General features: G+C 40.3%; 2 protein-coding genes and 1 pseudogene across 3 annotated transcripts; all 3 read right to left on the bottom strand.

Annotated features, from left to right (window-relative positions):
• Positions 1-39926: 39926 nt before the first annotated feature.
• LOC122009615 (transcription initiation factor TFIID subunit 1-like) lies at positions 39927-40672 on the bottom strand. The gene has a single exon (XM_042565835.1). It carries the CDS (start codon positions 40489-40491, stop codon positions 40090-40092), a length of 402 nt encoding a protein of 133 aa, XP_042421769.1. The 5' UTR covers positions 40492-40672; the 3' UTR covers positions 39927-40089.
• A 901-nt stretch (positions 40673-41573) lies between these two features.
• On the bottom strand, positions 41574-47967 carry LOC122029792 (pre-mRNA-processing factor 17-like). Of its 2 annotated transcripts, XM_042588924.1 has the most exons (2): positions 46046-47963; positions 41574-41989 (listed from the first exon to the last, which is right to left on the bottom strand). In XM_042588924.1, exons 1-2 carry the CDS (start codon positions 47863-47865, stop codon positions 41983-41985), a joined length of 1827 nt encoding a protein of 608 aa, XP_042444858.1. In that variant the 5' UTR covers positions 47866-47963; the 3' UTR covers positions 41574-41982. The 2 variants fall into 2 exon arrangements, with proteins under 2 accessions (XP_042444858.1, XP_042444865.1); XM_042588931.1 differs by lacking the exon at positions 41574-41989 and having other exon boundaries at positions 46042-47967.
• A 2027-nt stretch (positions 47968-49994) lies between these two features.
• On the bottom strand, positions 49995-53031 carry LOC122002347 (annotated as a pseudogene).
• Positions 53032-72089: the final 19058 nt, after the last annotated feature.

Here is a 72089-nt window from a genome sequence, read left to right as displayed (position 1 = left end):
TAGAGTTGATCTCTACGACTGTTTGGGGGATATTATGAGTAGGTGTTTGATCGATTTATGAAACTCTGGCCGTTCATGTGGTGATGCAGGATAGATGTTTGACGAAATGCTAAGCCTTCTTGTCTCCTCTGTTTGCACTGGCAGTATCATTAGCGGCCCCTGGTTGTAGTATATTGCTGCTAGAACAGTGAGCATTCACTGTTAGGAGCTATGAGGTAACAAGGACACTCATTTCATGCTGTTGTTTCGTTCACATATTTAGAATATGAATCAAGTGGCTAGGGTACTGATTTAGGATTTTTGGTTGAGATGGCAATAGCTCCGCCTAGCACTGCTCACCCTTTTCGACAACAAGCACATCTCCGGTTGTGGATCACCAACTGACCTTCTGAGTTTAGGTGGGTTTTGAAGTTAATTTCATGTCTATATTTGGATACGATTAGGGTGATGTAGGTTGAATTGATTATGGATTTAATTAATTGAAATGGATGAATTATGTGTGATTGATTCATGGTTAAGGAATTTGGAATTCGGTTATGATATGTTGATTTGGAGGAGTTTTGGAGATATATCATGTATAACCTAATCTAAGTAGGTTGTATTATGGTTAAGGTTAGTTGGGGGATTAATCCTTAATCATGTTTGATTAGGCTTATTCTAATTAGGTGGAGGGAAGTTGTTTAGTTAATTACTTTCTATGTAATTAGCTAAATATACTATATGATCGTAGGACTTGGATTCGGGACGAGCGTCTCGACGTGGGATTTCCGGATACGATCTACGTATCAAGGCGGGTATTTCTTCCTTGGCCTCTACTTAGTTTTTCTTGATCGTAGTGCATGGCTATTATGTGATGGTTTAGGCTGTTTTATCTTATATCATGATCGGTTGCTGTTTTTCCTGCATGATACTTATGCTTGACCCTTGTGATGATCTATTTAATTCATATACAGTCTCCACTCTTGATATCTACTCTGTTGTGATTACACGTGTAGAGTATGTCTTGTAGGGTTTGTCGGGTTGTTGGTATTACCATGCTGATTGGGTATATGATGTGGACTGTACATAGGTGGGTATGTGTTATAGGAGTCATCTTGTTGACCGTGCATTTACATGAGGTGTGTACATACGTATTTGTCATGTACTTTTGGAGGAGTTGTGTTGATTGTATGTTCGGAGTATATACACATGTCCGTTGTGTTTTTATTGGAGGATACATGTTGATTGTACTTATATTTTTGTGTACATGTGTCTGGTGGGATTATTGGAGAGTTTGGTTGATTATACATGTGTAGTGTGTGCATATGTTTGGTGGGATACGTGGAGGTATCATGATGATTATACTCTTGTTGGAGGTATGTATGAGGTTTGGGGTTGTTGCATGGATGATGATTATATATATATATATATCATGTTCATCATTCATTGCATCTGATGACCATTATCTCCCTTGTGGTGAGAGAGTCATCAGTTGGTTTGGTTTAGCGCCGCACACTCGGCCACTCATGGGTAGTGGTAGCTAGAGTAGTTGCCGCTCGTCCTGTCGTGCCACCCGGTCACGAGGTTTAGTGAGATCCGACGTTGTGAGCAGTCAGAGACCCTGATGCTATGTAGCTAGATAGCTACTAGTGGACTGTCCGCCTCGACCACTATATAGTGGGCTGGAGGGTAGTACAGTCGTCACGGACCCAAGCCTCTCGGCCATACTAGGGTCGTGGTGTCTGGAGAGGTGTCGGGGGTGACCATGGAGCATGCATACGCAGTTATTATTCCTGCATTTGATGCGCGGTGCATCTGCATTTGCATACATGCCTAGTAGATACTAGTTGCATGTGATTGTCGTTGTTGCATTTGTTTGAGATATGATTGTTGCATTTGGTTGTCATGCTGCATACATGTCATTTATTTTACATGTATATGCAGTCGTATCTATATTGCACAGGTGTCAAGGGTATATCTGTTGCAGATCCGGTGAGTTTACTGATCATTGTACCATGTGTCGATTCCATATTGGGTATGTATCTGTCATTATGTTAGTTGTGGTTTGTACAGTTTATGTCAGGTTATTATGTCAGGTATGTTCAGATGCATTGATTATGATAGTATGATCATGTTCTTATTCCCTACTGAGACTGTATACTTGTGATCTCCATGTTGTTTATGGACCATGCACTATCTTGTCTATTACCCGCTGAGTTACCTATACTCACCACCGCATTTGTACATTTATGTTTTCAGGTAGCAGGTAGATGGTTGGTGTGTCGCTTGGAGTATCCTGTCTGCCGGGTCCTACGTCACATCCGAAGACTGTGTTCGTTTTCTATTGTATATTCTTTTCTTATTCGTGGCATTGTATTTGTGTTTAGCCATGTGGCTATCTTATTCTTTTGGTGTTGTATTTGTGTTTAAGCCGTGCCGGCATGCATTGTATCTATTTGTCTTGTGTGGGCTTTCCGTTTTCGTTTTTCCGCTGTGTTGGTTTTTAGTACAGCCGTGTGGGCTGTTTTATATATAACTGCGTGGTTGTGATTGTTTCATTCCAGCCGTGTGGGCTGTTATTATAACTGCGTGGTTGTGTATATAAATATTCCAGCCGCATGTGGCTGATGTATTGTGCTTGTAGTGATGCTTCATATTGTCACTGGTACAGGGGAGACTCTACCGGATTTTTGTCTGGCAGGGACTCCTTTGGGGCGTGATATTTTTGTCTGTTAGGATCTTCACCAGAAAGTCCATGAAACTTCAGTAAAAGATGTACTATATTCCATAACTCGAAGTCTGCATCTAAATCAGAATATCTGATGCAAAATGAATCAGCTGACAAATCTGGTGCCCAAAGCTCTTTGAGAGTCTTTTCAGTGTTCTTCTCCATGTTGCTCATCAAATCTGAAGGTCTGATCACACTGAAACTCTGAAACTACTGATAACACGCAGATTTCCTGGTCTTACCTGTAACACTCATGCAAATACCATCAAAAGACACAGGAAAATATACAAGATAACACATGCATACAAGAGATGAAATAATTAAGCCCCTAACAATATTTTTGAATTTTTGCAAACACAAAAAATAGAAACAAGAAAAGAGGGAAATAGAGAAAGAAACAATCCTAAGATTACAAAACACCGCTACTATTTCCCCGGCAACGGCGCCAATTTGATTACGGCCCAATTTGTCGCGAATTGGGCATCAAATGATGAAATACCAAACCCCTCCTACGCTAATGTAGCATAGGAATGACTCGGGTCGTCCGCCAACGAAAGCAACGATAGGATGATAAACTTAGGATCGTATGTTATTTCTATTTTTGGGGTTTTTAATATGGAATTGGGGTTTTGGATTTTGATTCTAAATTTAAGAAATGAAAAGCAGAACAAGTAAGAAATTACACTAATGCGGAATGAAATCTAACTAGGTGTCAATAACTAATCCACAACGCATTGTCACTCTACGCTATGGGTTAATCATCAACACGATTAATCTAGGGAATGAAATAGCAAAGCATCAAATGAAATCTAATCTAAATAATGAAAGACAATGCAAATAAAGAAAACTATATCTATCCTAACTAACCATTGAAGATTTTCCTATATCGCATTGTCACACTACGATACAAGATTATCTATCAATGGGTAGAATTAAACTAAGGAATGGAATAACAGAGCATCGAAGTAAACCTAGAGCATTAAAGAAATCTAATCTAACCTAACGGTATTCAAATGAAAACTAGAACTTGATGAAATTGAAAAAGCAAAGTAAAGCAAGAATTAAACAACCCAAAATGCATTATAATAAACCTAACACTTGGTTGAAGCATTTCATCGAACACTTTGTAAGCGTGTAACTAATTAAGCATAGAAAGTGCAATTTAAACATGAAAGGTCCAATTAGCTACAAGCATTCAACAATAAAACTTCAACACAAGCAAATTAACAAAATTAATAGAATTAAACTAAGAAAATCTAAACTAATCCAACCACATTCACACTTCTTCTTCTTATTCCAACAACTATCTTCGTCGTCACACGAAGACCCGGCTCCGGAACCCCCAAGAACCAGTGAACAGTAGCACTCTGATGGACTTGCTGCTAGCTTCGACACCGACGAGGATGAACGGATCTTCCAACAGAGACCCCTAGGCTGGAAATGACTGGAAACGGTGGAATACCAGCTGCCGCCTCCTCCTTGCTCCACAGCTTGAACCCCAAGAAGCGGAGCTGCCAAAAGAAGGTCGGACAGTGGAGATCACACCGGAGAACCCCTCCGGTGAGGTGAAGATGATCGGAGTCGCTGTCGAAAACCTGCTGCCCGCCGAGAAGACTGCCGCTGTCGCTCGCCGATTGAAATCTAGAAGAGAAAGTGGGCTGTGGAGGTCCGGCCGGCGGCGGGGAAAAGAGGAAGAAAGAGCCGCCGGCCGGAGAGAAGGAAGAAGAACGGCCGCGTGCCATAGCCGACGCGCGGAGAAGACGCCAGGCAGAGGTCGCGAACAGAATAGGTGCATTCGGCACTGTGTCGTGCGTGAGGAAGGAAAAGGGTAGGTTTCTTAATGGGTTTGGGTTTCGGGTTTGGAATCTGAATCCAATAACCAATAGGATTAAAAGTGGACTTTTGGATTTTGGATATTGGGTTGAGAAGTTGAGGTTTTGGGTTAATGGGATCCGGATCCATTAAGAGGATGAAATTGGGCTTGAAGAGTGGACTTTTGGATTGGGTTTGAATTGGAGCTCCACTTCTTGGATGAATCCTTGGATGCCTTAAGTAGATCTTGATCAACGGTCCACATTAATTCAGCTTGATCTCCTCCGTTTGACCTCCAAATCAAGCTAAATTCGATCCGCCTCGACCCTAATAAATGGCTCTTTATATTTCCTACAAAACCACATAAAAACATGAGATTAAATTCCATAATTGTAGGAAATTTACATTTAAGTCCAAAATGAATTCCTACTCACAAAATATAATATAAACACCAAATTAAGCATGTGAGAAGGTAAAAATGCTAAATCTAAGAGCCAAAATAACCAATAAAAATGGTCCTTATCAATGCACCACGATTAGATTAGATCTAAATCGAGTATATGATACACATCAACGATTAGATTAGATCTAAATTACGTCAATTCGAAATGCCTACCAGGCCATGATACCCATCACTACCTCGATCACATGTTGTTGTTGAATTTGCCAAAGCAGAGCAACGCATATTATCTTGGTAGGGTGCGGAGGGACAATCTTGGTCCCGCCTATCAACGCATGGGTGAGTACAAACTCAATTAGATTGAGTAAAACTAGTTAAACTCAATTGGATCGGGTTTAACTATAGGTATTTTCCAATGGTTGGTAAATAGGTCAAAATCACATTTATATTAACTCTTGGGTGATTTAGCCAAAGCTAACTCAAGTTTTAATATACATGCGGATCTTGATCCTATAAACAAGAGTTGCATAGATATGTAATTGGTAATTAGTTACCTACCGATCATACTAAGTCTTGGGCGATTTAGCCAAAGCTAACTCAAGGTTTAGTATGATGTGGATCATGTCCCGTAAGAATTATAGCTAGTTGGTTAGAATCTAGTATGTGTGGTTTGACCACATCCATGACTTGATTCTACAAAAGTTCTATAATTCAGTGGGAGCATCATTTAGTTAAAAGCCTAATTAAATGATTAGTGGAATATGATTATTTATTTTCTGCATTTTCTATTGTAGATTGTCATGTCGTCAAACACGAACACCTTCTCCCTGCGTTCTGTCCTTGATAAGGTCAAGCTCAATGGAGCTAACTTCTTGGACTGGTACAGGAACTTAAGAATTGTTCTCACACAGGAACGAAAACTGTACGTCCCGGCTGCCACTGCCACGCGAGCTGACCGTGATGCTTATAAGAAGCATCAAGATGATGCATTAGATGTGTCTTGTCTTATGCTCACGACCATGAACTCTGAGCTTCAGAAGCAACATGAGTTGATGGGTGTTTATGATATGGTTGAACATCTTCGTCAACTATATCAAGGACAAGCTAGGCATGAGAGATTCGAGATCTCTAAGTCACTGTTTCAGTACAAGATGCAAGACAGGACTCCCGTAGGTCCATATGTACTCAAGATGATTGGGTATATAGAAAATGTACAGAGGTTGGGATTCCCCCTTGGCCAAGAGCTGGCCACTAATTTGGTCTTATAATCCTTGCTAAAGAGCTACAGTCAATTCATCATGAACTACAACATGAATGAAATTGACAAGCCACTACCTGAGCTTCTGAGTATGTTGAGAACTGCTGAGATCAACCTTAAGAAGGTTAAGCCCAACTCCATTTTGATGGTGCAAAGGCATAAAGGCAAGGGAAAGCCTAAAGGTAAGGGAAAGTCCCAAGCCAAGGGCAAAGGCAAGGCACTGAAACCCAAAGGAGGGGTCGTCAAGGATGCTACCTGCTTCCACTGCGGTCAGACCGGGCACTGGAAGAGGAACTGCAAAGTCTACCTGGAAGATCTTAAGAAGAAGAGAAGTGAGACTTCTACTTCAGGTATATATGTTATAGAAGTTAATCTCTCTATTTCTTCATCATGGGTATTAGATATCGGATGTGCTTCTCACATTTGTACTAATGTGCATGCGTTGAGAAATAACAGGGCATTGACGAAGGGCGAGGTGGACCTATGAGTAGGCAATGGAGCATGGGTTGTTGTTGTTGCTGTAGGGACTTACTATCTATCTCTGCCCTCTGGGCTTGTACTAGAACTAGATGAATGTTGTTATGTGTCTGCTCTTACTAAGAACATAATTTCAGTTTCTTGTTTGGACAAGAAAGGTTTTTCATTTATAATAAAGAACAAATGTTGTTCAGTTTATTTAAATGATATGTTCTATTGTAATGCACCTCTGATTAACGGACTCTATATTCTAGACTTAGAGAACCTCATCTATAACATAAATATCAAAAGGTTAAAATCAAATGAAATGAACCAAACCTATCTCTAGCACTGTCGTTTAGGTTATATAAATGACAAACGCTTATCCCAGCTCCATAAAGATGGTTTGTTGGACTCATTTGATTTTGAATCATATGAGACATGTGAGTCATGCCTACTGGGCAAGATGACCAAGACTCCCTTTAGTGTACACAGGGAGAGAGCGACTGACTTGTTAGGACTTATACATAGTGATGTATGTGGACCTTTCAATGTCGCTGCTAGAGGTGGTTATAGGTACTTCATTACATTTACTGATGACTTCAGTAGATATGGTTATGTGTATTTGATGACACATAAGTCAAAATCCTTTGAAAAGTTCAGAGAATTCAAGAATGAAGTACAAAACCAGCTTAGCAAGAGTATTAAATACTTCGATCAAATCGAGGTGGAGAATACCTTAGCCATGAGTTTCGTGACTATCTAGCTGAGTGTGGGATTCTATCCTAGCTCACTCCTCCTGGAACACCACAGTGGAATGGTGTATCCGAAAGGAGGAATCGTACCCTATTAGATATGGTATGATTTATGATGAGTCACACAGATCTTCCTATATCTCTTTGGGGCTATGCTCTGGACACAGCAGCCTTCATACTCAACCGTGTTCCATCCAAGGCTGTGATAAAGACACCATATAGGATATGGACTGGGAGAGATGCCCAGGTGTCTTTTATGAGGATTTAGGGTTGTGAGGCTTACGTTCGACGTCAAGTCTCAGACAAATTGGGACCCAAATCCGATAAGTGCTATTTTATAGGATATCCCAAGGAAACGAAGGGATATTACTTCTACATTCCCAATCAACACAAAGTAGTTATGGCTAAGACTGGGGTTTTTCTAGAAAGGGACTTTGTTTCTAGAAAAATTAGTGGGAGTACATTCAATCTTGAAGAAGTTCAAGATATGGACCATAGCCCTGAAGCCTTGATGGAAGTTGAACTGGAACCACAAAGTGTTGTAGATGATGAGATTGTTCCACAAGGAGTTGAGGAATAACAACCAGTTTAAGTAGACATACCTCTTCGCAAGTCTGATAGGGTACGTCGTCGGCCTAAGAGATACTCATTTCTCTTGTTTGACCAGGATGACGCTATGTTCATTGAGAATGAGCCTACCTCTTATCAGGAAGCTATGATGAGACCAGATTCTGAGAAATGGCTAGAGGCCATGAGATCCGAAATGGAATCCATGTACACTAACCAAGTATGGACTTTGGTTGATCCACCTAAAGGGGTTAAACCCATTAGGTGTAAGTGGGTCTTTAAGAGAAAGACTGACATGGATGGACTTATATATAAGGGTTGTCTGGTAGCTAAAGGTTTCAAGCAAATTCATGGTATTAACTATGATGAAACCTTTTCTCAAGTAACGATGTTTAAGTCCATTCGGATCATGCTTGCTATTGCAGCATACCATGATTATGAGATCTGGCATATGGATGTCAAAATCGCATTTCTGAATAGAAACCTACTAGAGGATGTGTACATGACACAACCTGAGGGTTTTGTAGATCCACAGCATACTGGCAGAGTATGCAAGCTGCATAAGTCCATTTATGGACTAAAGCAAGCTTCTCAAAGTTGGAATCTTTGATTTGATGATGCGATCAAACAGTTTGGTTTCATCAAGAATGAAGATGAACCTTGTGTCTACAAAAAGGTTGTAGGGAGCACAGTTGTCTTCCTTGTATTGTATGTGGATGACATACTACTCATTGGGAACGACAGCCCTTTACTGTAGTCTCTAAAGGCTTGGCTAGGGAATTGTTTCTCAATGAAGGACTTAGGTGAAGCAACCCGTATTCTAGGCATACAGATCTATAGAGATAGATCTAAAAGATTGCTTGGCCTAAGTCAGAGTACATATATTGACAAGGTATTACTACGGTTTGCCATGCAGAACTCCAAGAAGGGATTTCTGTCGATGTCACATGGTGTGAGTCTTTCGAAGACTCAAAGTCCCTCTTCTAGAGAGGAGAGAGACCGCATGGCTATGATCCCTTATGCCTCAGCCATAGGATCTATCATGTACACCATGCTATGTACTCGTCCTGATGTTTCGTATACTTTGAGCATGACGAGCAGATACCAGTCAGATCCAGGTGAAAGTCACTGGATAGCAGTCAAGAATATTCTTAAGTACTTAAGAAGGACTAAATAATATTTCTTGATATATGGAGGCGATGATGAGCTAGCTGTAAAGGGTTACAGTGATGTTAGCTTCCAAACTGACCAGGATGATTATAGATCGCAGTCTAGGTTTGTGTTTTGCTTGAATGGTGGTGCTGTGAGCTGGAAGAGTTCGAAACAGGACACAGTTGCTGATTCTACAACAGAGGCCGAGTATATTGCTGCATCAGAAGCAGCAAAGGAGGCAGTTTGGATCCGCAAGTTCATACTGAGCTTGGGGTAGTTCCTAATATAACCGATCCGATAGAGCTCTATTGTGACAACAATGGAGCAATTGTACAGGCTAAGGAACCTCGCTCACACCAGCGGACCAAACACATACTACGATGCTTCCATCTCATTCGAGAGATCATTGATAGAGGAGATGTGAAGATTTGCAGAGTACCCACAGAGGCTAACATCGATGATCCCTTGACCAAGGCTTTAGCACAGAGAAAGCATGATGGTCACACTAGGTCATTGGGCCTTAGAGCCTACACTGATTGGCACTAGTGCTAGTGGGAGATTGTTAGTTAGAACCCTAGAGCCAATCATATGATAATTATTATATGGACTCATTGTATCATATTCCTATGTATATAAAGGTATTTATTTTGGTTATTATATTTACTTGTATTGGTGCCAAATAACTAAATATAATAACATCCTTGAGTAGAAGGTTCTTATCTATATCAATCGATTGGTTGAATCGATAGTGAGATGATATAGAGAACACTACTCTTAATCATTCCTAGTCAAGTATTAACATTCAGGGACAATGTTAATGCGATGAGACTAGCATGTAGGTTAACTCGATGACTTGATCTCACAAGTCATGGATATAGAGATATCAAGTTGACACATGGGTATGCATTGGAGAATGTATACTGAATGACCCGCCATGAGAAAGTATCATGGATCGTTATATGAGTGTCATATACTTTCTCATATGGCTATTAGTATGACTATTAGTCCTTGGACCTGAAGTCACCATGGTTCCCTACATAAGGAGTTGCATACTTTGGCTTCGTTAAACGTCACCCGTGACTGGGTGGACTATAAAGGCGATTACTGGGTATGTAACAAATTATGCGAAGGAATGTGAGTGATGTAGATGGGATCTATCCCTCCTATATAACGGGAGTAACATCGTTATTCTTGATAGAGTGAGACCACTAAGTGCATGGTCATGCCCAAATGAGTCAATATGAGATATTGAGCTCATTTGATTATAGTGAGCCTACTTGGAGTTCAAGATTTAGATTGATTAGAGGATGACACGGTCTATGCCTCAAATTGATCAATATAGATGTCAAGGATAGAAGGTCACTTGTCATATATTGTGAAGGGTCACAATTAGTAATCACAAGGTAATCTTGGATCTCAACATTCTTGTAACTTGGGTAGTAATGATGTGTTGTTAGATACCGCTCATTACTTATTCTTCTAAATGGGTTTAGGAGCATTGCCAGCGTTACAAGAACCTATAGGGTCACACACAAAGGGCAATTAGATGGAGAATAGGTTCATATGATGAACCAAGAGGATTAGGTTCATGTGATGAACCAAATTAGATTAAAAGTAATCCAAACTAGACTAATTGAGTTGGACTCAATATGATTCATGTGTTCAATGAATCAATTTAGACTTGGATTCATTGAATCAATTTAATTCAATGAATATAGATTCATTAAATTAAATTGGTTTGAATCAAATGGTTAGATTTGATCAACCATGGGAGAGAAGAGGTCAAGTTTGACTTGACTTGAGAGGGAAGATGAAAGGTCAAGTTTGACTTGACCTTGACTTGACCATTTGTCACCTCATTTGTGAGTTGGCATAAGGTGGGCCAATGATGATGTTCCACATCATCAAGATTAGCTTATGTGTGTGCCACCTCATGAGGGAGATCAAGAGTTGTGACTCTTGGTATCCCATGGAGGTTTAAAAACCTCTAAAGTGGTCGGCCACATTACTCTATGAGTTACAATTGTGAGAGTTACATTTTGTTTTGTGTAACTCCATCTTCTTCCTCCTCTCTTCTCTTCTCTCCCTCTCCTCCTCCTTGGTCGAACACTTTTAGAGTGCTAGCACATTCTAAGTGTTTTCTCCATCTCTATTGTTCATGTGGATACGTATAGAGGTGTGTCCACTTGAACACACTTGAGATCTGGCAAATTTTGGATGAGCGGGATTCGCGAAGGGCTTCGCTACAAGGGTAATCTCTTAACCATGTAGATATAATGTAGATCTAGGATAGAAAACAAGTACACTAAAATTTTATCTTCGCATGGATCGGGTGGCATGGGATTTTGGGGTTTCCGCAATGCAAAAAGCGATTTTTGCGACTCGAAAGTCCCAACATTTAGTAATGCCATTTGGGCTTACCAATACTCCAGAAGTATTTATGGATTTAATAAACCGCATCTTTATGGAGTATTTAGATCAGTTCGTTATCATTTTCATCGACGACATTTTGATCTACTCATGTTCCGAGGAGGAACATGCACAGCATCTTCGCATAGTCTTGGAGACTCTCCGACAACATCTTCTATATGCGAAGTTCAGCAAGTATGCTTTTTGGCTATCCTCAGTTGGTTTTTTGGGACATGTGGTGACTAGCCGAGGTATTTCCCTAGACCCTCAGAAGATCGAGGTTGTCACCAGCTGGGAGCAACCAAAATAAGTTCAGGAGATCCACAGCTTCCTGGGATTGGTCAGATATTACGATGGTTCGTCGAGGGTTTCTCTCACTTGGCTATGCTGCTGACACGCCTGACCAGGAAAGGCGTAAAGTTCACGTGGTCAGAAGCTTGCGAGACCAGCTTTCAGGAGTTGAAGCAGATATTAGTGTCGGCACCAGTTCTGGTTTTGCCTTCTGGAGAGGACGGATTCACACTCTACACTGACGCTTCTCTATAGGGTTTGGGCACTGTATTGATGCAGCACAATAGGGTAGTCTCCTATGTTTCTCGTCAGTTGAAGGAGCATGAGAAGAACTATCCAGTACATGATTTGGAGCTAGCTGCCATTATCTTTGCTTTGAAGATTTGGCGACATCATCTGTATGGTATTAAATTTGAGATTCTCACTGATCATAAAAGTCTCAAATATATTTTCACTCAGAAGGAACTCAATCTCTGACAGAGGAGATGGATGGAGTTCCTGAAGGATTATGATTGTACCATTAGCTACCACCCAAGGAAAGCTAATGTGGTTGCTGATGCACTTAGCCAGATGTCTAGAGGGATTTTAGCTTGCCACCGAGCTTTAGTCATAGACTTGATTCAGGGTTTCTCTGAGTTAGGCCTTCAGGAGCAAGGACAGATAGAGTAAGATATTATGGTTACCATGGTTTCTCAATCGACAATCAAGATGAGAATCTGAGAGGCCCAGGCTGGTAGTCAGCGCTTACAGTACATTGGCAGCCAGATAACTTCCGGGCAGTAGACAGAGTTCACCCGAGATGACGAGGGTGTTATTATTTTCGAAGTAGATTATGCGTTCCTCAATCTCACCCGATTATGGAGGAGTTACTTCAGGAGGCTCATCGATTTATGATCCACCCAGGCGAAACCCACATGTATCGAGATTTGAGGCGTTCCTATTGGTGGAACGACATGAAGAAAGACATCACGGAGTGTGTAGCTAGATGTCTAGTCTGTCAACAGGTGAAGGCTGAGCACCAGAGACCTGCCAGATTACTTTAGATAATTTCTATTCCGGAATGGAAATGGGAGCACATCACCATGGATTTTGTGGTGGATTTGCCTAGGACACGACAAAGCCATGACGCGATTTGAGTAATCGTTGATCGATTAACCAAATCCACACATTTCTTATTGATGTTGAAGATCAATTCGCTGGATCAATTGGCAGAGCTGTGTTATCGAGAGATCATCAGGTTGCATGGTGTTCCCTTAAGCAATATATCAGATAGAGATCCACGGTCCATGTCCCAGTTCTGGAAGAGTCTGCAGCAAGCCTTGGGCACACAACTCTGTTTCAATAGAACATTCCATCCACATACAGATGGGCAGTCAGAGCGGACCATTCAAACATTAGAGGACTTGCTGAGGTCTTGCATTATAGATTTCAGAGGCAGCTAGGAGGACCACCTGCCATTAGTAGAGTTCGCCTACAACAACATCTATCATTCGGCTATCTAGATGACTTCGTTTGAAGCGTTGTATGGTAGGCCTTATCAGACACCCATCCTCTGGGAGGAGGTTGGGGAGGCCCAGCTGCTAGGACCTCAGAGAGCTCAGCAGGAGGCAGAATTGGTCCGTACTATTAGATGGAGGATGTCTGAAGTGCATGACCATCAGAAGAGTTATGCTGATCAGAGACGGAGACCCCTGGAGTTCTCTATTGGTGACCATATATTTCTGAGAGTCTCACCCATGAAAGGGGTGAAGAGATTTGGCCTCCGAGGTAAGCTTGATCTACGATACATTGGGCCTTTCCAGATCTTGGAGAGGATTGGAGCGGTAGCTTACCGTCTGGTGCTACCACCGGCTCTAGCAGGCATTTACGATGTATTCAATATGTCTATGCTGAGGAGATATGTTTGTTGGATGCTACTCGGAAAACCTAATGGTTCCACTGTACAAAAATTATGTACAAAGGTCTGAACCTTTTCCTAGCTACCATGTGTTCTTTTAAATTAAACTCGGATCGCCTGTGGAACTTAACACATTTGATCCTAAGTTTAATTTATTTGTTATTTTAGGTTTAGACTTGGATCTCCTGCGGAACTTAACACGTTCGATCCAAATCACCTAGGTTATTAATTCCATTAAATATTAATTTCCAAAATTGGCTTCCAGGACTGCATGGCCAGGCACATGACCTTCTTGGATATGGGAACAACCACCACCGCCTAGACAAAGCCTTTTAAGGAAAGCTAATATTTAATTTCCTTAAATAACTTTAGGTCAACCAAAAGGAACAATCAAATCACAAGGAAAAAAAAAATAAAAGAACACAACATCGAAAACTAATTCGAAATACTAGAATCGCATGCCTCTTGTATTTGGTATTTTTACATGGAGATAAAACTAACATGATGCGAAAAACAATATTAGTTATACCTTACTTAGTAGATAATGACCTCTTGATCTTCTACCGTATTTCTCTTCTAATCTCGGACGTTATGTGGGCAACGATCTTCCGAGACGAGGACCACCTAGCACCTTCCTCTTCTTCCTTCAAGTTTCAGCCAAGCAAGACTTCCAAAGGATGAAGATCTTTTTCCACCAACCAAGCTCCAAGGGATGCAAGCTTTCTCTCCTTCTTCTCTAAGCTAGGATCCGGCAACCACTTGATCTCCAAGAGAGAAGAGAGTTTCGGCCACAAGGATGGAGAGAAGAGAAAAGGAAGAGCCAGCCACACCAAGGAAGAAAAAAGGGAGAAAAATAATAGAGGTTGTTCACCTTGAAGACACCCAAAACCCCCCTCTTTTATAGTCCTTAGCTTTGGAAAATAAGGAAATTTAATTACAATAAAATTTCCTTAACTTTCCTTTATATGAATTAATTAAGAAAAATTAAATAAAATTTCCTAATTAACCATGTCATGGTCGGCCACCTTATGGAAGAACAAATAAGATAATTTTCAATCAACCAATTAAAAATTCCTTATTTGTCTTTGAAAATTTTAAAAAATAAAATTTCCTTTTAAAATCCCTTCATGGTTGATAAAAAGAAATTTATATAATTTTAATTTTTCAACATGTGAATAATTTACAAAGAAGAAAAATAAAATATCCTTCCAATCTACAAATAAGGAAAGAGATTTAATCTCTTTCTTTAATCTTTTGTAGAAACTTAAAAGAGATATTTTAATTTTTAATCTCTCTAATAAATTATATCTTCAACATAAGAAAAAATTAAAATTAAAATTCTTTTCTAATTTAATAGGGTCGGCCACCTAAGCTTGGGTTCAAGCTAGGGTCGGCCACCCATGGACCAAGGTTTGGCCGGCCCTAGCTTGGTTCTCAAGCTAGCTTGGTCGGCCCCTACACCATGGGTATGAAGGTGGGTATAGGTGGGTATAGTACTCTATAACTAAGAGGCTACGATAGGGACCGAGAGTAGAAATTGGTTTTGGTCTCCCGATAAAATTAAGCATCTCGTGTTCGCCCCGAACACACAACTTAATTTTATCAATAATAATTCATTCCACTAGAGAACTATTATTGAACTACCGCACCAATCTCAAATTACATTTTTTTTTTTGGCTCCTTCTTATTATGAATGTGTTAGTCCCCCTGTGTTTAAGATGTCAAATGTCCACTAATTAAGTGAGTTACTGACAACTCATTTAATTAATATCTTAGTCCAAGAGTAGTACCACTCAACCTTATCGTCATGTCGGACTAAGTCCACTTGTAGGGTTTAACATGACAATCCTTATGAGCTCCTCTTGGGGACATTATCAACCTAGATCACTAGGACACAGTTTCCTTCTATAATTAACAGCACACACTATAAGTGATATTATTTCCCAACTTATCGGGCTTATTGATTTATCGAACTAAATCTCACTCATTGATAAAATAAAGAAATAAATATCAAATATATATGCTTGTTATTATATTAGGATTAAGAGCACACACTTCCATAATAACTGAGGTCTTGTTCCTTTATAAAGTCAGTATAAAAGAAACGACCTCTGATAGTCCTACTCAATACACTCTAAGTGTACTAGTGTAATTATATAGTTAAGATAAACAAATACTTAATTACACTACGACCTTCCAATGGTTTGTTCCTTTCCATTTTGGTCGTGAGCTACTATTTATAATTTATAAGGTACTGATAACATTATCTTCTGTATGTGACACCACATACTATGTTATCTACAATAAAAATTAATTGAACAACTACAATCAAATATAGATAATTTGACCAAATGTGATTCTTTATTCAAAATAAATGTTTTCAAAAGCTTAGGCTTTTAGTATACACTCTAACAATGTTCTGTCAGATATATCAGTTCTCATTCAGCCTGACGTTACCTACGAGGAGGTTTCGATATGGATTCTAGACCGCAAAGAGCATCAGTTGTGGAACAAGACTATCCGGCTGGTTAAAGTCGGATGGCATTATCATTCTGACAAGGAGGCTACTTGGGAGCTCGATGATACGATCCGAGCTCAATACCCCCATCTTTTTACCTGAGGTATATGGGTTAATTTTCGTTCAGCATTTATACTATCTATCTATTGTTAGTACTTGCTGATGGTAAATAACAAAAATTTGGAGATCAAATTTTTATTAGTAGGGGAGAATGTAAAATACGGTACCTAAATAAAAATTTAATAATAAGGTTTAATAGGCAAATAACCTTAATGGAATTTTTAGTAATTTTTAGAAATTTTCTGAGAATTTTTTGGAACTCGTATGACGAGTTTAAGGGGATCAATTATTGGGCCAAGGGAAAGCTTGTTTAAGCTACCCCATTTAAACGAGGAAATGTTGAATTCTTTAAATAATTTTTATTCTTTTTCTTTTCTTTTTCTCACCCGTGCCCTACATCTTCGCCCCGCTAAACTCCTCTTCTCCCCTTCTCTTCATCTCATTGTCGAGAAGCGCCAAATCAAGCTCTTCGTCTCCCCAACCCGAAGCCGCCTTGCGACGCTTCTCCTCCCCTCGCGTACAAAACTGCCAGCCAAGGGAAGCTTTGAGACCTCCCCTTTCCTCTTCCTCACAAGTTATCCCTAATCTCCACCGAAGCATCTCCTTCCCTTTCCTCCTCCGATCGTCGGTCAATCTGCCACAATAATCTCTATGTCGCACTGCCCTACACGGCTTGATTTGTGGCCAAGTGCAGGAAATCACAGTCACCCTCTTCCATTGTTGTGGTCACAAACTCTGGTGCTTGTTGTGTCACCTTGTTACCATCGCTCAATCGCCACTACTTGATCTAGCCAGTGTCACCAGATCGCCGACGTGGGTGGGTATTCAAGGCTCCGAGGGTAAGCTAGCCTTGACCGATCTCTTTTTCTGTTTGCTACCGAGAGCACTTGGTTGCCCTAAGGCGACCTCAGAGGTAAGTGATTTAAAAATCTAGTATTATATTTGGGTAGTTGATGTATTCGTAGTGTTGATTTTTGGATCGATTGTTGGAAGGCAGTGACCTAGGTTGGTTCTGGCTACCACCGCGTCTGTAGCTTGTTGCTGACTCTGCCCGATCCATGGCACTTGCTAGCTGCTGAAGAGGAAGAGGTCATGAGAATAGGTTATTACTGGAATTTAGTTGTTAATATATTTTCTTGTTGATTTCTTGATCCTTCTTCTTGATCCAAACAGTGAAAGCAGGGTAAGTAGTTTCCAGCAAGTTACAAATTGTGTAGGGTAGATCTGTTGGTGATGCTAATTCATGTAGAAATTTGAACAGTGGAAGGAATGGTGGAGGTGAATGGGATAGTTTCTTACAAAGAGATTATCATATGCCAACTTGAAACCATTCCATTACAATTTTAGGGGGAAAAGTTCATATGTGGTAAATCCTAATCTAGTAAGTTTATGGTTAATTGAAGTGAAGGTCAATCTTAATGAGGGTTAAAGAATGATAGTGTCATTTGAGCTTCTTTCTCCCTAAATAGTTTGGGATTGAATTTAGCTATATATATATATATATATATATATATATATATATATATATATATATATATATATATATATATATATATATATATATATATAGATTGATGCAGGACTCTGATTCGAGACGGGCGTCTCGATGTAGGATTTCTGGATAAGATCTTCTTTTTTGAGGTGGGCACCTTACTTATCTCTTTTGATAATGTCATTTCGATATGCTTAGTAGGTTATAACCACTAGTAATAATTATGTTTATCTTTATTTTGGTATGTCACTACTTGATATCTATAGCATGCCTTTATTTGTTATTATCTGTATGCATTTAGACTTATATTTTTTGTTCTTGCCATGTGTACTTATGAGCATATAAGTAGTGGCATACATTGTCTTACTGTGTACAGGACTAGTTACTGGACATATCTGACATGTGTACCTAGTTTCATGATACTTAGGGGTGTTTGGTTGATGGGTTTGGGAATGAGGGAATGGAATGATAATAAAAGATAGTGTTTGGATTATGAGTTTGGGAATGATTACTAGATTTATGGGAATCAACCAAACTCATATAACTTGATGGGTTTCATTTCCATTCTTATTCTCATTCCACCTTACTATCAAACTCATACCCATAGTGATTTCCATCATTTAACCAAACACCCCCTTAGATCCTTGTTGGATTTCTTTACCTTTTGGTATATATTATGGAGGTGTCAAGATTTACATGCTTAGTGACATGCATTATTTTGCATGATTACATGTTGAGTAATTGTTGGCTCCATTATTGTTGAGCACATCGCTTCGGTTATATGGATCTGCGCACACAACCACTCATGGGTTAGTGGTATATCGGGCATGGTGTGTTGCAGTAGGTTGCTCTGTCAAGGGCTCCGTTGGCCCGCTCATGGGTAGTGGTGATGCAATGTGGTAGCAGGACAGGGATCCCTCCTCTGGATTGTCTCGGGGAGATGAGAGCATTGAACTCCCCCACTTATGATTTGGGATAGGAGGATAGGTGTACTCCGACAACATCCTGTCCACTCGGTCACTCAGGAGTAGTGATGGCAGAGTGCACAGTTGTCATAGCTCTACCCATTCGGTCTCACCATCGCGTGTGAGATGGCTGACTGGCGTCAGGGGTGACCAGGACATTTTGCATCATATGCATGGATTACACTGACGACCTTTATGTCAGGATAGGAGGCCCAAGTGAGTATAGTTTCTTCAGTCTTTTCAGTTTTGCATTTCCAGCTATTGTTCAGGAGACTGTATGGCATAATTATTATTATTGGATATATATTATACTATGCATGTCAGCTTGATACCCGCTGAGTGTTGGACTCACACCGTTGATATATTTTCTATTTCAGGTTCAAGCTATCAGGAGGTTCTAGTCGCTAGTCCCCCATTAGGTGTCGAGATGGCTTTCTGGTTTCGAACTTTCTTTGTTTCCTTGTTTTGTTATGTCTACATACTTATGATGTGTAGTTCTTGTACTTATGGATTTTTATATCGTGCTTCGGGTATGATGCTCATGTTTTTCGCTGCGAAAGTTTTCTGTTGTGTTGTGTTTTTCCTCGTTGTAGTGGAGTAAGTATTATTATAAACTGCGTAGTTGTGTAGTCAGTCAGAGGATGATTTATTATTAACTGCGTGAATTGTTTTATTATTGTATGGTATATGTTCCAACCATGTTGGTTGATGATTGTGAGCTCCGAGAGCTATGTAGTTAGTTCCCAGATTTTCATCCGTACAGGAAAAATGTTGCAGAAATTTCCTCTGGCAAGGACTCCCTCAGGGCGTGACATAATTTACCTGTAATGATAACTAATTCGCAGACATTAAAAATTTGGGAGCCATGACAAAGGCCTAGCCACTAACGTCAGTGTTAGAGAGTGTGTCACCGACGATGAGGAAGAGATAGTCAATCACAAACATGTCGCAAGGTCATGCTCGAGCATCTCGTGCGGGACCTCAATCCACAACTGCTCACCTCCGGCGTTGATGTAACTTGTAAGGGTACATCGGCATGGAGGACACATCAATTTGGTTGTGGCAGTCATAGCCGAGGGCGTCCGTGTAGATGACTACACCTCTGTGCGAGGACCTAGAGTGCAACAACAATATATATTTGAGAAAAATTCAAGTGGACAATAAGATTGTAATATTAATTTCAATTTAACTCCAACATCTCCATCTTTAAAACCAAGTATAGTAGAAAACTCACTAAAGAGATTTTATAAACTATGGATATTATAGATAAAATCAAGTCATAGGCCAACAAAATCAAGTGATTAACCATACTATATCATTGATGCGGCTGAGTGATGTTTTGTTCCTAAATACTTAAAGTGCTTTGGTTCTAAGATATTCTATCGACCCTTCTATCCTTTTATAAAAATGATCTTAAATACTTAAAGTTCTTAGTTACAAACCGTTAGAACTGAAGGAATTAAGATATCTCTATAATGGTATGATATTATCCACTTTAGGCTTAATCTCTCATTGTTTTATTTTTAGACTTTACCTAAAGGGCTTCATATCAATAAAGATATTTTTCTCTTATAAGTCTATGATCTTTCTCATGTGTTTTCACTGTAGAATTTTATTTACAACCTTGCAACCCCAGCAATATCCCCTCAAATAAAGGACTATAGGCCCCCCTCAAGGGAAAAGACTATCTGTTTGACGTCCGATCCTCGACCCATCAAGTTTTCTTGCCCTTCGGTACTACCGACCTACTAGGTCTTCCTGCCCCTTCGTCCACCCGACCTACTAGGACTTCTTATCTCTCAGTCCACCCGACCTACAAAGACTTCCTTGCCTCTCAGTCCAACTGACTTACTAGATCTTCATTGCCTAGCCACGCCCAGGGCTTCTCTGTCTGGTTGTCCACCAAGGCTTCCTACCTAGTATCTGGTTCTCTTAATCCGGACATGGAAGCCCCTACTTCCTTTATTTGAGGTCAATATTCTACTTATATGGCTCGATTAGACCATACCTCTTGTGTATAGTTGGCGGTTAAACTTTTGATAGTCCAGGCTCTGATACCAATTATTAGGATTCAAGGAAGTAAGATATCTTCATAATAGTATGATATTATCCACTTTGGGCTTAAGTTCTCATGGTTTTATTTTTGAGTTTTATCCAAAATGTCTCATATCAATAGAGATATTTTTCCCTTATAAATTTATGATTTTTCTTATGTGTTTTCAATGTGGGACTTTATTTGCAACTTTGCAACCCCAACACAGACAACTCGTCATCTCTTATCTTAACAATCATCTTATTATATCGTATATTGATAAAGTTAAATTTTATTTATTTTATCTTTATTCTAAGAATATATTTAAAATCTTTCACTTCTAGCATTTTTAGTCAAGATTCAAATTTAACATTTACTTTTTCATGTATCTCATCTATCAAAATAATATTCTCTGCAAACAACATACACTACAGTACCATATCTTGAATGTGTCTAGTAGTTCGTCTATAATTAGTATAAAAATATAGACACTTAAAATTGATTTTTGTAACTCTATCTTTATGAGAAATGCTTTAGTTAATCTATTTGAAGTCTTTACTATTGTCATTACATCCTTATATATATTTTTAATTAGCTCAATATATGTTATACTTATATCTCTTTTCTAAAATTCTCCAGTGTCAAGATATCAAAATATTCTTCTTTCCTTATTTGATTTTTTATATGCTTTAATTATCTCTCTAATTATTATTGTAATTAGAGAGATACTTCTTCCTATATTAGTGTAAGATATAACAATTTTTTTGAAAATTTTAAGGAGTTTTTTAGAATTTAAAATAAATTTGTATGACATATTTAAGGAGATAAATCTATTAGACTTGGAAGAAGCATGTTTGGAATATCACTTAAGTGAGAGTTAATTGATTTAATCAACCTAAGGATTATGATTAATTAACCTATGTATAAATACAAAACCCTAAGTTTTATTTCCTATTCATTCCCCATTCACCAGTTCCCTAACCCAAATCCACGCTACTCCTCTCGTGTTGCCCCCCTTTTCTCCCTCACTTGCACCACTCGCACGCCGTCGTAGCCACTGTCGACGTCGATCAGCTAGATGCCTCCGTCCACACCAGTAGACGACGTTGGTTCCACGTACTCTCTTGACCCAACATCATCACCGATCGTCATCTGGCTTGTGCAGCCCTGCGAGAAATAGAGGTCGAGTCATAATCTCCTTTACGGGAAGCTGTCATCACGCATCAATGCAGGCCTTGATCGTAGCCTCCAAGAAGCCACGTACTGTCATCCCGAGAGGCTAGCCACTGCCACAATTTCCTCTTCCTCATCGAGGGTTGCACAGCTCTGGATTATGGTCCTAGCTTCTCGCAAGGCCCGGTGATCGTTTCCCCGTGTCAACTTAAAAGTATTCCTCCCTCATGGCTACATCACCACCACGAGCAGATCACAGGCATCGTCACCTGTCGCAAATAGCCATTAGTCGCGTGCTAGCTTTCACTGCACTAATGGCATTGTGAACGCCGCCATAACAACCTCACTGCTGCCTTCGCCAACGTCGCTGCCCTGGCCAGCTGTGCCCTACTATGCTGTTGGAGGGGGGAGTCCCACTAATCGTTTGACTTAGCTAATTAATTGTTATTAGTATGATTTGAGTATATGAATCAGCTAATTGGATTGATTGGGTTTAATTAATTCATAAGAGGATTAGCTGTGAAGGAAGTGTTGGATCATTATGTGGAATTAAACATGGTTACCTAATTATATTAGGATTAGATTTTGCTACTTGATGTATGATAAAACTTAATTATGATATGTATTTTATGTTACGGGGTTTGGATTCTAATTTGAAGCTGCCTCTTAAATGTAAAGACATCCAGCCTGATCTACATTTAAAGCGGGTATTTTCTTCCCTTGCTTTTATTAGTTGTTGACCTTGGTGCATAATTGTTACATTGGATGGTAAACTACATTTACCTTAACTCTATTCCATTACTTTCATAGTTGATACTTGCTTTGCTTGACCTTTGAGTTGATCAGTTATATTTATGCAGCCTCATCTTTGCTATTCATTTCATGTACTGCATGGACGTGTATGGTGTGTACAATAGGATGATGCATATGTTTGGTTATGCATATGTGTAATGTATGCGCATATATGGTGTGTACAATAGGAAGATGCTTATGTCTTGTTAAGTATATATCATGTAGTGTGCGCATGTGTATAGTGTGTACAATAGGATGATGCTTATGTTTTATTATGTATATATCATGTAGTGTACACACGTGTATGGTATGTATAATAGGATGCTTGACATTATAGTTGTAGGGGCAGGGGCGGCTGGTAAAAGAGGGTGAATTACTTGAAATAAAAGTTAACCTATCTCGATCTTTGGGCTTTAGCAAATACACACTTAATTAAAGTAAAATGAAATGCATAAAAAGAAATATGAGACAACCAAATTTACTTAGTTTGCAATCATAGGATTGCTATTCAAAGATAATGAAAGCTCACTAAGATCTCCTTCTACGAGCAAATCCTTAGAGGCAGAGAAACCTCATACAAGCTTTAAAAGCGTAAATTAAAAGCACAAAATTTGAAATGAGATTACAGAAAGTATGTTGTCAAAAAAGGAGAATTAGCTCTCCTTTTATAGCCCTATTATCATATTTGACTGTTGGCTGACATGGCAACTCCTAGCGCCTAGAGCAGGTCAAGGTGCCCCCAGGGGTGCACCTTATCTACTCGCAACAGCTTGATGATAACACTTTATCAGAACTCGGGCAAGATGTCGGGACAGTTTTAGTTCCAAGCCCCCAAAATTGGTTAACTGCCAGTTCGGTCCACTACTTTTTTTTAAGGACCATTGGAACCACCGGTTAACCGGCGGTTCATAGCCATTAAGGGGGGTGAGGATGTTTGTTTGGGTTTTTTTCAATGGTTAAGATCATTTAACCATTTTTTGTTCAATGACTATGATTTAGTGTATGTTATTATTCCAACTCTATAAATAGGGAGTTCATTTCATCATTTTCACACACATCTTCTCTACTCTCATTTTCAATTTTGCATTCTTTACTCATTTTTTACTCTAAGTCTTTATTTCTATGCACTTTCATTTCCAATTTTTAACTATAGTGGAATGAGGCCGTGGAGGTTCATCATCTCGATCTTGAAGGGAAAAAGAAATAGTGAATCCACACAAGGACCCCAACATTCAACCCACCAACGATGAGACCGAGCACCTTCTGATTCCGACACTAAAAATACAAGGAAGTACCGATGCAAGGAACTTCCTCCTTTAAAATCTTCTATTTTTACTAAATATTTTGAGAAGGTCACTCTTCCGTCAAGAGAATAACGTACAAAATGTAAGCACTATAATGCTTTCTATAAATTCTAAGCCAACAGTGGCTATGAATCATTGAAACGACACGTAGAAATAAAGCACCCAACAGAATATGGACTCGACCGTTCTCAAACATAATTATCTAGATTTTCTTCAACTAGAGGTAGTACTGATTCCGATTTATTTTTATATTCTGATAATAAATTAAGAGAATCATTAGCTAAATTTATTTTTGTAGAACATCTTTCTTTTAGTTTTGGATCTAAATGCATATTTAAAGATTTTTATAAAGAATCTCTTAATATATGTGCTAAACATGTTCTTAGGACTACACTTACTCATAGAATTAAAAAATTAATAAAACAAAGAAAAAAGATTTCAATTGATGAATTTAGTAAATTAAATAATAAAATTTTTTTATGTTTCGATATTTAGAGTGATCATTGGCAAACACATTCTTATATGGGTGTAACCTATGATTGGATTGGTAACTCTTGGAATCTCCAAAAAAGATTGTTAGCTTATAGAGTTTCTAATGAATCGTATACTACTCATAACATCACACAATTATTATGTTTAATTTTAAAAGAATATGGCTTAACCCACAAAATTTTTTTCAATATCATTAGATAATGTTAGTTTCAATACCGCTTGTATAGAAGTATTAAAATTTATTTGTCAACCTATTATTGGTGGTTTATTTTTTTTATATTCATTGTGTATGTCATGTTTTAAATTTATGTGTTCAAGATGGTTTAAAATTTTTAGAAAATTATATTAAACCAATTAGAACTGTAATTTTTATTTATAGTCACATTCATCTATAATGAAATAATGGAGTAAATTTTGTAAAACTAATAGAATGAGACCTAAAAAAATTTCACATGATGTACCAACATTGGAATTCAATGTATTAATTATTACAAGATTTATTTCAATATAAAGAATTATTATGTTTATTTTTTACACGAAATACTAATACTAATATATATTTATTTTCACAACAATAGAATATTTGTGGTAATATTTGTGAAATTTTAAAAGAACGACTGGTATTTATTATCCCACTTCTCATTTAATTTTAGAAAAAATTTCTAGTATAGTATTAGTTTTAAATGAACATATTAATAATGAATCTTTATCTTCTTACATATTAGCTATGAAAACTAAATGGAAAAAATATTTTTATATTATTCCTGAAATTTATTTAATTGCATTTGCTTTAGATCCTAGATTTAAATTAAAAGTTTTATAAGAAATATTAACTTTGTATTAAGACACTTTAATTCTAATTAAAGATTCATCTTCTCCTGATCCAGATAATGTTATATATAATGTTAGAATTTATTTATATGATCTTTATAATCAATATTATGTAAAATATGGTGTACAGACTAATATTTCTGAAACACAACAAACTACTAGTAGTAATTTAAAACTTATAAAAGCTTAACTTTTATTAAAATAATAGATGAAACATCCACGAGGATCCTCAAGTTCCACACAGGAACTTGAGAATTATTTTACAACTTCTTTTGATTTTAGTAAAGAAGATAGCGAAAATTTTGATATTCTAAAGTGTTGATCACAGAATGCTCAAAACTTTCCTGTCCTCTCCGTGATCGCCAAAGAAATTTTAGTTTGTCCAGTGTCAATTTTTACTGTGGAGCAAACATTCAGTGCCAACGGCAACATATTAGATGAACAATGAACGACGATCAACTTTGCCTCCCGACTCATTGGAAGCTCAAGCATTACTCAACGATTGGGCCAGAGGCGAGAAAAGAATCCAAGAAATGCAAGTTTCTGATGATGAAGTCGAAGAATTTGATACCAAAGAAACCAATACAACGAGAACAGGAAATTGAAGTAAATAACAACATCACTAACTAATATAAAAGGGTAAAAATGTAAAAGAACCACGTGAACTTTGATTCTCCTATATCCTAAGGGGATACGTAGCCAAGTTAAATAAGTGGAAGCCCTTTTTTAATAAATTTTAAATTTTAAATTTTTTAATACAATAATCTTGAACCGTTGCGAACCATGGCGAATCATGAATCGACGGTTCCAAACTGTGAACCGTAACCGTCTTAGGCGGTTAAGGTTAAGAGTTGACTTGTCAAAAACTGTCAAACCAATAGTTTCAAACCGTCAGTTCCAAACCATCAACCCATAAATTTTGAATTGTCAAACTGTCAGTTTCAAACCGTCGAACTGTCAGTTCCGAACTGTCGAATCGTCGATTCTGAACTATCGAACCGTTGGTTCTAAATCGTGTTCAAGTCTACGTCTACTTACATAAATACCCAAACCAAACACAGATTAACCGTTTATAATCATTTAGGGAGAAACCGAAGTCCTAGAATTACCCTTCACCACTAAACCTTCTGTGATCTCTCTGTCTCTCTACTTTGATCACACTCTGCCATTTTACCTTAATCACACTTTGTCTTCCTTCTACGATCACACTCTATCTTCTTGTTTTGATCACTTTATCTTCTTTTTATGATCTTTCTGCCTTCTTCTCTACCTCTCTCTCAAACCTCTCTTTCTTGTTCTCTCAACTCAAGATTTCTCACTTGCTCTTGTGACCACATATTTGATTCACAATCCTTGTGGATTTGATCTTTTATTATTTGACGACACTTCCGTGCAATTGCGGATTTGCCACACATCACGTACCTTACTAGTATTGATTGTGTATTTATTCTTAGAGTTTATATACTTCTATTGATGTGATTGATTATCATTTAAGTAACACTTGCATTGTTTATTTCCTGTCGACTATGTCTCTCATTTGTGGTTGAGAGTGTCGTCGATGATTGAGATATGTGTATTGCATATGATGTTGATTTACTTGCTACACTGTTATCCTTGTGTTGTTATACCTTGGGATACCCACTAGTATCCATGGTAGAGCGTTCTCCCATATCCCGTAGCTAGATAGCTATATCCTACCTGCCCACTAGTATCCATGGTAGAGTGTTCTTACACAGACATGAACCTTGACATTTTGGACTACCCACAAATATTCGTGATAGAGCGTTCTCCCACAGCCCATAACTAGATAGCTAGATGTCTTGGTCACTCATTTTTCTTGTGGTGAAGCATTGCTCCCACATATGATGATATTTCTTGTGGTGGAGCGTTGCTCTCACATATGATGATATTCCTTGTAGTGGAGCATTGTTCCCACATATGATGATCTATTACTTTTTCTTGCACTAGTGCATGCTCATGATATGTAGTACCCATGTTGATTGATCCTATCCGAAAGTGGGAAGGTGGAAAGCTGGGAATGTGGCGGCTTCGCTGACCGGCTGTAGACCTCGCTCCACTCTGCAAAACAAGTAACGTCAGTGCTAAGCTAGGGAAGAGGTCCCCGGCGTTGGCCCTCTGATGCTCAAGTCAGTCACAGAAATAGTGGAAGTGAAGCAACAGTGACCCTAGCATAAATAGTGAATAACGCGTACCTCCGCTGGTGATGGACCCCCCTTTATATAGAGCCTTGGTGGATGACATGCATGCTCCTCGAGACGTGGGCACTTTCTCTAATGTGTCATATGAAGGGATCTATCAGGAAAGTACCTCTAATACCATACCTTAATAAGGCATGCATAGCCCTGACAAGACAGTATTAGCTTTCACCGTACGATCCGTCTATCGACCATGCTTCGTGTCGGCGGCAATATCTCCCAGGAGGATGTCAAGAGATACGACCATAGCCCTGTTGCTAGGCTGAGCGGGGTAGCCGCTCAGCTGGGACTCCTCCGCTCTGTCGACCTCTGTTGCTCTTCCCTGTGATGACTATGTAGTGGTGTGACCTCCCCATTCGGATAAGCTCTCCGATCTCCTTGGAGTATTGTTGCTCCATATCGAGCGTTCGATTATCTTATCACATTATCTTGAGTTGGAGGGTGGTCCACTCGGACATGTCTCCCGTCGGTCGGGCACTAACTATCTCGACCGGCCTATGCAAACATCCTCCATTTGGCCCTTTGACACCCTGTAGTTGACCACCTTGACTTTGACCTCTACCTTGGATGTTGACCCCTTGCCAGGTGGGCCTCCCTATATCGCCGCATCATTGATCATTACCTAGTAATACTCATGATATTATTTGTAGTTGGGTAGATTGATTATGTAGTAGATGCATACTTATGTTATCTACATATGGTGAATATTTTTCTTTGAGATTGTATATTTGTTGAACTCTTACATTATGTTGATCATGCATCATCTCTTATATATTACCTGTAGAGTCATTTGAACTCACTATCTTGTTGTACTATATATATATATATATATATATATATATATATATATATATATATATATATATATATATATATATATTGATTATTGGATAAAATAATCTGTCGGAGATATTTAGGACTTTATTGAATTTAAATGACATGAAATTAAATTCAACTTATCTGTAGAAATAATCTAAACTGATAATCTCAGGCTTCCAGCAAAGGGTTGGTTTCTACTAATTGCTGAGTGTAGACTGAGCTCCGAGTTGAGCAGCAAAGTCTGAGTGGACTGATGGGTCGGGCGAGCAAGCAATAGACTGACCGACCGAGAAGAGTGTAGAGCAGCCGACCGGGTAGTTAGGCCGAGCAGGTCAGTCACCAACCCCGTGTCCGAGTTGTACAGTAGAGAGGCCGATTGAGTAGTAAGGCCAAGCAAGTTCGACCGGATAGAGTGGCCGACCGCGCGAGAGGTTGTTCAGACGAGCAGACAAGCCGAGCGAGTGGTCTGTCGAGTGAAGCAGCTGAGTGGTCGGTCAAGTAGAGCAGCAAAGCGATTGAATGAGCAAGAGGGTGGTCGAACGAATGGGCGACCGGGCGAGTGTGTGATGTGCTGGGCAGAAGCCGAACGACCGAGCGAACAAGCGGTCGATCGAACTAGGTGAGCGGCCGAGTGAACTGAACGAGTGGCCGAGTGAGAGGCCGACTGAGGGAGCTTGAGGTCGGCTGGGCAAAAAGGCTGACTGGGCGAGCTTGAGGCCGACCGGGCAGAGAGGCCGAGCGAGCTTCTACCGGACAAATGAAATAATCAGGCAGGGGAAGCAAAGAAACTAGTCGGGCGAGCGCACTGAAAGAGCAGTCGCGCGAGCACACTAAGCAAACCGAGGTCTGGATGAACGTAATTTCCTTGAAACAGATTCATCCCACCTCAGGCTGTGCTTCGAGGCTTTCTCGAGTTGTCTGTTTCTCAAGATACAACGGTGAATCATGATCCCCACCAAGCACTGATGGTCACTACGAACTGAGTGGTACCCGACTGTTATCACAGGCACTCTGCCGAGCAAGATATACACGACAGAGGAGAAGGGGAATGAAGGTGGAGAGCTTCAGCATTTCACATGTGTAACCTTTTGCCTATGGTCACAGCCTCCTTATATAGGAGCTCAAGACCAAAGGACAACGTTAATGATCGTTTAAAGATCATTATTCACCAATTGTGAAATGTCAACGTTTCACTCAGCTGTATTAATCTTTCTTTAATGTATCCGTTACACAAGCAGCAAAAAGGTTTACATTGCAAAATGTTGGTTGTTCTACTTGGCCAAATTTTGCCCTGACCGGTCCAGCATTCGGCGCGCATAAGTCATGCTCACATACGAGTCAACATGGTTCAATGCAATCCAGACCCTGGATTTGCACCCCCCCCTGCGCACCCACGGGTTAGAGAGAACCTCTCCCCATGCATTTGTTCACATCATCAATGCATGTGAATCAATATAAACCAACCAATATGCCTTGAAACTTCCAATGTGGGACAAATGTCTCATTCACAATGGAGCTTCATGCATTTTCCACCTCTTCTCCATTTACATATATCCAATAATCCCCCACATAAATAGAGATAGGGTATGTGATAGCATTCAGTAGTTGAGTCCAGTACAGGACAGGTAGGTTTTATCATTTGAACCTTCCCTTGTGAAGATCTATTTGCTTACTGGCTGACAGTAGATGCGATGTCCTTGAACTGTTTTGTCATTTATGTAAGTACTGACATATCTCGCCCAATACTCTCCCTGATACAACTCAATTCTCATGAGTGTGGCCATGAACACGCCTGGTTCTATGAGAAGTTCTAAGAATTATACCTCCAATTCACTTCTAAGCGACTCCACTTCTTTCTCACATAGGTGATCTCTTAAGAGTATTCCTCATTACGCTTCTTGGATCATTAAAAATTATGTGCTTAACCTCCATCCTTCACTGATTTATTGGGTTGTTCCCCCCACAGTGAGCAACTTTATCAGCACAATTAGGTTGTCCCTTTGAACCTAGTTCTTAGGATTTCCAATTTGCATAGGTTGAGTTTCCTTTACACAAATATTTCTCATCGGCATCAAGCACATCCCTCATGATGAGCTTGCAACTAATTCTATATTTAACCCCTTGATTAGCAGATCCGCAAGGTTATCCTTTGACTTCACATAGTCAATAGCGATAACTCCCGTTGAGAGAAGTTGTCTAATGATATTATGTCTACGATGTATATGTCTAAACTTGCCATTATACAGATGGCTTTGTTCCCGACTAGGGGTGTAATCGAGCCGAACCGAGCCGAACTCTTGGATGTTTGAGTTTGGCTCGTTTATAATAGAGCTGAGCTCGAGCTTTATTTAACGAATATATTCATGGCTCATGAGCTTATTCGAGCTTTTATCAAGCCTAAACGAGCTTAATAAATATAAATTATAAATTTAAATATTCATTAAAAATTAAATTATATATTTTAAAAAAATTATAATATTCTTGTTAAAATTTATAATTTTATTCTAATAAATAAATTTAATATATTTGTCTATGTTTTTCATAAGTAGAGTGTAAAATCTATAAATTCAATATCAAAACTATTATTTTTTTATTTAAAAATTGATTCATGAGCTTAACGAACATGTTCACGAGCTAACGAGCCAAATATTATGAAGCTTGAGCTTGGTTTGTTTATCTTAACGAGCCTAATTAAACGAGCTTTTATCGAATCGAGCTTTGAATAGCTCACGAGCGGCTTGGCTCATTTACACCCCTATTCCCGACCAATTACTGATTGACTATCTCAATGTATGCAAATTGTCGGTACAAGTTTTGTTATCTCGGGATATCTTCTAAGAATTTTCGTAGTCATTCAACCTCTTCGCCACATTTGTCAAGAGCTACAAACTCAGATTCCATCGTGGATCTGGTTATTATCATTTGCTTAGAATATTTCTAGGATATAGCTACACCTCCAAGAGTGAATACATATTCACTCATAGACTTAGAGTCTTATATTCATATATCCAACTCACATCGCTATACCCTTCGATCACAGCAGGATATCTCGTATAGTGCAGTCCATATTCACAAGTATACTTCAAGTACCTCAGTACTCTTGTTATTTCTTTCTAATGCGCAATATCGGGATTACTCATATATTTACTCAGTTTACTTACTACGTAGGCTAAATCTGGCCGTGTACAACTCATCAGGTACATCAGACTTCCAATCACTTGTGAGTATTCTATTTGAGAGATACTTTCACCTCAATTTTTTGATAGATGTTGACTTGTATCTATCGATGTTCGTGCCAACGTAGTATCACCCTTGGTGAATTTCTTAAGAATCTTATCCACGTAATGGGACTGACTAAGAATAAGTCCTTCTGTTGTTCTAAGAATTTTGATCCCTAGAATCACATCAGCTAGGCTCATGTCTTTCATGTCAAATCTTGAGTTCAACAAATCTTTAGTGGATTTGATTATCTTATCATTACTCCCAATGATAAGTATGTCATCTACATATAGGTACAAGATGACGTAGTCATTCTCTATGACTTTCATGTAGATACATTTATCGTACTCATTAATCTTGAATCCACATTCCTTCATAGCATTATCAAATTTCTCATGTCACTGATTTAGTGCTTGTTTCAAGTCATATAATGACTTCACCAATCTACAAACCTTATTTTTCTGTCCTAGCACAGAAAATCTTTCTTAGGTTGTTTCATGTAGATTTTCTCTTCTAAATTCTCATTTAAAAAGCTGTCTTTACATCCATCTAATATATTTTAAGATTCCATAGAGCGACAATAACCAATAATATTCTAATGAAAGTTATTTTCAATACCGGAGAATACATATTAAAGTAATCGAGGTCTTCTCGTTGTCGGTACCTTTTGATTACCAACCTAGACTTATACTTATCAATTATGTCATCTGACTTCATTTTCTTCTTAATGATCCACTTGCAACCTAGTGGTTTACTTCCCAGAGAAAGATCCACAAGTTCCCAAATGTGATTTTGCAATATAGATTCTATCTCAGATGCAATTGTGTCTCTCCAGTGAGATCCTTCAGAAGAGCTTACAGCTTTTGAATAACTTTGGGGCTCACTTTCCAACATGAAAGTGATAAAATCTAATCCGTAGGATTTTTCTACCCAAGCTCTTTTGCTTCGTCTAAGCTCAACCTCGATTGGTTCATCATCATCATCTCCACCTTGTGTTTCATATGCCCACTTTGAGGAGCTAACATCCTCTTGGGTCTTATACAGAAACACATGTTTGAAGAATGAGATATTTCTCGATTCTATTATCAAGTTCTTGTGTATCTCTGGTATTTGTGACTCATACATAAAAAATTGATACGCACTGTTGTTCTGTGCATATTCAATAAATATACAATCAACAGTTTTTAGTCCTATCTTAATCCTTTTCAGATTAGGCACCAACACTTTAGCAAGACACCCTCATATTCCTAAATATTTGTAAGACAATTGTCTTCTATTCCATAACTCATAAGGGATCTTATCTATTTTCTTTCAAAACTCCTTATTTAAAAGGTAATTAGTTGTTAACACAGCTCCCCCCCCCCCACCACACATGAACTCTAACAGTCCAAAGCTCAATAAAAGAGTATTCATCATCTCCTTTAGAGTTCGATTCTTTCGCTCAACAACTCCATTTTGCTGAGAAATATAAGGAGTTGTTGTTTCATGTCTGATCCCATGTTCAGCACACAATTCACCGCCTCGGTCACTTTGAACCATCTTAATCTTTCTATTAAGTTACTTTTTAACATCATTCTTATAGAGAGCAAATTTCTCTATAGCTTCATCCTTACTTTTGAGAAGATACACATAATAATATTTTGTGTTATCATCTACAAAAGTGATGAAGTATATTTGTTCCCACCAAATGTTGGAGTACCTTTGAGGTTGCACACGTCGGTGTGAATTAGCCCGAGTGGTTTGTTGCTTCTCTCAACATGTCGAAAGAATGACCTTGTCATTTTTTATTCAACACAAATCTCACACTTGTGTTTTGGGTCAAGGTGGAATGTAGGTATGCTCTGCATCTTTATTAATCTATACAATACATCGTAGTTAACATGTCTTAGTCTACCATGCCATAAATAAGAAGACTCAAGCATATAAGTGGAAGAGCTTTCATTTTTATTTATCTTAGACCTAATCGCCATTACATTGAGCTTAAATAACCCATCAGATACATAGCATCTTCCTACAAGCATTCCATTCTTAGACAGTACAACTCTGTTTGACTCAAAAATAATACGAAAGTCATGCTTGTTTAACAATGATCCGAACACTAGATTCTTCCGAACTCCGGAACATACAACACATTGTTCAGAGTGAGGTACTTGCTTGAGGTTATCTTCGGCAGCACTTTTCCTTGGCCCATGATGTTCGAGGTTACTAAGTTCCCTATAAACAGCTTGTCTCCATTGACTTCTTCGAAGTTATGGAGCAGCTCCTTATTGCATCACACATGTATGGTTGCTCTAGTATTAATCCACCATTGCCACGGGTTTGAACCGACCAGGTTCAGTTCTGAGACCACTGCACAGATGTTGTCCATTTCTAGTCCCTCGTTCAGGTTGGCCTCCTGCTTCTTCTTTTGTTTTCTACACTCCGTAGATTTATGACCGACTCAGTCACAATTGAAGCACTTCCCAGAGAACTTCTTTTTACTTATGCCTCCTCTGAGTCCCATCTTGGAAATCTTGGGGTTCTTCTGTTTCAAGCTTTGACAGTACTCGACCACATTGGCTTTCATAATAGCCTAAGAGAATAGCTTCCTCTTTGAACTCTTGTTTTCTTCTTCAATACAAAATCTAATAATGAGTTCCTCCACACTCATCTCCTTCTGCTTATGCTTCAGGTAGTTTTTAAAGTCCTTCCAACCGGAGGGCAGCTTCTCAATGATAGTAACCACCTGGAAGATTTAACTCAAAACCATCCCTTCTGAGTGAATCTCATGCAAGATCACCTGAAACTCCTGGACTTAGTTGATCACCGTCTTAGAGTTAATCATCTTGTAGTCCAGTAATCGACCTACGATAAACTTCTTGGCCCCTGCATCCTCCATCTTGTACTTCTTGTCTAGGGACTCCCATAGCTCCTTAGCCATTCTCTTTATGTTATACACAGCGTACAGTGAGTCGGCAAGGCAGTTGAGAATGTAGTTCCGGCAAAAGAATTCAGAATGAGTCCATGCCTCCACTGCACTGATGGTCTACGCATTAGCATCCTCATCACACTTAGGAGGGTCGTCGATCAAGAACCGAGTCGGATTGAGTGTGGTTAAGTAGAAAAGCATCTTTTGCTGCCACCTCTTGAAGTTTAATCCACTAAACTTTTCTGGCTTTTTCCCATGATTGATTGGCATAGTTCCAATCGAGACAGAGGGAGCCTTCATGTGTTGAGTCTGTTGCATCTCAACATTATATTATGCGGTCATCTCAACAAAATCGAAAATGTTTCAAGATTGTTAGATAAAATAATCTGCCAGAGATATTTGGTACTTTGTCGAAATTAAATTCAACTTATCTGTAGCGATGACTTGAGTTGATAATCTCAGGCTGCCAGCAGGGGCTAGTTTTTGTTAATTGTTGAGTGCAAACTGAGCTCTGAGTCCAAGCAGCAAAGTCCGAGTGAACTGACAGGCCAAGCGGGCAAGCAATAGATTGACCGACCGAGAAGAGTGTAGAGTGGCTGACCAGACAATTAGATCGAGCGGATGAGCGACCAACCCCGCGTCTGAGTCGAACAACAGAGAGGCCGACTGGGTAGTTGTTAGAGTGTATACTAAAAGCCTAGCTTTTGGTATAAACATTTATCTAGAAATAAGAATTATATTGGTCAAATGTCTACATTTATGATAAATGTAGTTGTTCAATTAATTTATATTGTAGATAACATGGTGTGTGGTGTCACACACAGAGGATCATGTTATCAGTATCTTATAAATTATAAACAGTAGCTCACGACCATAATGGAAAGGAACAAACCATTGGAAGGTCGTAGTGTAATTAGGTATCAGTTTATCTTGACTGTATAATTACACTAGTACACTCAGAGTGTATTGAGTAGGATCATTTGAGGTCGTTTCTTTTATACTGACTTTATAAAGAAACAAAGACCTCGGTTATTATGGAAGTGTGTGCTCTTAATCCTAATATAATAACAAGCACATATATTTGATATTTATTTCTTTAATTTATCAATGGGTGAGATTTAGTTCGATAAATCAATAAGCCCGATAAGTTGGGAAATGGTATTACTTATAGTGTGTGTTGTTGATTATAAAAGGAAACTGTGTCCTAGAGATACTAGATTGATAATGTCCTCAAGAGGAGCTCATAAGGATTGTCATGTTAAACCCCGCAGGTGGACTTAGTCTGACATGATAATAAGGTTGAGTGGTACTACTCTTGGACTAAGATATTAATTAAATGAGTTGTCAGTAACTCACTTAATTAGTGGACATTCGATATCTTAAACACAGGGAGACTAACACACTCATAATAAGAAGGAGCCCAAAAATGTAATTTGGGATTAGTGCGGTAGTTCAATAATAGTTCTCTAGTGGAATGAATTATTATTGATAAAATTAAGTTGTGTGTTCGGGGCGAACACGGGATGCTTAATTTTATCGGGAGACCAAAACTAATTCCTCCTCTCGGTCCCTATCGTAGCCTCTTATTTATAGAGTACTATACCCACCTATACCCACCTTCATACCCATGAGAAAGGGGCCGGCCAAGCTAGCTTGTGGTTCAAGCTAGGGCCGGCCAAGCCTTGGTCGGCCCTAGCTTGAACCCAAGCTTAGGTGGTCGGCCCCATTAAATTAAAAAGAATTTTAATTTTAATTTTTATTATGTGGAAGATATAATTTATTACAGAGAATTAAAATTAAAATATCTCTTTAAAAAGATCTACAAAAGATTAAAAGAAAGAGATTAGATCTCTTTCCTTATTTGTAGATTGGAAAGATATTTTATTTTTTCTCTCTGAAAAAATTATTCACATGTTGAAAATTAAAATTATAGAAATTTCTTTTTATCAACCATGAAGGGATTTTAAAAGGAAATTTTATTTTTTAAAATTTCCAAAGACAAAAAAGGAAGTTTTAATTGTTGATTAAAATTATCCTATTTGCTCTACATGAGGTGGCCGGCCACATACAATTAATTAGGAAAATTTATTTAATTTTTTCTTAATTAATTGTTGTCAATGAAAGTTAAGGAAATTTTATTATAAATAAATTTCCTTATTTACCAAAGCCAAGGAATATAAAAGAAGGGGTAGGGGTGCCTTCATAGGGAACAACCTCTATTATTTTTCTCCCTCTTTTCTTTGGTGTGGTGGCCGGCCCTTCCCTTTCTCTCTTCTTCTCTTGTTGGCCGAAACCTATCTTCTTGGTGGAGCTTTTGTTTGTGGCCGGATCAAGGAAGGAGAAGAAGAAGAGAAAGCAAGTCTCATCTCTAGCATCCCTTGGAGCATTGGTGGTGGCCGAAATTATTCATCCTTGAAGAAAATTATTGTGGCCGGCCATCCTCTTCCTTTCTTCCTCTTTTGTGGTGGCCGAAACTTATCTCTTGCTTGGAGTTCTTTTGGTAGCCGGATACTACTTGGAGAAGAAGAAGAAGAAGGAGAGAAAGCTTGTATCCCTTGGAGCTTGGTTGGTGTTTTGTTCTTCATCCTTGGTGAAGCTTCTTTGTGTTGGCCGAACCTAGCTAGGAGAAGAAGAAGGTGTTTTGTGGTTTCTCATCTCGGAAGATCGTTGCCCACACAACGTCCGAGGTTAGAAGAGGAATACGGTAAAAGATCAAGAGGTTTTTCTACAAGGTATAACTAGTAATTTTTCTTTCCGCATCATACTAGTTATTTATGGAAATAATACCAAATACAAGAGGCTTACGATTCTAGAATTTCGAATATGTTTTTCGATGTTGTGTTCTTTTGTTTTTTCTTTTCATTTGATTGTTCTTTTCGGTTAACCTAAAGTTATTTTAGGAAATTAAATATTAGCTTTCTATAAAAGGTTTTGTCTAGTCGGTGGTGGTTGCTCCCATATCCAAGAAGGCCGTGTGCCTCGCCACGTCAGTACTGGGAACCGATTATGGAAATTAATATTTAATGGAATTAATAACTTAAGGTGACTTGGGTCGAACGTGTTAAGTTCCGCAGGAGATCCAAGTCAAACCCTAAAAGAACAAATAGATTAAGTTTTGGATCAAACGTGTTAAGTTCCGCAGGCGATCCAAAATTTAATTTAAAAGAACACATGGTAGCTAGGAAAAGGTTCAGACCTTTGTACAAAATTTTTATACAGTGGAACCTCTAGACTTTCCGAGTAGCAACCAACAGTAGTAAGGCCAAGCAAGTTCAACCGGACAGAGTAGTCGACAGGGCGAGAGGCTAGTCGGGCGAGCAGACAGGCCGAGCGAGTGGCCGGTCGGGCGAAGCAGCCGAGTGGTCGGCCAAGCAAAGCAGCAGAGCAACCGAACGAGTGAAAGGGCTATCGAACGAATGGGAGACATGGCGAGTGTGCGGTCGGCCAACAAGAAGCCGAGCGACCAGGCGAACAAGCAGCCAATCGAACTAGGTGAGCGGCCGAGTGAACTAAACGAGTGGCCGAGCGAGAGGCTGACCGGGCGAGCTTGAGGTCGGCTGGGCAAAGAGGCCGACAAGGCTAGCTTGAGGCCAACCGGGCAGAGAGGTCGAGCGAGCTTCTACCAGACGAATGAAACAACCGGGCGAGTGAAGCAAAGAAATTGGCTGGGCGAGCGCACTGAAAGAGCGGTCGCCCGAGTACACTAAGCCAACTGAGGCTTGCGATGAACACAGTTTCCTTAAAACAAATTCATCTCACCTCTGGCTGTGTTTCGAGGCTTTCACGGGTCGTTTGTTTCTCAGGATACAACGGCGAACTGTGATCCCCACCAAGCACTGATGGTCTACGAACTGAGAGGTATCCAACTGCTATCATGGGCACTGCGTCGAGCAAGAGATGCACGACAGAGGAGAAGGGGAATGCAGATGGAGAACTTCAGCCTTTCATGTATGTAACCTTTTGCTTGTGGTCGCAACCTCCTTATATAGGAGCTCAAGATCAAAGGGCAGCGTTAATGATCATTTAAAGATCATTAATTATTCGCCAGCTGTGAAACGCCAACGTTTCACTCGGCTGCGTTATATATATATATTGTTTATTAGTCTCATGCCCCATTTGAGATCATGTTTCCATGCTATTTTTTATTGCTATACTTGCACTTTGGTTTTCTAACTTGGTTGTGTAATAATTGTCTTAGTTATGGACTTTAACTCTGTGGTACTCTTTTATTTGGTTACGGTATTTGTTATGTGTTAAGTCATGTCGGCATATAGTAATTTTATATTTTTCATATTTTTGAGTGAATTGAGTAAATCCCTCTATTGTGTAGTTGATTATCATATATTTTTCACTGTGTATTTATTCCTAATTTGTAGACTTATATCATATTGTATCAAACATTGTCACAAGAGAATACCGTCTATTTGGTTGAACAAGTACGCCTATGAGATGTGATAATTAGATCCTAAGATTAAGAGATATAATTACTATAATTATTATTATATTTCTTCTTATATTAGACCCTAGAATTAATATTCTAGGAATATTATTGTTATAATTATTATTATACTTCTTCATATATATTACACCCTAAAATGAAGAGATTTTATAATCCTTTCAAAGTCTATATATGGTAATTCATTCAGTAAATATAGATATTTAAAAACTAATGATTATTTAAATTTAAGGAATGAAATTTTTACATTTAGTAAAATAATATTTCTTTTCAATTTCTCTTTCCGCTCATTCTTTTTCATCTCTCTTTCCACTCGTTTAATAATATAATAATAAAAAAATAAAAGAAAGGGAAGAAAATAATAAAAAATTTAAAATAATTGATATAATATATAGTGAATGATTACTTAAATTTAATAAAATAAATTATTTAATTTAAATCGTAAATATAATGATAAAATAAATAAATTTTCTTAATTGACATTTCGGACTTTCTGAGAATTAATAAGATAAAGGCCGAGCAAATGATCTTATTTGAATTGACCTAAATGGTCTTATTTATGTTACTCATGTTGCGTTGTACCTAGGACTATGTTTAATATGGTGGTAAAAGACAAATACGTTCACCCCCATCGATCCCGTCAATCTGTCCTAGGACCAACACGAAAGAAGTAAATCACGGACGACTACTAGTCATTGGAATAATGACTAACACGTAAAAAAGATATTTATCTCGACTTTGTCAAGATTCGAATCCCAGATCTCATGATAATAACATCTCATATGTTAACTATTAGACTCATCCAAAGGAACTAAGAACTATATTCAATATAAACTTTGGATGAATGACATGGCCTTATTTGGATCATCGAAATAGTCATAAACAACACTGTAAAGTAAAAGATACTCAGCTAAACCAATCACATTTAAAGAAGACGAAAATAATTCTAAAATAGAGAATAAAAAACCACCAACAGCAGATTAAGTTCCAACAACTATATCATTGCTTTATATTTTTGCTACAAACCCTAAAACGATATGTACAGTTGTTACTATTTTAGTATTACTATTTTTAATTTTTAGTTTTATTATTATTACTATTATTAGCATCACGGTCGACGATGCGGACTCGACTGCCTCTCCTCTCCTCCGCCTCCGCCTCCGCCTCCGCCTCCGCCGACGGGTCTCGTGGCGGCGTACAGATCCGTCATCGGCCGGTACCGCTTCGTCCTCCGCCAGGGTCCCATCTCCTCCTCGTCATCGATTCTGCCGAGGACGGAGGCATCGGGCGGCCGCGTGTTGACGGATCGAGGAGAGGAGGAGGAGGAAGAGGAGGAGGCCGAGGAGGAGACTGTGGAAGCGGCCTCGGCGCTGCTCTCGCTGAGGTGCACCAGCAGCTCCGCCGCGGCCAGGTCGGCCGCGGTGAAGAGACCTCCGCGGTGTCGCGTGCGCACCGACGCATGAGGAGGCGGAAGCAGGGGCTGCGATCCGCCGGTTAGGGTTCTTCCCATCTCTCTGGCGTCTCGCGTCTCGCGTCTCGCGTCTCGCGCTCCCTCGTGTGGGCGTAGTTTTTTCTTCCTTTCTCTCGTTTTTAAGAAATTTAATTCTGCCCTCAAATCTGCCAACACTTATCTGAAATTTCATTTCACGTTACCCCCTCCTATTTTCAAATATTTCACCAATAAAAAAATGAAAAGGCGATTCAGATTAATATTGTCCTCGAAAATCATATATGATAATCTTCGAGGTGTTTCGTGAATATTTTCTTACGGTTGTTGCCGTGGTGATTCTTCCTTTGGTTTTCTGTTTTCCTTCGACCAATAAATTGATGCGCTCCACGTGGCGGTGCGAGTGTCTGCGAGAATGGCTGCCCACAAAAAATGATGGGGGAGTTTTAGTGCCCATACAATAACTATGCGCGACTTATCCATAGAAGGGGAACGACCTTCTGAATCTTTTAGCAATTGGATAATGGATATGCAGAAGCAAATAGTTGATGAACGAAATTGCAGAAGGAAATAAAAATCATGAACAAAACTAGTTCAACTCACTTTAAGCCGAATTTATTGATTTAAAATCAACTCGTGGAAGCTAATTTCATAATCAGCTTGTGGAAAGATCATTTGTTAATTGACTAGCCATAAAGAGTTAGAACGACAAGATATTATAATGCAAAAAAAGGCACGTTTTTGGTTTTAGAAAAACGAAAACGACACTTTTTGATAATATTACCGATCAATACCGCGTTTTAATTGCGGATCTCTTGACAGTTTTTTTCTTCATCAAACTCATGCTGTTCGTCGAAATAGCTATTTTATCCTTTGCTTCTAGAATTTTTTTTAAAAAAAACAACTATTATTCTTTACTTTATTCTGAAAATAACTGAATCCTCTATTTATATTTCAAATAATACATTCAATTTGTAATAATGCCTACAATAAGTTTAGAGCAATGAAACCAGAAGAAAAAAAATATCAATTCATAAATTTTCTCTATTATAGTCCTTAAAAAAAACATAATTTCACGCACCGATTGGAATTATAAGAACCAACAGTACATGAAAATTAAAAGAGAACATATTGCTACATTTAACTTTCGGTAGCAAAAAACCAGGAAGTGTTTCATGAATAATTAGCACACAAATTACAACTTAGTTGTATTTTGAGTAGACCTTGAAAACAAAGCACTATAGTGTACAAAAGTCTCTTGACCATAAAATTAAGCAGGGGATTCTGAACTCATGGTCGTCCCAAATTACATTTTAACTCCACCCAAATTACATTTTAACTCCACCCAAATTACATTTTAACTCCACCATTGCTCTACCAATTCCCCCAAATAATTCTCAGGGGTTTGAGTTCGACAATACTCATGCTGGAGGGTGGCATATTTTTAGTTCGACAGCAAGGAGCAACACGACTACTAACGCAGCTTATGCTTGTCTTCCGAGCCTGGGGGTATGAGATGAACTGTAGATGCAAATTGTCTTGCTGCCTCCAGAATCAATCCCTACAAAGTTCCGTATCAAAATAAACAATTAATAAGTGGAGGAAAATGGATTATACAGCTGCAAACAAACTTAAGTGGAAGAATAATGTAGGAGTAAAAATTAATAGACACACACAACCAATGAAGGGTGATTAAATGTTTAAAATCCATTTGAATTCATCCCATCACGTGTTTATTACAAGTATGTTGAGTATTAGCATGACATAGTATAGTATGACCAACTTTAATTCAACTAATTATCTAATTATTATAGTTTTATTTTTAGAAGTAAATCATCTAACAGTACTAAGGGAGTAAAACTTATTTGGATTCATCTCAAACAGTTTCAGTGTATGCTTAAGTGTATCAAGCGTCAGCATAACGTTGTACTAGAGCATATCATTTTGACCAGCGATTGAAACTCCAGTGTGGAACGTTATTTTAAACTTTGAAACCAGCACACGAATTAGCTATCAGGGGTTGCTTGTTTAATTCTTGATGTAGGTAAAACTAAGTCATTAGATGCATTCATGACCTAAGCAACTAAGAGAAGTGACAGCATAGGACATACGTCCAAACTTGAGCAAACACCATCTAAAAGCATTGTTCAATATTCTGCAAGTAAGATGCATGTTTGTGCATTTGAAGAGCTGCTACTTGACAAATGTTTTCAATTACGTTGCTCATGAATGCCAATGGCATGATGTGCTCCTTGGGAAGACTTTGTCATGAGTCCTTTATCTAATATAATGATAAGTAATCATTTAACCATTTAAAGGTTTTCCCTAACAAATATAGATAGATGAGATTTGATTATTTGTTACTTGTATCATAATTCAATTGAGTAAATTAAATATACTCCATTGTACTTGACTTCGGAGATGAGAAACTCCTGCATGCTAAAAATCCATGTTCAACACCTACATTTTGGAGAAAAAATCATGCCCCAAAATTAACCACGAGAGAAGTGGCATATCACTTCTAGTAGGTCCTCCCAGCTCTCTTTGTGGCATCTCATTGTCATCATGTCTAATATTTGGTTTTCTTTTTTGTTAATTCCTGAATTAAATGTCATTGACTTTGCTTGAGAAATCATGCTTTGGAATTGCTCTGAATGAATCAAAGCAAAGTGATCTTTATGCCAACCAAACTAAGACTAAACGTTGAGGGAAGTTAACCCCATGAAAATGCACACGAGTACAGTGTGCAGCTATTACGCCACAAGCGCAAGCTACCACACTATGCGTGTGAGATATTATGAAGGATTTTTGTAACTAACTCCACAAAAAAACCTTCTAGAAAGGTTGAAGATAAACTATGAGGCATAATACCATCTATCATACTATAAGGGGCGGCTACCAACTTTGAAAAGATTTCAAAATAGGGAATAGTGCATTTAATTTGCTTCCACTTTGTGGCCTTATAAAAGAGTCCATCAATTGTCAATTATCTGAGTGTAACTGCAGAAGGAAAATTGGATGCAGATACTTGAATTAGACAGACTTTTTCATACACTAGAACATTGGACCAAGGAGTTGGTAATATGGCAGAATGATCATCAATGTGAAAACGAAATGGATATACAGTATACCATATTCAGGCTATCCTTAAATGCTTCTGTCTATCATATTTGGCTGGAAGAAACAGAATGTTTCAACAAAAGAGTTCTTCCTTTGTCGCATTAGAGAGGATGTCAGAAAAAGAATGCCTTGAGGAAGTCACATGATCATGGAATTTATCCGATAAACCTTAAAAAATAAAGTTGAATGAGTGAGCTGAGTGTTTTCTTTGCAAGATGTAGTTGCAGTTGCACCCATGCATCATCACGTCGTTCCAAGGTGACCTTGCAAGTCCATGGATGTCTATTAAGAGGTTCAAAGGACCACAGCTAGTGTGAGATGCTAGAAACCCCCTAGAAAAAGCAGCATTCCACAACATGACTTTTATGGGCTAGTTGCAAGGATATCAAGGAATATGCACTGCTTTTTGTTTTTTTTTTTGGGTTTCCACACAAAAAATTTATGTATTTTTCAGATGAGAGCCATATGATTTACATGCAAACATAATAGAATATAGAAATAGGAAATATTGAATTCCTTTACTGAGATCTATATAAACTCATGATAAAATCCTAACCTAGAGGTATCAATGTGCACTAAAACCACTATAACTAATATCTAACAACTCTAATCTTCTTTTCTCAAGCTGGAGTAGACACTATCAGCTTGTTACATAAACTAGAAAAGTTTTCACAAAAGAAACATAACACATGACCAGAAAAATGAAATCACAATTAAGCAAAGCTCTGGAAAGTGAAGTCTGATGATGAAGCATGCAAGGAATGATACCTTCAAACAATGATCAACACACAGCCAATATCTTTGACTTCAAATAATCACTTTGACAAAGAGAGAGGATAAAGAGAAAAGGCAAGGAAAACAACAATGAAGAGAATTCTCAGAAACTAATCTGTTTAGGTCTTCATTGGCTCAAGTGACAAAAGTACAACACAAAAACAAAGGAAGATTGAAGAGAAAAGGCAGAAGAAGAAAAGGACCAAAGGTAGGAGAAAATTGAAGATCTATAGTAGAAGAATGCTCATCTACCTCAACATAGATCAAATCTAAAATTGGAAAGGTGTGGTGGTTGAAAAGTTAAGTAGATGGCTCTAACATCAAGGATTAATCTGGTGGTGTAGGTCAAGCAGAGACATGAATAAATATGATATGCACCATATGGTCAAGACATGGATTGCTGAGATGACGAGATTGTCCAGCAAATCTTTAGGAGAACCAAAAAAAAACATATGTGATTGGAAGTGTTGTGGCAAGATCAAGGATCAAAATAATAACATATGTGATTTGGATGCATGATAGAGGAGAGGAGTCTTATGGGCACAAAAAAGGTAGCATGCATGTGGCCAATGCTGGTGAAACTGATTATTGATGGATAATGGTTTCTACTAAGTTAAAAGGCATCATAATGTCCGTGTCTCAAGCAAGCAGAGCAACAAGTGGTAGAAGCACGTGCTGTAAGTGTTGCAGAAACACAGATAAGGGAGGTGGTGTTGCATGGATGAGCACCATAACTGAGACTTAAAAATAGGAAATAGATGAGATTGCTGAAAATTATATACGTGAGGGAAGGTAATTGCCAATGATCAATGTTTCCTCTTTAAGAGAATTTTTTAGAAGCGCTGACCCTAGTAAGAGGCTCTGAGACCCATGCAGAATATAGGGGGAAAAATATTGCATTGCTTTAATAAAATAACAATTATATTGATATAATAAAATCATTGTATATCCCTAAGCTAGAGATACCAACGTGAGACTAAAGTCACTACACCTAATATCAAATAACTTTCATACTCTTAAGAATATTTCTTTTTCACATTACATTATGGTATATCTCTTGCCTTTGGAAAATATGTTCCTACATGTTTGATGAATACCGTCCAACTTAGTGCTATGAGATTCTTTTGGTGTTTTTTTTTTTACTTTTCATTTGTAAAGAATTTGGCAAACCTCTAGAGAAAGCAATATTATGCGAACAAAAGTACAACAGAAAACACAACGAGGGTGAAGAAATGCTCATAATAGAAAAACACATAAGTTGCACATGTTTACAACAGGCAGCATACAGATTAAGTCTTACGCATATCAAAGAAAGGACATCGTCTAAGAAAATTGTATTAAATCTATCTTTATACCTTCTAAGCTCAAAATCTTCTAGATATACTCGAGTAACCCTTTTTTATTTTGCAGTCTATCTTGAGCAAACTAGCATATGAATGGAAATAGAAACAATAATCAAGAAAACAGGCGAGCACATCCAGATCCAGTTAACTTTAACTCAAAACCAAAAATAATTGAAATAAAATCAGATTGGAGATTGGAGGAGTTTAAATTAATGGCTAAATTTTAATCAGTGTTAGGTCCCTGTCTGTGAGAATATAATGCAATAAAGTTCTAACAGATGTAAATAGACACATTTAGAACTGATTAACAAAAAAATTATTTTCGAACAATTAAGACAAGAAAAGAAAGTTTAATAGGAGCATGAAGAATGAAGACTCACCAGTACTTAATCATGCCATCCCATCCACAAGTTGCAACTTTACTTTGCTCCAATGGATGCCATTCACATCCAATGCACACCCCTTCATGACATTTTAAAGTCCTGAAGACTTTGCAACTCTTCCAGTCCCAAAACCAGCATTTTCCTTCTCCATCTCCAGACATTACAAAACGACCATCGGGTGAAAAGTTCACTTGGCATGCATACCCTGCTATAATGTGTCCTGCAAATCTCTTCTTCTTATTCAACTGAAATCTCTCCTTTGTGCTATAAATAAGTATTTGATTATCCAAACTCTGAGCAGCTAGCCAATTTGAATTAGGATGGAGAGATATTGAAGGCATGGAATGCATGTGAGGCTCACTGATATATTTGATAACAACAGGAATCCCAAACTCCCAAACACGAAGCGACTTATCATCACTTGAAGTAACAAATCTCCGGTTATTATCAACAAAGGTAATTGTATTAACTGCACCAAGATGTTGATCATACTCCTGTGTGATCGCGCCAGAGTTCATATCCCACTGAACAATCTTCTTGTCACTCATCCCTGCTAGAAGGATGCTCTGCTTATCTTCGTCAGGATTAAGTTTCACCACGTATGGAATCTTCCCTGTGGAGAATGTAGAAATGACCTTCCCTGTCTCGGTGTCCCAATACTTGATGTGCTTGTCATATCCAGCACTCAAGAACTTGGTGCCATCATTCGAGAAACAGATGTCCCGAACTGCTTTAGAGTGGCCCATGTAGGTGCGCATGCACTTACCCGAGTTAAAGACATCCCATATCTTGACCTTCGAATCCATACCAGCTGAAAGCAAGAGGTGACCGTGCTTGGGAAAGAACCGTATTGCCGCAACTCCCTTTGTGTGGCCGCTCCACGTATGCACCCACCGTTTCGGTATGTAGCAGTGATCATTCTTAGCTTTTGCATCCTTGGGTGGCGCGATCCATGACCTTCCCTGGTAATCTCGCTCCTCCTTCCCATGGAATGTGCTCTTGTCCGCATGCTCCGCCTTGTCTCCGCGCCCCTCTCCACGCTCCTTCTCGGCCTTCTTCTCAGCATATTCCTCAGCATACTTCTTCTGTTCCTCCGTGAGCTCGCCCTGGACAACATCCATCTTGCCGGACCAGGGGCTGATCTTATTCTTGAGAAGCCACTCATTAGTCGCTGGATTCTGAACCTCCGGATCAGCAGCCCCAGACTCAGCTTCTTCCGCACCGCCGGAAGTTTTCATCTGGAGGCGACGCCGCTTCTGTTCTTGCTGGGGCATGTTGTAGACAGAAAGGGCCTGATTCTTAGTTAACGTTTCGATGTCACCGACGAAGGAGAGGCCAGAAGGGTCAGTGGCATAGCCGTACTTGTGGAAGGTGTTGTACTGTTCATCGAAGAGAAAGGGCTGGATGGAGGCGTCCTCGACGAACCCGAGTTTGTGGTTTCGCATGCCCTGGGCGACGCCGTCCTTGGCGAACGGGTGAGCGGGGCCGTAGATGGGTGTCCAGAGCTGGTCGTAGGTAGGGTTGAAGCCCACGGCGTGCTGCCCTGGATCGAGGGGCCGATGGAGGGATCGGGAAGATTCAGCAGCCGCGAGAGCGAGGGTGGTGTCGTCAACGCGTGGGGCGGATGACTTCGCAGGAAGTCGGCGAGGGGACGAATCCGGTGACGAGGAGGCCTCCGCCTCCTCAGGCACCAGCGCTGGCGGATCCGAAGCACCCATAGATTCCCCTAGGGTTTCTTCCCCAAGTGGTTCCTCTTCGACTTCGTCGTTTCCATCGCCGTCGCCGTCGTCGTCCTTGTAGTCGCGGAGGAGGTCCATGGAGACAAACCTAGTTCTACGGCGGCGGCGAGAGGAAGAGCAAATAACAAAAGAAGAACGGGAATCCCTCGCCCAAATCGACCGGAGGAACTTTTGAACCGAGAAAAACCCCGCAATTTAACAGTTTACTACTCCTTTTTATTTAGGCATTCCAACCCTCACAAGTTTAAAGTATTGTCAAAAAATAATTTACCCAAATTTCCCTAGCCCTTTTTTTTTAAAGAAATTTTCCCCGTAATATTTTGAGAATTAAATAGGAATGTTAAGACATGTTTTCATATTAATAAAATATTTGAGTGTATTTCATCGTTAAAATAATTATTTAAACTTACATAATTTCTTTTTATAAATTTAAATTTAATTCAAACTTAGGTTGCCTTTCGTTCAAGGACTATAGGTTCACCTGCGGCCCCACAATCCACATGCATTGAAAGCATGTCTTTCGTTCTCTAATTTTGGGTCGGGTGTGGTGGGGGCAAGCGTTTCGCCTTTACCATAATGTCTTTCGTTCTGTAAGTTAGAGTCAAAAATAAAGGTATGTCATTTGCAATTAATATCAAATAAAAACTTATTCTTTGAACCTCACATAAATTTCTCCATTTCTTCCAGATCTCAAAGCTCAGAAAGTTCAAACCATGATTCAGGTATCAGAACACAGCTGATTATCAGAATATACACACATATCTGCAAGATCTTGATGTATAGCTCGAACAAAGCTTATGGAGCATGCACATTACAACAAAATCCCAACAGATTTTATGTCCTGATCGTGCTACGAGCATGCAAATCCTGCTCAAGAACATACAAACTGGGGGAAATTTGGCCATCAGTCAACTTGAAGGCAGATAATTTGCTTTGCTTCTTCATCCACAATGCTTGGTTGGCTTTCTACTTACTACACCTTATTTAGTCTTCAGCAACTGTCTGAGCGAAAAAGCTAGAAATGGATCGACTAACAGATAGTTCAAAGATCAGTAATGCACTTCCTGTCGAGTTGAGTTTGAAATGCTGGGAACAGTTTCCAAATCCTTCTTTGCAGCATGAGCACCTATTGGGTCAAAGTCCGAAATAGTAAATAGCTAGACACTGTATAAATCATGTTTAACGCATTGTATAAATCATGTTTAACAAAGCAAAAAACAAAAAGAGAGAGTAGCCTAGCTGAACTCAACATGTTTGCCAAGTCTTCTAGCCAGTCATTATACCAGAGATTACTGGAGGACAGAGCACAAATTTCTACAAACTGCAGCAAAATTCTCTACCCATAGAAGATAAAATTGAATCGCCAACCATACCGTCATATCATCATGAAGACAAGCAACTAACCAACCATGACAGCAAAGTAAAAGCAGAAAGATTAATAAAGTGATGGAAATGCATCAGGCTCAACACAAGTAACTAGTAAGTTGAATTAGAATAGGAGCAACCTCCTATTGTGCTTTCTCTCATTCTATATTGTGTTTTTCATGTTCATTTCTAAATAGAAATTGCCAAACACAAGTATCTAGTGGAAATGGCTACCACCAAAACATTTTTACAACACTAATGGTTAGTTAAGGTCTAAAGAAAACCAGCTCTGGCTTCATTAACTAGAAGAAGAAAACAATTACTTAAAACTGTGCAAGACAGTGAATTATGAATTGTACTGAAACAACTCACAGAGTAAGAAACACCAAGCAAGCTGCACAACCTCACAAGATAGGTAACACCTACCAAAATTCTTTCCGGGATATTCCTGAGTACTCAGGCTAGTCATTCAAATTTGATCAACCCGCAAGAAATCAACAACGTTCAATGTTGCATATCATACAGAAGATGTGCAAATTCATGACCTACAAGAGGAGCCTAAGAATATTGAATAATTAAATGCAAACACTAGTTGATGTCTTCTATAATTGGAGCTTCTTTCCATCACTGAATATTATTTTATTTGCAAGAAACAATTATAATGCCAAATGAAAAATTGCAATGCACAGACAACTATCAAGTCATGCAAAAATACCCAAGAAGAGAACTACGGAAGCAGATAGACAAATGTTATGTAATAAACAAAATCAGACCTCCTATTTTTGTGACTTTAGCTGAACAATCAACCGGTTTGACACTCCATTTCCACATCCAAAAAAGTCCTAAGATTTAGCAGTAGGAGTCCGCATGCACTGCAAATTGCCAATCTCACAGACTCTGAGATCTTGACTACTATATGAACCATTTTCTCCAAAAGTCTTCCCTTGCATCTCTGGATAGAGGCAAGAAACCTGATCATCGCTTTCAATGGCTTCTGATAAGGAAAAGACCCAATCTCTCCATCAATGCACCTCCTTAGAGTAACTGTAATGCTAATTCGTTATAATATTCATCATCTTATTAAAAAGCATGAGACCCACTACCACATACTCATTATAAGGACATACACATTGGTGGATGTTATAACATCCACCATTTCATCAAAAAGTGTGAGACTCATATGCCACATACACATTATATTAACACATTCATTCTCTCACATTCGTTTTAACATTAACATTCATTATTTGTGGGACCCACTGTCCATTCATCTTTATTTTTATTACAATATTCAATTGTATTTACATAATTTAAATAATTATTATTTAAAATAATTAATAATATTATTTTAAAATATATTATTTACATAAAATTAAAATATATTTATTTAAAAGTAAAATAAATAATCATATTAATAATTTTATTTAAAATTAAAATATTATTATAATCGAAATTTACATTAATTGAAAGTACAATCATTGAACATTACAATAAATGAAAATTACATATTCCATCTCCCCTTAATCTCTTGACATAGATGTTCGTGGATGATTAATTACTCCTCTGCCATTTGCGAAGTGTCCTTTGAAAGGATTACATATTCTTTTAATTGAACTTTGGCTAAGGCAGCTTTTGCTTTTATCTCGGCAGCGTTTGCTTTCATCTCCTCAACTTTGAGTTGTCGTTTTTTCATTTCAACTTCAACCATTTTTATGCTTGTATACTAGTAAACTTTGCAAATATATTGTCCAAATTTGTTGGCATACCTTCAATGTCTAATTTCATTTTGCCTTTTCCCTTTCTTTTTGCTGTCTTCTGATCCATTGGACGAGTTTCTTCTTCATTTAGGTCTACATGTAGACTCGCATCTTGGTTAGATGAAGTGTTGTTTGCCCCCGACTCTGAGGTCCTTGCCTTCTTTGTGCCAACAAGGTGATCAACGGACTGTGGAGTAAACATTGGATGGTCTTTTATGATTCTCCATACATGCTCGAGATTAAATGCAATGTCGTTATTTTCCTCGCGATACTTTTCATATGCAAGTCGCAATATGTCCTCATCACTATGGCCACTACGATATGCACTATAAACACTATTGTAATTTGCGTTGAAGAGATATACCTTTTTTTGTATGGTATTGTGTCAGTGCGATCGTATGACACTAGCAATTCTATTGAGTGTACCTAGAGGACGATTCTCATTGTAATAGCTTGCAATACATCCCCAGAAAGCATCCATCTTCTTATCATTGTCGATGATTGGATCATCACTGATAGTAACAAACGATCTCGCTAAAACCTCATCTTCAACCTTACTCCATGTTGACTGCTTTCTTTTACCCGCAGTGTCAGAATCCGCCTTCTCCAAATTTACAAGTTCAATTGGGGATTCATGGTCAGACAGTTGAGTCTCTAGAACAAAAGTCGGAGTAAACAGTTCATTTTTTCGCCGGAGATGTAAAATACATATTGGTTGCATGTGGAATAGATGGATAATTTTGTGGATATGGATTATATGGATAATTTGGTGGATATGAACCGTATGGATTTGATGGGCATAGATTATGCGAATAATTTGGTGGATATGGAAAATATGGGTAATTTGGTGGAATTTGTGAATTTTGAGAAAGAAGATTTTTTTTCTAACAATTTTTGGTAATTCACAAAATTTCTAAAAAATTCTCGGTTATTTTCATCCAGGAAAATAAGAGAAGAAATTTAGAGAGATTTAGGTGTTGAAAGATTGAAATAAGGCGATGAATATTTATAGATGAAATTTTATATTTTTAAAAAAAAACTATCCGTTGAAATTTGAAATAGCCGTTGAATTGATCCGTTGTGTTGATTAATATCCATTGTGTGAAAAACTATCCGTTGATTACTATCTCTTTATTTTTTTTATTTTTTAATTTGTTTTAATAGAATAGATATAAAGTCTGTGGTGGGCCACAAACTTGAATGTTTGTGGTGGGTCACACAGGGATTAAAAAATGATAAAATATACATTGAACACATTCAATGAATTGAACGCGTTCAATGTTTATATGGGCCCCATCTATATTATAATAGTTCTTACATTGTTTTAACGTTCATAGAATGTTATTACATTTGAATAACATTTCAATGCAGTTGCTCTAACAACATATCTCTTTCACTCACATCCCTTTTAACATTAACACTTATTATTTATGGGTCCCACCATCCACTCACTCATCTCTTTTACTATTTTTTTAAAATAATATTAAAAAAATTCAATTTAAAAAAAACAAAGAAAATTAAAAAAAAATTGAGAGAGAGTGTTTAAAGGTGTCCAAACCTTTGAACACTTTCTCTCCTCTCTCTTGTGAGTGGGCATTATAATGTCCACTCACAATGGAGAGGGGTTGTTAAATGGGCATTATAATGCTCATTTAACACCCCATTGAGGATACTCCACAAGCAAGCATCTAAGCCTCGTAAACTCAACCTCAAGATTAGCTTGATTTTAAACTCTCTTCATCAGTTGTTGATTAACTGCTCTTAGTTGAGCAACCTCCTCCACTAGGGAAGCTGCATGGGCCTTCTTCTTCTCCTTGTACTTTCAAATGGCCTCTCGATTACCACAGGACCTTTTCTTCGACGAAGAAGGTCTTCTCAGCTGACTCATCAGTCTCACCAGGTGAAGCTGAAACAATTTTGGTGTGAACATGGAAACAAGTATGGGTGTGTGAGAGGCTAGGCCTCTGCGGGTTACAAGTATGAGCAGTTGATTATGCTACTGACTATCATCGAAGATGTTGTCAAAGAAACTATCCATGGAGCAGTTGCTAGGAAGATCTTCACCAACATTCAACCTAGAGAAGACCTCTGGATTAGAGAAATCAAGGTACCCTTCATCCATAATCACAAGTGGAAGCAATATAGTCTACACCATTAAGCGGAGAGATCGTTCTCCTTCTTCCTTCGATCACCCTCCTCCTCATCTCGTCGCCAACTCCTTCCTCCTCCCCTATGCATCACTTCGCGAGGGAGAAAACCGACAACGTCGATGTCGGCCTTTACCCGATTCCCCTCTTCCCCTCCCAATCCACTGCCAACCTCACACGTCTCTGTCGTCCCCCGATCGCGCCGGTGCCACCTGATCGTCGCTGCCCTGACACCGCCTCACCTTGTGTCCGATCAATGCGGCCAAACGCGGTTAGGCCGCGGCCACCACAACCACTCTCGCAATTTAGTCATCGCATCATCGTCGACCGCCGGAGCCCTCGGATGCTCTCCTGCCAATCATCACTAACGACGCTGCCTCTTCTCCATACCATCGCAATTGTTGTTGCTCCACCTTCTGATGAGTAATTGGTTTCTCCTCCGGCAGAGATGGCAAAGAAGCAATAACCTCCAGCAGAAACAAATAAGGTAAGGGATAGAGGAATTTGGAATTTAGGTTACTGTTTAATTATGGTTGATGTAGATTATGTAAGTATTTAGGTAGTTTTGATGTGGTCAATGAAGTTCAGTTATGTCTTGTTTTATTTTATTTTAACTCTTGTGTCTAAGTGTGCGGGAACTTAGAAGCATAGAAAGTTAGTGAAAGACGCAACTAGTGAGAAGGATGGTGATCCGGTGGTAAGCATCCGGAACCCCATAACGAGGGGTCAACACCACGGGGAGGTCAAAGGGCCCAGTGGCCCGCCGGAGAAGGACGAGCCGACCGGATTTAGAAGAAAGGGGCATCTGGTAGTAAAAGGCACCCTGGTAGGGACCAGGGTTCCGACGCTCAATGAAACAGTACATAATGACCGAGCGGAGGGACGGGCCGCCCGGCCGACGCAGGGAATTAAGGCCGTCCGGACGACGTTCTTCGCCCGGTCGGCCGGACGGGCGGTGGGTAAAGGAAGGGAACACCCTCTGACAGCCGTCAAGTCGTATGGCTACGCCATACCCCTAGTCTGGCAACGGGGTGTCCTGTTGTCCCATCGAAGACATGCTCGGACTGTAGCAGTATGGTGTCAGGTAAGCTCTCTGACAAGTACATACCGAAGTATGGATTGCTGACACGTTTGCACCTCGGTGAACGTGCATTAGTTCTCTCCTCGCTCTATATATATAGAGCCTCTTACTTCGCCGCAGGTACGCGAAAAATCATCTCTGGAACCACCTTTTGCATTATTTGCTCGCCTGACTTGAGCGTCGAAGGGTCGACGCCAGGAACCCTTCCCGGCCCGACTTCTGTGCAGGTTCGCCGGAGATTCGTGCGACCAGACGGAGGCCTACGTCCTCGACTAGGAGCGCGCCACGTGCCCAGCGTCCTTTGGTTCGGTGATTCGGACAGGATCAATTTGGCTCCGTCTGTGGGAACGCTCCTGCATCCGATCGGGAACAATGGACGAGGCTGGACGACAACACGTGGTGACGCTTTCGAACGAGGAACTCGATGCTCTGATCGAGACAAGGGCCGCTAAGCTCATGGAGCAAAAATAGAAAGCCGCATCCGAGCGGCCGGAGCAGCAAGCAACATCAGCATCTGGTGGCCGAACGGAAGCACCACCTGCCACCGTCGCATTTCATCGGGCTCTGTTCCGCACCCCTGAAGCCTTACCAACTCACAGAGATAAGGGGTCTTCTTCGGAGGAAATGCCTCGACGAGATGACAGGAAGGGGAAAGCCCCCCGAGCGGACGCGTCGCCCGAGCGGATCAATCGCCAATTTTCAGAGGCCATTCTACGAGACCCTCTGCCCAAGCACTACACGCCCCCGACGATCGGCGAGTATAATGGGACAACCGACCCGGATGATCACCTGGGTAAGTTTGATAACACGGCAACCCTCCATCAATACACAGATGGAGTAAAGTGCCGAGTTTTTCTCACCACTCTCTCGGGATCGGCTCAACGGTGGTTCCGGAGGCTGCCGGACGGATCCATCACAAGCTTCAAGGACTTCCGAACGGCCTTCCTCCACCACTTCGCCAGCAGTCGGCGTTATCAAAAAACAAGCGTAAGTCTGTTCGCCATCAAGCAAGAGGCCCGGGAATCGCTTCGAGCTTACATCCAGCGATTCAACCAAGTGGCGATGGACATTCCAACGGCCACTCGGAAACCATGATGAATGCCTTCACACAAGGCCTAGTGGATGGAGATTTCTTCCGATCGCTTATCCGAAAGCCGCCCCGGGATTACGATCACATGCTACATCGGGCTAACGAGTACATTAACGTGGAAGAAGCACAGGCGGCCAGGAAAAAAGAAACTCCCGCCGAGCGGCCTCCTCCAGCCGAGCGGAAACAGCACGCCGCTCATCAGCCGCCTAGAGGACCAAGGGCTGAAGCAATCCGATCTTCCCATGTCCGGTCCCATGTGCAGGAGGTAGCCGCCGCCCGGCCCAAACCGAAGAAGAGGTGGACCCCGATGTTCTGCTCCTTCCACCGGACGGATACGCACAACACAAGGGATTGTCGAAGTCTTCCCTTCGTGGCTCATCCTGTGCCACGGAATGCTGGACGGCGATCTCCCTCAGTCGATCGGCGACAGAGAATTCAGGAAGCCGATCGGACGCGAGTTGATAGGCCACGACAACAGACTCCCGATCGGCATCGCTCTCCCAGGAGAGAGAATCACCGAGCGTACAGAGAACGGTCCCGACCATCCGCTCGGGAAGAGGAAAATAAAAGCAACACTTCCCGAGGCGAGATCAATGTCATCGCTGGCGGGCCGACCGGAGGAGACTCCAATCGAGCTAGAAAGGCGAGCGTGCGGCAGCTCCAAATCCATGCCGTCGGTTGCAGCAGAGAGCGAGCAAGCGGACCTGAAATCAGTTTCGGGCCCGGGGACTTGGAAGGAGTTGAAGTGCCTCACGACGACGCTCTGCTCATCAATGCGGTAATAGCCAACTACACTATTCACCGCGTATTTGTTGACACAGGGAGCTCAGTCAACATCATATTCAAGAGGGCGTTCGATCAGCTGCAAATTGATCGAGCCGAGCTGCTACCTATGACGACTCCGCTCTACGGGTTCACGGGTAACGAAGTTCAGCCGGTCGGCCAGATCCGGCTGGCTACCTCGCTGGGAGAAGAGCCGCTCAGGAGGACGAGAACAACAAACTTCGTAGTGGTTGACTCTCCCTCGTCCTACAACGTCATTTTGGGACGACCGGCACTCAGCGGTCGTCTCAACTTTTCATCAGAAGATCAAATTCCCCGTGGAGGACCATGTGGGAGAAGTACGAGGAGACCAGCTAGCAGCTCGGCGATGTTACATCGAGATGGTCCGAGCAGAGGCCAATTCTGCTCGGAAAACGCCCCGGATCGAGGTAAACGCCATCACCGAAAGGCCACCCACTTTAATTTATGAGGAAAAAGAAGAAGTGCAGATTCATCCAACCCGATCGGAGGCCACAACCTTTATTGCGTCCGATCTGGAGGAGAAGCAGAAAGAGGAGCTGATCCAGTGCCTCAGGAGAAATCATGATGTCTTCGTCTGGTCGACACATGAGTTGCCCGGAATTTCGCCAAACATAGCGCAGCATGAGTTGCATGTCCGACCGGATGCTCGGCCGGTAAAACAAAGAAAAAGAGATTTCAGCGCCGAGCAGAACGCCATCATCCGGACGGAGGTGGAGAAACTAATGGAAGCCGGCCATATACGTGAGGTGCAGTTCCCGAGCTAGCTTGCAAATGTAGTATTAGTCTCCAAGCCGGGCAACAAATGGAGGGTGTGCATAGATTTCCGGGATCTTAACAAAGCTTGCCCGAAGGATTTTTATCCTCTGCCCCGGATAGATCAGCTGGTGGACTCCACGGCCGGTTGTGAATTAATCTGTATGTTAGACGCCTACCAGGGCTATCACCAAGTGCCGCTCGCCCGTGAAGATCAAGAAAAAGTCAGCTTCGTGACGGTCGACGGCACTTATTGCTATAATGTGATGTCGTTCGGATTGAAGAATGCTGGAGCCACATATCAGCGCTTGATGAATAAGGTATTCAGAGAGCAGATCGGGTGGAACCTAGAAGTTTATGTGGACGACATTCTAATTAAGTCTGTCCGAGCGGTCGACCTCTTCAAGGACATGGAAGAAACCTTCCGAACGCTGCGTAAGTATGGAGTCAAGTTGAATCCTCAGAAGTGCCTGTTCGGAGCGAAAGGAGGACGCTTCTTGGGATACATAGTGACCGAGTGGGGCATCGAAGCCAATCCCAACAAGGTGAAAGCTCTGCAAGATATGTCGCCTCCCAGAAATACAAGGGAAGTTCAGCGATTGACCGGTCGGATAACTGCTCTGTCTAGATTCATCTCTAAAACCGCCGACCAGAGCCTTCCTTTCTTCAAAATCTTGCGCAAAGCCACAAAGTTTCACTGGGATGAAGAATGTGATCGGGCGTTCGAAGACTTGAAGGCATATCTGAACTCTCTTCCGGTGTTGGCCAAACCAACGGCGGGTGAGCCGCTTTATATGTATTTGTCTTCAACCGAGCATGCGGTCGGCTCAGCATTAGTAAGGTCGAGCGGAGAAGAGCCTGTGTATTTCCTCAGTCACATTCTAAAAGATGCTGAATCTCGCTACACTGGGCTCGAGAAACTAGCATTCGCTCTGGTCCTCGCCGCTCGGCGCCTTCGTCCATACTTCCTGGCGTACACGATCGTTGTCAAAACCAATAGCCCGCTCGGACGAGTGCTACTAAATCCAGAGGCATCCGGACGGCTCATCAAATGGACGACGGAGCTGAGTGAATTTGACATCCAGTATCAGCCCAGATCGGCGATCAAAGCTCAATCCTTGGCCGATTTCGTGACTGAGGTGCAAAGGCAGGAGTCGGAAGCTATGTGGAGAATATATGTGGATGGATCATCTACTCGGCTCGGAAGCGGAGTCGGAATATTGCTGCTCTCTCCTCAAGAAGAAAAGATGCACTTATCCGTCCGGCTGGATTACAAAGCTACCAACAATGAGGCAGAGTATGAGGCCCTCATAGCTGGCTTGCAGGCTGCCAGGCATGTGGGAGCCGGTCATCGGATTCGCAGTTGGCCGCTCAGCAGCTCTCTGGCACCTTCGAAATCAATAGCGCTCGGCTTAAACTCTACGCTGAAGCCTTCGAGAAGCTCAAAGCTGAGTTTAGAGAAGTTATTGTCCAGAAGATACCCAGAGCGGAAAATCAAGCAGCCGATGAGTTAGCCAAACTTGCGAGCTCAATAACGCCGGTCGACATACAGCAACCCATCGAAAAAGTACTGTTGGTAGCGCACGTCGACCGGATGAAAGGTCTCACATTTCCCAGCGATTGGCGGACACCCATCATAGAATTCCTCCGTTCGGGCGCCACACCATCCGATGAATATGCAGCCCGGCTCCTCAGAAGGAGAGCCGGTCGGTTTACACTCATCGAAGATCAACTTTACAAGAAAGCTTTCTCGCGCCCGTTGCTGAAATGCGTAAGCTCGGAGGACTCAGCTTACATCCTCCAGGAAGTACATCAAGGATCATGCGGGGGGCATCCGGGCGGGCGCTCGTTGGCCAAGAAGATCCTCTTGGCCGGATACTTTTGGCCAACTTTACAAACAGACGCCGCTCGGACAGTATCTACCTGCCTTTCATGCCAGAAGTATCACAACTTCTCCCACCGACCAGCCGAAGAAATGAAGGCGTCAAGCGTTTCATGCCCGTTCGACCAATGGGGAATGGATATTGTCGGTCCATTTCCGATGGCCGCCGGGCAGAGGAAATTCTTACTAGTGGCGGTCGACTATTTCTCCAATTGGGTGGAGGCCGAGCCGCTGGCAAAGATCACTGAACAAATGGTTAAAAAATTCATCTGGCAACACATCATTTGTCGGTTCGGCATCCCTCGCCGACTAGTGTCCGACAACGGGCGGCAGTTCACAGGGAAGATGTTAGAGGATTGGTGCAAAAGCTACGGCATTGAGCAACATTTCACGTCCGTGGCCTATCCTCAGAGCAACGGTCAAGCTGAAGTGGCCAACCGGGAAATTCTCCGTATTCTGCGCGCTCGGCTCGACCATTTGGGAGGAAGTTGGCCGGATGAAGTGCCGAGCGTCTTGTGGGCCATCCGAACGACGCCAAAAGAAGGGACAGGAGTCACACCGTTCCATTTGGTATATGGCGGCGAGGCAGTCATTCCGGTTGAAGTCGGCGTTGAGTCCGCCCGGATCCAGAGCTACGATGATGACAACGCCGAACGGAGGAACATGGAGCTGGATTTGGTAGAAGAGGAGAGAGCAAAGGCGTCCGTTCGGCTGATGGCGTACCGGCAGCGGATGAAGCAGAACTACAACCGACGAGTAATCCCCAGATCGTTTCAGGTCGGCGATCTCGTTTGGAAGAAAGTCAAACCAGTCGGCGACGTTGGCAAGCTTGAAGCCCCTTGGGCAGGTCCCTTCAAGGTTATTGAGAAGCTCCGTTCGGGAGCCTATTATTTGGAGGATGAAGACGGACGGCAGCTGGAGCGACCGTGGAGTGCAAATCACCTTATCGGGCTGGATGAAAGGTGCACGAATGTAATTTATTCTGGTGTATATGCTAGCTGCCTATGTACTTGTGATGCAGGAAGCAAAGAGATGGAAACACATTGAGCATTCTCCGCCGAAAGGATTACTGCGTAAGACCCCTTGCCGTTCGGCAGGGGCATATAAATTATCCGGGCCAAGCGCTCAGAGAGCGAAGGCCCCCGAGCCGATCGGCTAGGAGGGGTATATATTTAAACTCGTAAGCGAATGACCCGTGCTGTTCGGCCGGGCATAAATATTGTTCGAGCGCGGGATATGATACAAGGCCGCTCGGCCTGGTAAGGAGTTAGCCTCGGAAAGCCGACGAGCCCCGTCGTTAAAAATCGAGAGCCGCGCCGACCGGCTATAAATAACCGCGCCGTCGAGCACCGACGTTAAATATCGAGAGACGAGCCGGCGTCTATAAACGTCCGAGCGGAAAGCCGACGAGCCCCGTCGTTAAAAATTGAGAGCCGCACCGACCGGCTATAAATAACCGCGCCGTCGAGCACCGACGATAAATATCAAGAGACAAGCCGGCGGCCGAGCGGCTCTCATCCAGCGAAAACCCCTTTGAGGTAAGGCGCGAAGCAAAGGATGGTTAATCGGAATTAAAGAGGCAAACAAGTTTGCGCGCTGAGCGGCTGATCAGGCGCGTAATGAGACATTAAAGATAATTCTCTTGTCTGGCATAGCGAGGTGCCGAGCGGAATGGTTATAAAGTGCCACAATAAAAGGTGAAAGGAACAGAAGATCATCTATTACGCAAGCCAAAAAAAGTCATTACAGAGATAGTCTGGGCCGAACGGCGGGAATACAAAAAAGTTTATAAAAACACTCCTCACACATCAAAATCAAAAAGAGCGTCGGGGATGGTGTCCATCACGCTCGCTAGATCCTCGGGGGGGATGGTCAGCTCGGCAGGCAGGTGACCTTTGGTCTTTAGATATCCCACCGCCGCCTTGATCGCCTCCTCGAACGTGAGGGATATCTTGTCGGTAAACTTCTCTCCGAAGCCCTCCGAGCAAAGGAACGCTTTCCTCACTTCGTCAAAGCGGGCCGACTCCCCCTCTTGGTATTCCTTGAGCGCGGCGTGGGCGGCATCGCTGGCGGCTTGGAGCTCTGCCAAATCTCCGTCGAATCTTTGGAGATCCGCCGAGCGGCCCTCCTTCTCGGTGGCCAGCAGGGCGTCCAAGTCTTTGATGCGTTGTTCCAACCCCCTGATCTCCACCTTCATACGGTCCATATCATTGATGGCCTGTTGCTTCCGAGTGGTCGCCGTTTTGATCTCCTTCTCTCGTTGCTTGATCATCGCTTCAAGCCGAACGACTTTGCTCGCCAAATCGTTAGCCCTTTTCCGTTCGGCATCCAGCGATTTTTTGGCCTTCTCCAGAGCGGCAGTCGACTGCCCGTTACCCCCCGCGGTTTTTTGTTTTTTCAACTCGTCCTCCAGCTCGGCCAATCGATCGCTAATAGCGATCTGCTCCACCCAGTTCTACCAACAAATGTCCACAGGTTAAAAACATAATTCGAATATGCAAACAAAGAAAAGGAGAGCATACCCCGGTGGCCTGTTGAAGGTTGCTATCGCCGAGCTGCCCGGGAGTCATCTTGGCTATGCGACGCCGAGCATCTATCCAAGCTTGGGCAAGAGGGCCCGTCAGAGTAATCTGCTGCTCGGGGACCATTGGCCGATCAGCAGCAGCCATGTACGCCTCTGAGGGGAGGCGCAGAACGGTCTTTATCAAATTCTGGCCGCTCGGCTCGCTCTGAGAAGCAGCGGCCTTATCGAACGGCCCACCGGCAGAAGAGGAGGGAAGCTCACCCATACGCCGCAAAGTTCTGGAAGGGCTGGACGGCGGCACCTCAGAGCTGGCCCTCGGAGAACCCTGAGGGGTTGGGGTACTCTCGAGGGAAACCGTCCCGGACAGCACCGGTGCGCCCGCGCTCCGCTCGGGCTGTGGCTCATCAAGTTTAGAGGCATGGGCAGATTCTGGTCGTCGGCGCTTCCGAGTGCGTAGCGGCACATCATCGGCCAAACGACCCTCTACCTCAGCCTCGGTAGGAGGTTCCAGGTCGCCCGCGGCCTCATTGTGAAAGGCAGGGACATCTGAGGCTTCGGGGACAATTGGTGCCCCCTCACCTTCTCCGCCGGCCGGATCAGATGGAGCAAGGCCCCGCTCGGCGGCCTCCTTGTTCGTCACCTCCTCAATCTGAGCGGCCTTCAGTTTGAGCTTCTCGTTAGCTCTGGCATGCCACATGACTTCAGCTGCAGAAGCAAAAAATAAATCAGTTAGAACAAAACAAATGGGAAGATAAGGAAACTTACTCATGCTGTAGGGCAGATCAGCTGGGATAGAAGACAAGCCGAATATATGCATTACTCCCGGAAGGAGCATCTCGTCAATATGATAGCGCTGACCGACTAGCCGTTCGGCTGCATGGAGATAGTCCGCGTCGCCTCTAAACTTGCCGAGCTCCGGTTGCGTGGGCATAGCCGTCTGCCACTTGGTGCGGAAAGTCGGCCGCTCGGGAAAATGTATATAGAAAAAATGCTCCTTCCAATGTTTGTTGGAGCTCGGCATATGATCAAAAAGCACGAAGCCTATCCTAGACTGGAAAACAAAGTTACCCCACTCGGCTTGCTTGGGATAATAAAAGTAGTGGAATATTTTTGGGTCCAAGGGGATGTTGTTCAGCTTGAACAAAACTATCACTCCGCCCAGCAGCCTAATAGAGTTGGGAACTACCTGGCCGAGCGGAATGCGGAAATAGTTGCAAACTTCTAAGAAAAATTTGTGGGGTGGAAAACGCAGTCCGGCCAGAAATTGGTCTCGGAAGAAAAGCACTGTGCCGGACCGCGGTTCATGAGGCCGATCGGCCGGTGTGGCTAACACTATTTGGTGGTCGGTCGGCAGGTCATAAGTCCGAACGAGACGCAATGCGTCTTCCTCATCAAAACGACTCTCCATGGTCGTGTACCATAGACCTGGAGCGCCGCCGGTCGACTGTGAAGTACTAGTCATGGTCAAGGGATGAGAATATAGGATTCCGAGGGAAGAGGCGAGCAAAGAATGGAGAAAAGTCGGTTGCAGGAAACGGGTAACAAAAAGAAGAAAACGCTGGGAACAAGAAAAAAAAGGCCTTACAAACAAAGAAGATGATCGACGAAGGGCTGAGGTTTGCCAAAGAGTTGAGGGCGAGGTCGCCGGAAGAGAAAACGAGCAGAGAAGTGCCGGAGGAGAATGAAGCAGTGAGTCGGCGGCGGAAGCGGAGCCGCAAGCTTTATATTGCCGCCCGGAAGCAACCTCCACCGTCCGATCCAGGTCGTTGATAACGAGGTCATCATCCAGCCGTTCATTTCAAACGGCGGCTGTCCCATCGGAAGTGACGCCACCGCCATGCGCTGACAAGCGCACGATCGCCACGCGTCAGCGAGATACTGGCCGCATTTAATGAGCTCCCCTTACCGTGCGCAGTGCACGTGATAAACAGTGGGGGGGGGGAGCATTGGACAGGGATTCCGAGAGAAGCACAAGGCGTGGACGAGATATTGCCGAGCAGATGAGCATCCTTATGCCAGGCCGAGCGGATTAATGCAAGGATCATTGCTCAGTCAGATCGGCAGTCCAGTCAGTCAGACTTCGCCTCCTTCGACTAGACTCGAGGGGGAGGCAAGTGATCCGGTGGTAAGAATCCGGAACCCCATAACGAGGGGTCAACACCACGGGGAGGTCAAAGGGCCCAGTGGCCCGCCGGAGAAGGACGAGCCGACCGGATTTAGAAGAAAGGGACATCTGGTAGTAAAAGGCACCCTGGTAGGGACCAGGGTTCCGACGCTCAATGAAACAGTACATAATGACCGAGCGGAGGGACGGGCCGCCCGGCCGACGCAGGGAATTAAGGCCGTCCGGACGACGTTCTTCGCCCGGTCGGCCGGACGGACGTCCCGGCCGGGCGGTGGGTAAAGGAAGGGAACACCCTCTGACAGCCGTCAAGTCGTATGGCTACGCCATACCCCTAGTCTGGCAACGGGGTGTCCTGTTGTCCCATCGAAGACATGCTCGGACTGTAGCAGTATGGTGTCAGGTAAGCTCTCTGACAAGTACATACCGAGGTATGGGTTGCTGACACGTCTGCACCTCGGTGAACGTGCATTAGTTCTCTCCTCGCTCTATATATAGAGCCTCTTACTTCGCCGCAGGTACGCGAAAAATCATCTCTAGAGCCACCTTTTGCATTATTTGCTTGCCTGACTTGAGCGTCGGAGGGTCGACGCCGGGAACCCTTCCCGGCCCGACTTTTGTGCAGGTTCGCCGGAGATTCGTGCGACCAGACGGAGGCCTACATCCTCGACTAGGAGCGCGCCACGTGCCCAACGTCCTTTGGTTCGGTGATTCGGACAGGATCAGATGGCATAGGATAGAGTCAACGGACTTGGTGCATCCGAAGGACGATATGCTGAAGAATAGTACACCGGTGGACGAGAAGGACGTGCACGACGTTTGAGGGATGAGAAGTCGGGGAGGAAGCTTGCTCGAGGAGAAGGTCGAAAAATGAGTCCCGGTGAGCCCAATTCCAGATAAACAAATCATCCAGGCGATCAAAGCTGCAAAGCTGATGGAGGCCCCCTCAATGTGGTTAGAAGTGGCTCCGCACCTTTCTATGGGAAGGCGCCTTCAACCACCCATGGAAGACGCCTTCAATTCTTTGAAGGTGCCTTATTGTTAGAGTGTATACTAAAAGCTTAGCTTTTGTAAACATTTATTTTGAAATAAAGAATCACATTGGCAAAAAATGTCTACATTTATGCTAACTGTAGTTGTTCAATTAATTTATATTGTAGATAACATGGTGTGTGGTGTCACACACAGAAGATCATGTTATCGGTTCTTTATAAATTATAAACAGTAGCTCACGACTGAGATGGAAAGGAACAAACCATTGAAATAGTCATAGTGTAATTAGGTATTGCTTTATTTTGACTAAATAAATTACACTAGTACACTCTAAGTGTATTGAGCAGGACCATTTAAGGTAAGTTCTTTTTATACTGACTTAATAAAAGAACAAGACCTTAGTTATTATGGAAGTGTGCACTCTTAATCCTAATATAATAACAAGCACATATATTTAGTATTTATTTCTTTAACTTATCAAAGGATGAGATTTAGTTTGATAAATCAATAGGCCCGATAAGTTGGGAAATGATATTACTTATAGTGTGTGCTGTTGATTATAGAAGGAAATTGTGTCCTAGTAATCTAGATTGATAATGTCCCCAAGAGGAGCTCATAAGGATTGTCATGTTAAACCCTGCAGGTGGACTTAGTCTGACATGACGATAAGGTTGAGTGGTACTACTCTTGGACTAAGATATTAATTAAAGTGAGTTATCAGTAACTCAATTAATTAGTGGGCATTCGACATCTTAAACACAGAAAGACTAACACACTCATAATAAGAAGGAGCCCAAAATGTAATTTGGGATTGGTACAGTAGTTCAATAATAATTCTTTAGTAGTATGAATTATTATTGATGAAATTAAGTTGGGTGTTCGGGGCGAACACGGGAAGCTTAATTTCATCGGGAGACCAAAACCAATTCCTCCTCTCGGTCCCTATCGTAACCTCTTGTATATAGAGAATTATACCCACCACATACCCACTTTTTTACCCACCTTGAGGCGGCCGGCCAAGCTAGCTTGGAGCCCAAGTTAGGGTCGGCCAATGCTAAGGGTTGAGCCAATTTAAGGTGGTCGGCCAAAGCTTGGATCCCAAGCTTAGGTGGCCGACCACTAGAAAATAAAAGGGATTTTATTTAAAATCTTTTCTTATGTGGATATCATGGTTTTAAAAAAGAGTTTAAAATTTAAATATTTCCTTTTATAGCTTTCTACAAAAGATTAAGTGAAAGATTTGATATCTTTCCTTATTTGTAGTTAAAATGAAGATTTTAATTTTTGATAAAACTTTCCTTTTTTGTAACTATGTTCATGATTTAAAAAGAGAGTTTTGAAATTAAATACTTCCTTTTATAAGTTTCTACAAAAGATTAAGAAAAGATTTAATATGTTTCCGTATTTGTAAATTGAAATGATGATTTTAATTTTAGAGAAAACTTTTCTTTTTGTAAATCATCCACGTGTTTTAATAGAGAGATTTTAATTTATAAAATTCCTTTTATAACCAACCATGAAGGAAAAATTATTAGAGAAATTTTTATTTTAAAATTTCTGAAAACAAATTAGGAAATTTAATTTGGTGTTAAAACTTTTCTTGCTTGGAGCAATGAGGTGGTCGGCCATGTGGATTTAAGAAAAGGAAATTAGTTTTAATTAATTAAAATTTTCTTTTCATAGCAAAGAAAATAAGGAAGATTTTATTTAATTTTTCCTTATTTGCCAAGACCAAGGATTATAAAAGAGGGGTAGGGGTGCCTTCATGGGTGACAACTATATTCTATTTTCCTCCTTCTCTTCCTTGGTGGTGGTTGGCCCTAGTCTTGCTCTTCTCCTCTTCTCTTCTTTTTGGTGGCCGGCGGCATCATCCCTTGGAGCTTTATGGTGGTGATCGGCTCTAGCTTGGAGAAGAAGGAGAGAAAGGAGGCTTTGTTTCTAGCATCCCTTGGAGCTTGATGGTGGTAGCCGAAACTCTTCATCTCTAGGAGGAGTGCTTGGCCGAAACTTACAAGGAGGAAGAAGAAGGGTTTGGGTGGTTCTCATCTCGGTAGATCGTTGCCCACACAACGTCCGAGATAAGAAGAGGAATACGGTAGAAGATCAAGAGGTCGTTGCATACAAAGAAAGGTATAACTAGTAATTGTTTTCCGCATCATACTAGTTTTTCTTTATATGAATTCCAAACACAAGAGGCATATAATTCTAGGTTTCGAATTTGTGATTCGAGTTTGTGTTTTTTTTGTTTTTCGAATTTGTGATTCAATTGTTCTTTTTGGTTAAACCTAGGTTATATAAGGAAATTAAATATTAGATTTCATTGAAAGACTTTGTCTAGGAAGTGGTGGTTGCTCCCATATCCAAGAAGGCCTAGTGCCTCGCCATGTTTAACCTGGAAGCCGATTTCTGAAATTAATATTTAATTGAATTTATAACATAAGTGGATTTGGATCAATAATGTTAAGTATCGTTTGCGATCCAAGTCTAAACCATTAAGAACGAATAAGTTAAATTTGGAATCAATAATGTTAAGTTCCGTTTGCGATTCCAAATTTAATTTCTAAAGAACACAATAGGTTATTAGGATAGGTTCGACACTTGTACAAAATTTTTGTACAGTGGAACCGGTACGATCTTCCTAGGACTAACCAACAAGACTGGGCAAAATGTTACTGTTAGCGGAGATAAAACCTTATCTTCGCTTGCCTCGCTGGAGACGTATTCCATCCCGTTGGAGATGTCTTCCACTCTGTTGGAGGTGTCTTCCAACTTAGAATAAGATTTTTCACGGGCTATAAAAAAACCCCTGGGCTTAGGAAATATTCAACAACTCAAGTATTCATTTTCTAATAATTCTCTCAGCATTCAATGAGTGTAAGAAGCTTCTTCGCCTTCATCGAAGAAGATCTTTAGTGCTTTCTTTTACCTTAGATTAACAACCACCTAGGTTGTAACTAAGTAACTTTCTTAGTCTCTTTATTTTATTAGTTATTAAATTACTTTGAGTTAATTGTGCTACTAATCTTATTTGAAAGGAAAGAGAAAGGTCCATTTTTAATTTATAGACAATTCACCCCCTATTGTTGACCCCACTGCACCAACATATTAAGGTTTGTGGTGGTTTGGGATGTTTGTAGTTGTTGGGTCAGCCTTTATAGCCAGCCATCACTGTTCGTGAGTGATCCACAGCTCCAGCCATCTTTCTGGATCTGAACTCGGTCGTGAGCCGCCAATGACCATCGTTAGATTTTGGTAGGTACTATTAGAAATGTTAGTTTAAATGGTGTTATTTACAGTACGATTTAATCTATGGAATATAATATGGATTAATCCTTGGGTATAATTGATTGATTATTAGATTGAGGATATCAACAGATTTAAATCTTACTGAGACATAGGCACCTCGACTTGGGATTAGTTCAAGATGATCTATAAATAAAGGCGGATACTTCCTGCTTTGTCTCTTTAGTACTTTGACCTTAGTGCATGATCTATTTTTAGATAGGTTGTTGTATTTACCTTGACTCCATTCGAATTATTTCATGAGCTTGATACTTGGTTGTGATCTTTGAGAATATCGATTTCATATATATACAGTCTCTCGTTTGTCATCTATGATGTTTAGTAAATACTAGGTATCTTATTTTACATTTATTGTTGTATATACATGTACTGGACATGCTGGTTATACTATAGCATAATTGTTTGCTATATCTGTGGTGATGATTATTCATATCTTGCTCATCATAACATTGCATGCATGTCAATGATTATGTCTCCTTTGTGGTTGAGAGAGTCATTGACCATTGTTACTCACTCGACCACTCGGGGTAGTGTGCTTGGAGTGAGTGCAACTTGTCCTGACATGCCCAACTTGCTTCACTCAAGGGTAGTATTAGCTGGAGTTGCGAGCAGCAGGGACCCCATTATTATGTAATTAGATAGCTATTCAGCAAACTATCCACTCACACCATTCAGGAGTAGTGGTTGTTGGTATTGTGTACAATTGTCATTGTCTTGATCTCTTGACTATACAGGGTCGTGTTAGCTGAGGGGTGGGCAGGAGTGACCATGTCGTGCATATGCATATGATATGTGATTGCATATGTTTATGATTGATTATATCCATATATTTGTGATATGTTTATATATAGTTGAGATATCTCAGTTGCATGTACTTGACATTGGTTTGCTTAATGGTAGTTGGATAGACCTTATATGCTGTTTTAGTATATACGAGCAGTTATATTGTAGATTCACTCTTGCACTTGCAATTATTAGGTGATCGACACATCGTTCAAGTATGGACACTTATTATAACATTATTGTTATACTTGTTGATCATTTCCCTATGAGACTGTATACTTTTGAATCTCTAAATATATATTATGTTCATGCAATATCTGTCTATTACCCGTTGAGTCAGCCACACTCACCACCCCTTGTACTAGTTTTTCTTTAGTCAGGGAGCAAGTAAAAGATTTATGGAGTCACCTAGAGATATTATCAGTCAGTCTCATGTCACATCGAGTGACTTCTTTCATTTTTACCTTCACTCGCATTTGTGATTTTAGCATTATACGTGTAATATGTATCTTCTGTATGAAGTTTAGTCTTGTGGCTTCTTGTATTTGTTTTGATGTTATTGTATCAAGCCTGGCTGGCTCGCAGTCAGTTATTTATATGTTTACTTTATGCTTTCTGCTGTGTTTTTGATCCAGTCATGTGTGTTTCCATTTATCTTACGTGGTTGTGTTTGTTTCCAATCATGTAGGCTGATATTATTATTCTTGTTTAGCCATGTGGCTATGTATTCATGTTTTAATTGTCACTGTTACAGGAGAGGTGATGTCCAATTTTTGTTGAACAACCTTACTTTTGGGGTGTGACAATTTATGACAATAAATATTCATTTTATAAAATTTATGTATATTCATGCATTATTTTACACATGCAACGTATGTGCACGATGACTAGTAGTTAATGAAAAATAAGAGATGAGAGATATGTTTACCTAAACTCACATGATCCGTTGAATGGGTACAAAGAGCAATATTCAACCTTTGATTTAGATCAGATGGTATAAGATTGATCCCGTGCTCAATCGATTTAGCTAAATCAGATTTCCTTGAGAACAAACATCAAACATGTGAGTTGTTGAATCACGCGCTGATCACACATCTTTTTTTTTTGTGACAACATAGATATAATTATTAGGATTGTAAATGAGCCAAGTCGAATCGAGCCGAGCTTAAAATGAACCAAGCTTTTGAAATGATGTTGTTTAAGCTTGGCTTGGTTTATTTTTTATAAGCTTAAGCTTATTTGAAGTTTGGCTTAAGCTTGGTTCATTTATAGCTCTCAATTTAAACTTGTCTTGAGCTTGGTTCGAGCTTGGCTTGAGTTTGGTTCAAGTTTGACTTGAGCTTGGTTCGTGTAGATGTTATTGAAATATTAATTCAAACTTGTTTGATTGTTTGAAACTTTTAATTTTTTGATTGATTATTGAGCTTGATAATTTAAACTTATTTATTTATTTTATTTATTTTATTATTTATTTTATTATTTATTTAACATATTCAAAAGAATTTTATTAATGAATATAGTTCATAAACATTATTCATAAATATTATTCACGAACATTATTCACGAATGTTATTCACGAACGTTAACGAGCTGAACACATATGTGTTCAAGTTTGTTTGTTTAGTTTAACAAACTGTTCAAGCTTGTTTGTTTAATTAATATTGTGTATATTAAATGAATATAAATAAGTTCTTATCAAGTCGAACATCAAGCTTGTTCATGAATGCTTGATTCATTTACCGTTCTACAAAGATTTATTCGATATGATTTAATAAAAGTGTTAGTTTGCACGTGAATAATTAAGGTTTATGAGCACATGCATGTACTCAAATGCTAACTAAAATATGTCTATCAATTCTCATAGGACTATAATTAATCAATTATACTTAATAATACTTAATCATTAGAAATTAATTATACTTAATCAATTATACTTATAATATTTAATCATTAGAAATTGATTATACTTAATCATCGAAAATTAATTAATTAATAAAATAAGGTTTGTGAAAATTTCAATAATTGGGACACATTCTTATTAAAGCTATGAAACCATCAATTAATAATAATAATACTCTTAAGCCTTTTGAAATAAATCCTTATTAAGGAAGCTACTGTTTGAGCTCAACTTATTCAATACTCAGGTTGGAAGTTTAACTCTTGAATGCTTATGCCTCTTCTAAGCATATGAAGGTTTATCATGACTTATAATTATAATTTGAAGTGCTTCTAGTTTAATTTTTTTTCCCAACTCAGATGTCTAATTCTTACAATATGAATATGAGAATATGAGATGATTGATTTGATTTCATAAAAAAATTTCATCAGTCTTCAAATAAATCATGGAAGTACTTGCACTAAATCGTTAGATGTCTAATTCTTATAATCTAATTAATTTTAGAGATGATATTAATTTTAAAGATGATTGACTCGATTCTATAAAAATTTTGATCGGTCTTCACAATAAATCACAGAAACACTTGCAGTAAATCGTCGACAGTAGACCTTATGATTTTCACCGTCCCTGTAAAGCCATCCAATTCCATGTCTGTGTTTCATGGGTAGAGTGCTTCTATTTTAATTTTAAAACTTAATGGTTAATCAATTGTATATATAAGCATTTAAGTAGGACAATATCAAAATTTATTTTTATCTCAAACTTATTTTTCCATGAGAATAAGTCAACTCAGAATGGTACATGTACAGCGATGAGCATTTAGACAAATTCATGGGTAGAGTGCTTCTATTTTAATTTTAAAACTTAATGGTTAATCAATTGTATATATAAGCATTTAAGTAGGACAATATCAAAATTTATTTTTATCTCAAACTTATTTTTCCATGAGAATAAGTCAACTCAGAATGGTACATGTACAGGGATGAGCATTTAGACAAAATAATATGTTGTTGGAGATTTTTTAAGACTTAACTAAATTTAAAATTATAAAATTTAAATTCAACTTACAATTGAGATCATCTGAATGAATAATCTCAGGCTACCAATAGAGGTTGATTTCTGCTATGTGCCGAAGAGTGGAGATCGGACTCAGTCGACGAGCAGCAGATCTGTATTGTTAGAGTGTATACTAAAAGCCTAGCTTTTGGTATAAACATTTATCTAGAAATAAGAATCACATTGGTCAAATGTCTACATTTATGATAAATGTAGTTGTTCAATTAATTTATATTGTAGATAACATGGTGTGTGGTGTCACACACAGAGGATCATGTTATCAGTATCTTATAAATTATAAACAGTAGCTCACGACCATAATGGAAAGGAACAAACCATTGGAAGGTCGTAGTGTAATTAGGTATCAGTTTATCTTGACTGTATAATTACACTAGTACATTCAGAGTATATTGAGTAGGACCATTTGAGGTCGTTTCTTTTATACTGACTTTATAAAGAAACAAAGACCTCGGTTATTATGGAAGTGTGTGCTCTTAATCCTAATATAATAACAAGCACATATATTTGATATTTATTTCTTTAATTTATCAATGAGTGAGATTTAGTTCGATAAATCAATAAGCCCGATAAGTTGGGAAATGATATCACTTATAGTGTGTGTTGTTGATTATAAAAGGAAACTGTGTCCTAGAGATACTAGGTTGATAATGTCCTCAATAGGAGCTCATAAGGATTGTCATGTTAAACCCTGTAGGTGGACTTAGTCCGACATGATAATAAGGTT

The sequence above is a fragment of the Zingiber officinale genome, chromosome 1A (genome assembly GCF_018446385.1).
Source record: "Zingiber officinale cultivar Zhangliang chromosome 1A, Zo_v1.1, whole genome shotgun sequence".
NCBI classification, from domain to species: Eukaryota; Viridiplantae; Streptophyta; class Magnoliopsida; order Zingiberales; family Zingiberaceae; genus Zingiber; species Zingiber officinale.
Note: the sequence above shows the minus strand (reverse complement) of the source record. Positions and strands in the feature narration are given on the sequence as shown.

Excerpts from the sequence above, each read along its gene's own strand:
- LOC122009615 (XM_042565835.1), bottom strand. The coding sequence starts at position 40,491 with ATGGGAAGAACCCTAACCGGCGGATCGCAGCCCCTGCTTCCGCCTCCT.
- LOC122029792 (XM_042588924.1), bottom strand. The coding sequence starts at position 47,865 with ATGGACCTCCTCCGCGACTACAAGGACGACGACGGCGACGGCGATGGA.